Source organism: Equus przewalskii, chromosome 7 (genome assembly GCF_037783145.1).
Source record: "Equus przewalskii isolate Varuska chromosome 7, EquPr2, whole genome shotgun sequence".
NCBI classification, from domain to species: domain Eukaryota; kingdom Metazoa; phylum Chordata; class Mammalia; order Perissodactyla; family Equidae; genus Equus; species Equus przewalskii.
The window spans coordinates 12,117,101-12,178,006 of record NC_091837.1 but is presented as its reverse complement, the minus strand read 5'-3'; the positions used below and the strand labels follow the sequence as shown (position 1 = coordinate 12,178,006).

The window sequence follows — 60,906 nt, the reverse complement described above, 5'->3', positions numbered from 1 at the left end:
TGGCCACCCCCCACCCCCAGCCTGGCCCTGCTCCTTGCTCTCTCCGTTCTGATTTTTATGCTACCCCTGGGAAGACATGGAACATGACCTGTTGCCTTTATTGACAAAGTGTCGCTAACCCTGCCTGGGGCTCCTATACAAAAACAGAGCACAGCCCCAAATGAGGCCTCTTCCAGACCAGAGACTGGGGTGGTGGGGCCTGGGGTTCAGCAAGTGGAATGTGTGTCCAGGGGAGGGTGACCTGGACAGCCCCCCTGCCCCGTGCTCCTCAGGATGGCCTGGGCTGCCCCCTTGCCAGAAGATGAAGGAGAGGCAGACTGACCTGAATGCTCCGTGGGAGCTGAGCACCGATGGGCTGGTTTCCAGGCGGGGGCAGTGTTGGCCAGACGACTCATCCACCTGCAGGAGGGGAAAGGGCAGTGACCCAAGGCCAGTTGCCTGCTCTGGGCAGCTGCCCTCCCCCAGGGATCTCTAGGGCAGCCAGGTGCAGGAGGAGGGACAGAGACAGGTCGTGGGTGGTGGGATCCCCACCCAGCCCCTCCCTAGGCCTGGGCCTGTCTGCTGCTTGGGGCCTGAAGCTGCCTTCTCTCCTGCCTGCTCAGGCCCCGCCCATCTCTCCAGGTCCTGACACAGGGTCTGGGCTGTGGTCAGACGCGACCTGAGGGCTTGCCTTTGTTCTCTGCAGGGAAACGCACCTGGGGGCTGGATGGGGACTCCTCACCCAGGGCCCTGCCTCTGGCAGCACAGGTCCCCGCCCCTGCCTGGGACACAGTGCCTGTGGGCAGAGCCAGCTGCAGGGGGTACCTTGTGTTCCTGCCCTGGTCACGGATCTTCTTTTCCATCTCAGTGTCCGTCAGGGTCTCCAGCAGCGGACATCACTGGTCAGCATCGCCTGCGTTCTGGATGGCGATCTCCACCGTGGGCAGGGGGTTCCCACTGTGGGGCGGAGAGAGGAGGCCCTGCTGGTTCACAGGGCGGCAGCTGGAAAGGCCCTCAGAAACCGCTGTCCGCCCCCACCCCGCCCCCAGCAGATGGAACAGCGGAGCCAGGGCAGGGTGGAAAGGCCCCGACCTTTCCTGCTTCCTCCGCCTCCTCCCCTGGGCCCATTTCTGTGCACAGCTCCTCAGAGGAGCCCTACTGAGAGGGGTGGCTGGGGATGCTCCTGTCACCTGAAGCTCAAGGCAGAGCTGCCAGAGCCGCCAGGACCTCCCCTGGCAACAACAGTGCTGCCCCAGGGCCCCGGGCTTCTCTTCCAAGCAGGCCCTCAATGGGCCCTTTGCTGCCACCTCAGCATCTCTGGGTCTGCGGGACTCATGAGGGGCGTTCCCTGTGGGGGTGTTTCCCTTGAGAGGACGGTGTCACTGGGCCAGCCGTCCCCACTGGACCTGGGGCAGGGGAGGGCTGTCTGCCCCCCTTGGTGTTCAGGGCCAGGACCCACCGATCAGGAAACAGACAGAGGTGAAAGGAGAGCAAGAGGAGGGTCCACCTGAGAGCCCTGGACGTCCCCTCGCTGAGGGCCGCGGGGTGGCTGGCTGCTCCTGAAGGTTCCACACACTTGCCCCTCCGCCCACGTCATGGGGGCCAACCTAAGCCCCAGAGAGGCTGGGCTCTTTGCTTAGGGCACAGAGCTGGGCCCTGGAACTCTCGTCCCCAACCACTCCGCCCTGGAGTCCCTCAGTGACTGCCCCGAGGGCCACCTGCGCATCCTCTTGCCCAGTGGACACAGCGGTGGGGGTGGGGTCAGCCTGGGTGAAGACTGTGAAGCCGGGGGTTGGGGGGAGAGGGGTGGAGGGCTGAGCTGCCTCTTCTCCAGGCCTTGGTTCCAAGTGTGGAGACAGGAGGCCAAAGAGATCTGGAGGCCACAGCCACCAGGAGAGCCCACGCGCCCCTCACCTTCAAGGCTGACCCCCAAACCCCTGGCCTGGCAGGCACCCCTCAGAGTGGGGCCCTAACCGTGATGCTCTCCCACCCCTTCCCCCTGTCCACTCTCTGGCCTCCCCGGGCCCTTTTCTCTCTGCTCCAGCTGGCGGCCTGCTCCTCTCCTGAGGCTCAGCCCCCAGAAGGCCTGCCCTGCTCTCCCGCAGCCCTGTCAGGAGTCTGCTCCCCGCAGCCTGGAGCCCGCCTGGCCCGTGAACTTGGGGGGAGTAAAGGCAGGGAGGGCCAGGGGAGGGCCTGGCAGACGCTGATGGAGAAGACGATAGGCCCCTGGTGGGCGGCCTTGGTTTGGACGCCTCCTCTGGAAGATGGGGACAATATCATTGCTGTGAGGGATTTTCAGAGGATGACTATTATTACAGCAGACAACACACATCCAGTGAGGGAGCTTCCTAGGCGCCAAGTGCCTTGTCACACGGCCACCGTCTAGCTTGGCCCAAGGTTGCGGGAGTGGTCGGCTGGAGATGTGTGTCCACCCAGGCCTTACCACAGAGCTATGGTCCCCTCGCTATCCCAGCCCTGTCAGCAGGAAGGGGACAGCAGCAGAATTCCCAGGCCAGGGACTTTATCTGAAGCAATTGAGGCAGAATTTGCACGTCATAGGCATTTTGGCGATTCTCAGCAAGAAGTCACTCACCTTCTGCCTGTAAGTGCGAGAAGACCTGGGAACGTCACTCCGTAGCTGGGTGGCTCTGTTCTCGCTAAAACCCCCTTGTTCCAAGATAAGGAGAGAACACATTTTGGAAGACAGGTAGCTGTATTCATCACACCTACTTTGGAGGGTCATTGTAAGGGTCAAATGACATTAGGTGACACAGTGCATGTGTGTCCGTCAGTTTTTGCTGTGACAAAACACCCCTGACACATAGTGTCTCGGAACAACACTCAGATCCCAGAACAACAGCAGTTCAGCTCACAGTGGGGCTGGCTCCCTCGAGTGGCTCTAGTCTCAGCTGATCTCAGCTTCCTCATGCTGTTTTGGTCAGCGGCTGGGTTGGTTGGGTTGGCGGGGGCTGGCTGATCTAGGATGGCCCCAGCTGGACCATCTTGTCTCTGCTCTACAGTCACGCACCACGTAATGACGTTTCGGTCAACGATGGACCACATGTACGACGGTGGTCCCGTAAGGTTACTACCATGGAGCCTGGTTATGGAGTAGGCTACACCATGTAGGTCTGTGTAAGTGCACTCTATGACATTCACACGATGACGAATTCGCCTAACGACACATCTCAGAACGTATCCCCATCATTGAGCAGCGCATGTCTGTACTCAAGTTCTCCTCCCCCAGCTGGCTCGTCACAGGGTCCAGGATAGTGAGGGGACATGCGCCAGGCCTTGGGGGGCTTAGGATTGGAGCTGGCATGCTAGCACTTCTGCCACGTCCTCTTGACCAAAACAAGTCACAGACCAATCAAGATTCAGGGGCAGGAAAACAGATTCTACCTCTTGACAGGAGACACAAAGTCACACTGACAAGGGGATGCAGAGAGGGGAACAATTAGAGCCATCTTACTAACAATCTACCGTAATTTGGCACACAATTTACTCAATAAGTCATGTCAAATATTATTAATCCATGAAGGAAAATGTATTTTTCTATATTGTCCACTCATTTATTCATTCAAGAATGTATTGGGTATTAACTACGGGTCAGGCTCTGTGCTAAAGATAGTGGCTGGGTTTGGTGTGTTGGGCATTGAATCACTACCAAGAAGCCGAGTTAATTTTTGTATTGTGAAAAGGGAACAAATAAATTCAGAATAGATGCTGGTTCTCCACCCTTCAGCCCTTGACTGATACCTGGTGTCCTCTTGTCATTTCCTGGGAAACTCCGAATAAAAGGTACTGTGTTAACCGCAACGCCCATGGTTTTGACTATGGGGCAGCCGTCTCTCTGGCCCTGGGTGAATTACCAATGAACCGCTTGTGGCCGCTTGTGGCTTTGTCTGCCAGAGGGAGGCACTTTAGGATGAACCCTGACGGATCCAGGATGACAGAGCCTTTGGAGAGAGAGAATAAACAGCCCCCTAATTCAGAGGGCTATAGAAGGAATCCTGCTTCAGCATAAAACGACTTATCTGGCCTGCAAGATGCATCAGCAGCATAAAGGGTGAGGCCGGCCCAGTAGCATAGTGGTTAAGCTCGCACACTCTGCTTCAGTGCCCAGTGTGACACACTGCTCATCAGCCACACTGTGGCGGCATCCCACATACAAAATAGAGGAAGATTGGCACAGATGTCAGCTCAGGGACAATCTTCCTCACCAAAACAAAATAAAACAAAAAACTGCATAAAGGGTGATGAATGGGGTGATTTCCTAAGCACTGGGAAATAGCGTGGGCCCCGCGGGGAAGTCACATCTAGTGGCTGCGAGATCCATCTTGTTCCTCCCTGGGTGCCTGCAGCCCTGCTCCCACTACCTCACTATCAAAACCAGCATTCCTTTGAACCAGAGGAACTTGGGGACATGCTCTCTGGACCTGACAACTCCCAAAGAAAAGAAAAGGCAAATGGAAGACTGACATGCCCACCTTAGGGGATACTAGAGAGATAAGCCCTCAGGCCCTTGGCTTGTCCTGCCTGCCGGCTCTCCTGCTGGGCATCAGAATGACTCATAAAGAAGAGACAGGACCATTCGCATCAGAAAAGAATCACTTGTTGGGAGGTTTTCTCCCCATCATTTTCTTATGAAAAGTGTCAAACCAAAAGCAAAGTTAAAGAACATTATCCCTCACAAGATTCCACCACTAGCCTTTTATTTTTCCTGCTTCATCAGTTATCTATCCGCCAGCCCACCTTCTTGTTTTTCTGACCCATTTCATAGTGAATGCAGCCATCAGCACGCTCCGGCAGGAGCTCTTCAAGACCACAGCTGTCAGGAACCCACATCCACTTCCCGAATCACCAGCCTGTGGATCTGCATCTTTAGTCATTATCAACCCCACTTTCAAGTGAGAAACTGAAGCTCAGAGGGGCGACAGGACCTGCCCAAGGCCACACAGCAAGCAGGTGCTCACGCTGGGAGTTCACTGCACTCGGGGCCGTTACGCTGTGAGCCTGCGCCCTGCCCTTTCTGCCACAAAGGCCCTGTGAGGTCTGTCCTCTCTCTTCTCAGCCCAGATCCGCCCCTGTGGGAGGAGCCCTGGGCCCCCAGCTCGGGACCAGGTCTCCGCCTTCCCTCAGCGCTTCTGCTCAGAGCCCTGGAATTCAGCCAGACCCAGGCGGAGAGCCACGGTTGGCACAGAGCCCTGACTGCTTGTAGCCCTTGAAGCGAGAGTTACTGAACCTCTTGGGATGTGTAAAATGGGCGTAACAGTGGTTTCTGCCTCATGGGTTTAACGAGATCATTCATGGAAACGTGTGAGTGCTGACAAGAGGTGATGTTATGAAGGTCTTCATTAACGCGTGCAGTCTTACAGAGCTCAGTCTACGAACTCAGCCAGGCATAAAGGGGTACCTAATTTTTTTCCCATAACTAAACTCAGTTTTGTTTAAGTTCCTGTTTTATATCAGATTCCTCAGAAATAGATCCTAAAGTGAGGACGTGAGGAAAAGTGACTTATAAGGAAGTGGTCCAGGGAAAATCTGATCAGGGAGAGGCAAGTGAGACGCCAAGGGAAGGGGTCAAGCCAGGTCCCACAGAGGGCACCCTTGACTCCGTCCTGCAGGGCACTGGGGACAGTGATGGCCACACATCGGAGTTCCGGAATGGGGCCCCGGAAGCTGACAAATTTGCATCTCCCTCTCCCTGCACCCGTCAGGCATCAGTTAAGGGCTGTCCTGGGGGATGTGAATATGCAGGCACCTTGGGTTCTCTGGGTGGGCAGGCCAAGGGGGTTCTGGAAACCTGAGGGCAGCCCTGCCACACGGAGATGCACGTGCTGGCCATAGGGTGCAGAGCACATGGGGAGACTGTGTGCCTGGAAATGACAGAGGGTCTGAGGATGGAGGCGGGGCACCATAGCATTGGCTACAGACCCCATCGTGCCTCAGAGCAGAAACCTAGTCTCGGTCTAACTGGGGTGACCCTGGGGGCATACCTAGTGCCAAAGAAGGGCAGTGAGCTGGGGATCAGATCCTTCCTTTCTAGTCTATTCCATCTGGCAACAGTCGAAACATCCTGACCTGTCTGCTCTTCATGCATCTGCCCATCTAGGTCATTGCTGAATGAGTCTGAATTTCCAAGAGGTCCTTTCGGGTCCCCTGCGTGTGCTGTCGGAGCCCTCTGCTGCTTCCTCAGCACTCTTGGGTTTAGGAAACTCCGTCTCCAGGACTCCCATCAGCCCCTGGACCCCTATTCTGCTCCCGTGCTGTGCTGCGGCCCAGGGCTCTCAGGAAGCAGGTCTCCCGCTAAGGGATCAGACCATCCCACCCTGGGCGCTGAGAACTCCAAGGTCTTCCCGTCTCCCCTCCCGCGGTGACACCAAAGGAGGGGCTGCAGCAGGAGCCTCTGCTCTCAGATGTCCCCACCTACCCGGGGCTGCTTCCCTGCTCTGCAGAACTGGCCTGGGGGTGAGGAGCGGGTTCTTTCTGCTGCTGGCTGAGCACTCTGGTTCTTAGTCTCTGCTTCCTGCATTCCAGGAGGCTTTTCTGAGAATAAGATATCTAGTTCTCACTAAACATTCTTCCCAATACTTCATTGGCAGCGCAAGAGTGCTTCTCAACTTCAGTGACTGTCAGAATCACCCGGGACATTAATCAAACCGCAGCTGTGTGCAGGTCAGGTCCCCAGAGACTCCGATTCAGGAGAGAGACTCCATAACTCACGAGCCAAGGACCTGCCTGCTTTATTCCGTCTCGTCTTCTGTGTCAGCTCTTCCTTAGACAGAGATGCCTGGCCAGCCACCTGCTGCCTGACTGGGGGAAGGGATGAGGCATCAGGAGACACAGTGTGGAAACAACTCCAGGCAGCGTCCAGAACAGAGCGCTCCTGCACAAGGCTTCATCCTGCCTGGGAGCCCTTGTACCAAATGACCATAAATTCTCTGATCGTTTAGTCTCTCAGCGCCTCCTTGCTTCCATTGATGTGTCCTCACTATGCAGACACCCACGGTGGTTTGTGTGATTTGGGGTGGCATTTTCTCCCCTCCTGCTGCCAGCCTGGTGGCACAGTGGTTAAGTTGACGTGCTCTGCTTCAGCAGCCCAGGGCTCGTGCGTTCAGATCCCAGGCATGGACCTATACACCGCTCATCACACCACGCTGTGGCGGCATCCTACATACAAAATAGAGGAAGACCGGCAACAGATGTTAGCTCAGGGCCAGTCTTCCTCAACGACAACAACAACAAAAAATGTATGGGGCAAAAACTGATGAAACTGCAAGGAGAACTAGACAAATCCACTGTGAGGGTGAACAGGCATAGAATTAGACAAATCCACTATTATAGCACCGAAGCCTGCTCTTTCAGGAATTGACAGATGCAGCAGACTGAAAACCAGCAAGGATGAACTGAGCACTATCATCCATCAACTGGATCTAACGCACATTTATAAAATACTGCATGCAACAAAAGCAGAATACGCAGTCTTCTCAGGCTCACATACAACATTCACCAAATAGACCACATTCTGGGTGAAAAAAAAACAAACCCCACACCTCAACAAATTTAAATCAATAGAAATCATACAAAGTATGTTCTCAGAACAAAGAAACACATTAAAGTAGAAAAGAACAGAAACATAGCTGGAAAATCCCAAAATAGCTGCAGTTAAACAACACATGGATCCAAAAAAAAAAAAGTCTCAAGAGGAATTTCAAATATTTTCCACTAAGTTAATATGAATATGCAACTTATCAAAATGTGTGGAATACAGTGGAAGCGGGACCCAGAAGGAAATTCATAGCAGTGAATGCACAGATAGAAAAAAGAAAGATCTGAAATGATAATCTAAGCTAGAGAAAGAACAACGCAAGCTGAAAGCGAACAGAAGAAAGGAAATCATAAAAATTATGGCAGAAATCAATGACACTGAAAATGGGAAATCAATAGAGAAATCAATAAAACCAAAATCAGTTCTTTGAAAAGATCAAAGATATAGATAACCTCTATCCAGGTTTACTAAGAAAAAGAAGAGAGAAACACAAATTACCAATAACAGAAATGAGAAGGGATTATGATTACTGATCCCAAGGACATTAAAAGGACAATAATGAAATACCCGAACAGGGGAATGACGTGTTCCCTGACGAGTTCTTTTGGATCTAGAGCAAACCTTGAAACAAACTCATTCAAATCTTTTCTAATCCTTTCATATTTGGTTTTTAATTCATATAACCAAAATATTGATGAGGATACGATTTAATGTCTAAATAATTTCCAACTAGTAGGATTTCATTAGGAATAAAATGTAAAATTTTTGAGATTCAAAGGACACCATTAAGAAAGTGAAAAGACTCTTCACAACATGGAGAAAAATTTGAAGCTCATATATCTGATCAGAAACATATCTAGAATATATAAAGAGCTATTACAACTCAGTTACAACCCGAATAACCCAATTAGAAAATGGGCCAATGAGCTGAACAGATATTTCTCCAAAGAAGACACACAAATGGTCATTAAGCACCTGAAGAGATGTCCAACATCATTAGCCACCAGAGAAATACCACTCAAAACCACAGTGAGATATCATTTCACACCCATAGCATGGCTAGAATCAGAAAGACGGTAAGTGTTGGTGAGGATCTGGAGAAACTGGAACCCTCACATAACAGCCAAAATTGGAAACATCTAAATGTCCATCAACTGAAAAATGGATAAATAAACTGCTACAGCCACACAGTGGAATATTATTCAGCAATCAAAAGGGAATGAAGTACTGACACACGCCACAACATGGATGGGCCCTGAAACCATTATGCTGCATGAAGGAAACCAGACACAGAAGGTCACACATTGTATGAGTCCATTGACATGGAATGTTCAAAATAGGGCAATCCATCGAAATAGAAAGAGAATCTGTGTTTGCCTAGGACTGAGGGGTTAGGGGAAATGGGACTGTCCCTAATGAGGAAGGTGTTCCCTTTAGAGCGATGAGGGAAAGTTTCCACAATCGATCGTGGTGATGTTGCACAATTCTGTGAGTGTACTAAAAAATCTGAATTGCACACCTTCAAGTGTGACTTGTATTATATGTGAACTGTATCTCAATAAAGCTGTTATGAGCATTAAAACACTATATTACGCACCGTCAACATAGAAAGTAACCCCCGGAAGGGAAGACAGAATCTTGTTCACTCACTTGAAAGGACCTGAACTAGGGCAATGAAAACCCAGAGGAATTCTATTAGTTAATGTTCCAGGTACCAGGACATCCTGAAATATTCATGAGGATTTTCATGTTTGAATTGTTTTAAAAAGGCACCTGAAGTTTAAAAAAACACATTCCCAAGTGTCAGAAGAGAATCATCATCACTCAGGGGCAGGGGAACACAGAGATGTCACTAAATGGAAAGTGTGACAGTTTGGGTCACACGGATCTGCACCCTGAATGTGAAAGTGGACCCACATTTATTACTGCTCCACCCCTAAAGATGGCCTCAAAAGTCAAAGAGCCCAACTAACAACATCTCTTTCAAAAGCATCAGTTTGTGCAAAACCAAAATATTAAGAAATACATATTTTGCAATCATGAGGAACTGAATCTTGCAGATCCCCGGTTTTAAAACTAAAAACTCCTGAAGATTCCATTTCATAGGCGTTGGAGGGACTCTCCTCCTCGTGGTTGGAGTGGATTCCAGAAGTGAGAGACGCCTTCAGGATACAACTGATAAGAATCCAACAATGTTTTTAAAACACTCTTTGTCGACCCTGAGTCTAATCCTAACTCTATATAAGATAACAGACATAAACGTGAGTCAGCACGACCAGCGGGCAGAGTGATGAAGGATCCTGAGAATTCAGTACTTTGCAGTGATGTTGCAGGGCGTGTCTATTAAAATCCATCAGGCTTTAAAGTACCTTCCACGAGTGATCAAACACAAAGACAAAGACATTCCGATTTGTCACAAAGCTGTGCACCTGTTCTTGATGCCAACCTTTGTCCCCCTTCAGTTCACACAACCATCACCGACCACAATACGCTCCCCTGGGCTCACGCCACCCACCAGGGCCAAGGGGCCTGAGGTGTTGGTGCCAAGAAGTCCTGGCTGCTTAGCCAGGAGACACCTCCAACCTCCACCTTCCCCCACTTATGTCCTGGGCAGGTAAGGAGGACCCACCCCCACCCCAGCCTAGGGGCTCTCAGATGGCTGTCCTGACACAGTCAAGGTTCAATGACTTTGGAGGCCTAAGGTCGCTAAGTACAGATGCATAAAGAAGCTGCCTCTACACGAATTATCATCCTATCAAGGAACATTCTTGACCCTAAAAAGGAAGGATGTTGTTCCAGAAGAGAGGACAGACCATCCCACGAAACCACATTTGCCAAGCTTCCCCTGACATGTGTGTGCACATAATATAGAAATCGCACTCACCCCACCTTTCTAAGGGGTTTCCTCCTCTCTAAATGGAGTCGATGGTAAAGCTGCCTCCCGGGGGTGTGGTGAGAAATAAGCACAGGGAGAGTGTGGCCCCAGTCCCAGCACAGAGGCAGAGGGAAGATGTGTCAGCTACTTGATTCTCACACACATGTCTCCTCCTGTCCTTGACCTGCCCCCTGCCCGCCATCAAGGAAAACTGTCAGGGGCCAGCCTGGAGCAGAGCTTGGCTGTGGGAACCAGGCCTTGGAAAGACCCGGGTGGGGACAGCAAGTCACGAGGCAGGGGGCTGGCCCTGAGTCTGCCACCAGAGCCCCATGGCTTCATTTGCACAAAGCAGCTCAGGCCCATTCTGCACACCCACCCAAGCTACTTTATACCAAGCACAGTGCTGGGCAGCCACGGTCGGGGGCACAACAGCTCCTGCCCCCCAGGAACGTCAAACCCAGGGGAAGGAGAATCAGTGACGGCCTCGGATAACTGATGATCAGTGACCCTGAGGTTTCTCACAGATGCTAAAATATTCATATAAAGAAGCATGGCATTCGAAAACTATTAAACAGAAATTAGAAAACATAAAGATGAAATCATCTAGCTAAATGAGTGTGAGGGAATCATTCGCTTGTGGAAATTTTGGCAGGAAGCTGGTGACCTGTGAAGGCTGCTGGCAGAGTGCGCAGAACAGGCAGAGGAATGAACCACTCCGTGAGGGAACCAAGCACACTGGGGTAAACTGCCATTCATGGAGCTGTCATTACTGGTCCCCAATTGACCTGTTGTACAATCTGACCATCACTCAACATCTTCTCTGAGGGGTCATTAATGGGGACCCTGGCAAGCACCTCGAGCTTCAATCTCTGAAACAGCAAGATGTCCAGTAGCCCGCACATATTAGAACCCAGCCTTTGTCCTGCCACCCAGCAGGTGCCCCTGTGCCAACTAGCGAGCCTACCTTGATCTGCCCGAAGCCCATGGTGACAGCAAGGGGTGAAACCTTTAATAACGAGGCAGGAGATGAAGTCCAGCGGGAATCCCAGCTGGCCAGGAAGGAATATCAAGCTGGTCCCAGCTCTGCCCAGTCTCAGAGGACACAGGTGGATGTGGGCTGGGAGATGGGGTGTGGGTGGGATTAGGGCTAAGGATTGGTAGGTGACACACCCTGTTTGGACTAGCCTGGAGAGCAGGAAAGGGAAGCTAGGGTCTGAGGCCTAGGCACTTCTTCAAGTATCCTGGCCTCTAAGCAGAATGGGGGAGGGCTGAGGGCCCCTCCCCCCACATACACACACAGGGACAGCCTTTGGCATGCGAAGAAGGAAATGCTTAGGGCAGGGGCAGCCCCAAGAGGCAGGAGCCTTGAGACCCTGAGAAGAGCAGAACCACGGCCCCCACCTCAGCAGGAAGGCCCTAGAGTCTTGCCCCAGGGCAGGAGCCCCAGGGCTCACTTCATGCAGCCCCACAGGAAGGCCAGCAGCACAGCACAGGCGGGCAATTGCATTTCATGTAACCACTCCCACTCCCAACTCCTTAAAAGTGTGTCCCTGCTTCAGCTCAGGGAGACAGATTTGAGCCCTGCCTCCTGTCTCCTTGCTGGTGGGCCATGCAAGAAAGCTCTTTCTTCTCTCAAAACCTGGTGCTGTAGTGGTCGCTTCTATGCTCATCAGGCAGTGAGCCTTTGCTTGGTAACACTATACAACGTTCTTTTCTAATATCTTGTCCAGCTTTCAGCTCTACTCAGTGGGAGGTTTGATATATACGATTTATTTACTACTGCTAGAGTGAGCAAGTTCACTTTCCTTAAATTATATATTGTATTGCTACTTAGCTCAAATCCATTCCTGGAAGACCTTTAATTAGTTCCCCAAACACCTATTCAGTAAGGTGAAACTTAGGCACTGTGATACATTATAAAAATTTTATCTATAAACCTTTGGGATAGTAAGGCTTTCTCCTAGAAATATTGAATACTCAGCTTCCTTCATCTAACTTATAAAGGACTAGTAGGCTAATAAAATCAGATAGCTCCCTAGTCACAATATTTCCATTTCTTAGAAAAGCAACAATTTTTTCTAATCAGTAGATTAAGAAGCCTAAAACCAGCATGTATTTTTAAAATAATATGACCCAATTCAATGATTTTAACATGAATATCTTTATTGAATCACACCGTTTTAAATTTATAAATCTAGACATTATTGTATAGTGCTATGAATAAATGATATTTGCATTGCATTTATAGGAAACATTCAGAAAGTTTTTAATAACTACTTTGAATCTGTTCCTTCCAAATTATTTTTATAGATTTCTAGAAAGTACTATCATAAATCAAATTCTATTTTTGAAAAGAACATATTGCCTTAACTTTCTTTAATCATGGACCCATCTCTTGTATTATATTTATCATTACTGGCAGTACTGTTGGGTAGAGGTTACTAGATTATGATATATTTTTAAATGACTTGCTTTAATTTTATCTCTTATAAGATGAATTCGATTGCAAACCTAAATTGATGAACTAATAGTCAAAGGAACTATACTGTTTATAAACATACCCTTTCTGGTATATTTCTGAAACTCATTACCCCCTCCCCGGAAATACCACTCTATTTAGGAGTATAAGAAAACCAAGTTTCACGTACTGTTTCCGGATTCTATTTAAAGATAGTTTTAACTGGAGAGAAAATAACGTGTTTACTTTCAGGAGAAACATAATAGCTTCATTTAAACAACTTATTCAGGAGTCTCTTCTGATTATTGTACAGCTAACACGGTAATATCCCACTTGGAACATGCTCCAGAGGATGAATTAAACAGAAATGCTAATAGAGCTCATAATTTCCCTTCTTTGCGGAAAAAGTGACAAAATGTCTCAATGTTCCTAAGCTGCCAACTTTTAAATCACAAGGCTCTCCTTTATTACAGCTTCGCCAAAAATACATTCAAATTCCCACCCCAGTACCAAGAATAAACAATACTTCATATAGGTTCTTTCTTTCATACAAAATATTAAATAACACAAATCCCCATTTAATTTTGCTATTTTTATCAGTTTGCTGTCCTTTAAAAACAAAATGTTTCAAAAATAAAGTATCTATCACTTTCCAAATAGAATGACTAGTTCGTAGATGTACCCTCCAGGTAGCTAATGCCCAACCACTGCAATTAATCGAGCAGCCTTGCTCAGAGTGCAAAACATGCAGGCACCTTTCATCATAAAGTCATTGTAACACATTTGAAAGGTAAATTGCAAGACCTAACCCTCACTGTCAGTTCTCCCTCCTGGAAAACAGAAGTCTCATGTTAAGTCAGTGGTAGGATGGAAAATAGCATCCACCCCCCTGAATCTCCTCCATGTCCAATCAAGGATGATTAGACTCTAAAACTCTGCGTCCAGGAAAATATTTGAGACGTACAGCTTCAAAAGGAAAAAAATCAATCAATTTCCAAATTGTGGTCTTCCACATCCCATCTGGCCTCCTTCTGTAGGTCAAAGGTAAAAGAGACGGTTTGTCAGGGAATGATGTGGCTCTTGGTGAATACTCTGGCCCACGAGGTAAGCCAGTTTGTGGGCGTAGTGGCAAGGAGCCGGAACTCGGATGACACCCTTTAGGAGAAACAAATATTTTAACCTTATATCTACTTTTCCTAAATTTAAATTTTCACCGATATCAATTCTAAGGTTCAAAAAGAACAGATTCGATTTTGAACCATTTTCCAGATTTGAAGGAAAATCAGTATCCAAAAAAATACTCACTGGCAAATTATAATACATGTGGCATAGTCTGTAAGTTAGCCCCTGGACCGTATCTGGGCTCAAGCGAACGGTGTCGTGGATGACGTTGTAATGAGTAGGCGTGACAGTACCATCTTTCACAGACTGACTCACAATAAAAAAATCGTACCTGGAATTACAGAACGTGTGGGTATTTAAGCTTATTTAAGAAAAAGAATGTAGCGAACCTGGTATCTGAAATGACATTCATTTACAGAAATCCATCCTACAGACAGTTTCCTTTACATTTAGAAGCCTAGCTAACCGTTGAGCACTGACTTGATAAGCAAATCCAGCCAGGACGATATTCACACAAGTAATAACTCTCATGGGATTTAGACTTACAAGCGTAAGTAGTGATATCTAGAGGTAAAAACATGAAACTGGCACATTTGATATGGTCATAGGTAACTTGATTCAGAGATCCAGGGTGGACACTTCCCGCCTCTCCCTGAGAATCACGTGAATATATTCAAACTCCCTAAATGATAGGACTTGTAAGGTTAATCCACTTATTGTAAATATTGAATTTATTTTTATGTGTATCGTCTTATGTTATGCTTTGTGTTGATCATACTTTTCATTTACTTTTTTCTTTAATCCTTTCCTGTTTCTACTAGATTGAACAATGTCCTTCTTTAATTTTACTTCCTTTCTCCCTAATTGGTATGAATGTCATGCTTTATTTCCTGCTGTGGTCTGGCATAATTTTCTCACTTGCTAATTGACTTTACAAGTCTAAAGAAGTTCTATCATTCTTCCTTATAACAGCACAATCTTAGAGTGATAAGTCTATTTAGAGTATATTTTTAAAATTCTGTGAGAAGAAAATGGTTGAAGACAGAAAAATCTATAATCCAATGTATCTATTCATACAATTTTTAACCTTCCTTAGGTCAATTCTTCCTTTCTCCTCCAAATCATGCAAACCTCAAAAAATTCTGTTACTATTTGAATAAAAGGGAATATTTAGAATAAATAAAGGTGGCTTACCACTCCTTCCTGGTCAACTCTACATCAACGACTGTTCCTGGACGTGGATTTCGAAGTTTTCCTTCAGACTCAACAAAAAATCGGGTGTTGATTCGTTTCTTCACCACAATGACAGCTAGTTTGACACTTAAAAAAATCATAATCAGGGTCACTATGTTCACTTAGTGTTATCTTAGAAGCATTCAGAGTGTCAAAACACCGCAAACACAGGAGCCATTCAAAAGAATCTGCAGATGGCAGTTCTCCATCACTCCCAACTTTACTGTCTTAGTGCCTGATTCAAGCAGTAGAGAAGGAGGGTTCAACAGCCACCCATCTCCGAGGGGAAGGGTCCATTCCTCACAAGGTCAGGACCACTTCTGCTATCTATGCTGGGCACCAGGCTTCAAGGACTAACAGCTGAGGCCAGAGGGGGCAGCTGGAGGGATCCCCGGCCCTGGGACCCACAAAACTCCAGCATAAAGGAGTTGGATAAGTAGAAACCATTGACAGACTATGTTCATGGATTTTAACGAATATCTGACGTTAGCAAGCCCTCCTGCATCAAAGGCTTGAAGGGACGTTAGAAAAAGAGAAAGATTCCTAGGGGTTCCATGGGGGAAAAATTTTCTACTGCAATGTTCCACTTCTGCTCCGTACTCTGACGTGGGCGTGGAGCACAGAGTCAAAGCGGGAAGGGTTTCTGTTCTCCCCACCCATCCACTGAAGCCTCTGTTCTTCTCTAGCTCTTTCTCTCTCATAATTCACACATCAAACTGTCAGATCTTCGTCCAAGATTAAAATGTAGAGCTTACAAAATCTGCACTTTATAACTGATATACCTACTCGTTCGTTTGTAAAATACTTTCTAAGCAGGATGAAATCTGTGGTATCTCATACTTAATCAATGCTTCAAGCTGACCATCTCCCACGCCATCCCGATACACAATAACAGAACGTGGCATAAATGGATTATGTTCACGCCAGAGCTTCAGAGCAGCTAAAAGGAAGCCAGAAACACAAGTAAATGAGCCATAACTTGGAACAAACTGGCCAATGCTAGTTTGACCCCTTCTAGGTTCATTTTTCAATAGCATAGCTTTCGGGACCGTTGCACTGCTTAAGTCCTCAGTCTAATCAGGGTTTCTCAATGAAAGTATTAAAATTTTGAGCCATATTTCTCTGCGGTGGGGGTGGGGGTGCTGTTGTCCCACGGGTGGTAAAATGTTTTACCCACTAGACTAGATGCCAGTAGCTTCTCCATCCCAGTTGTGACAACCAACAGTGTCTTCAGTCATTGCCAAATGTCCCCGGGGGTCAGTATCCGCACTGGTGGAGAAGTACCGGTATAGACTCAAGTGCTCCAACTTCTCCCGGACACTGACCTTGCAAGCAGTCCCTCAGCCCATTCACAAGCTCCTGCCCCGATTCCTGGAAGATACATTGAGAGAACCACCTGTTTGGAGAAAAAGAAGCCTTCAGAGTTTGGAAAATGAATGTCATCATTTTGATTCTGGATTAATCTATGACCCAGAAAATCATTATTGGCAGCTGAGGATCCAATTGAGGATCCCTTCTTTCATTCCCATGCAGACAGCAAAGCATGGGTCTCTTCTGATCTCTTAGGCATTTAATAAAATTTTAAATGCACACAAATAGTAATATAGACAGGAAAGCATTCATTAACGTTACTAAAAATCATACACGCTTTCAATATGCGAGACTCCGGTCCTTCCACCTACAGAGGGATGCCACAAAATGAACACCCAGTGCTCCTGGAGATTCCTGCTTCTAGGCCATGTCCTAAACGCTGGCTCACCTATAATAATCTGCTTTGAAGGACTAGTTTTCCTTCAACAATAATAGCTATTGTGACCGCTTACCAAGATATCAGTTAAAATTACATATTTGTCTCAATGTTCTATTCACAGATCGGAGCCCTACTGTAGCAGAATTGTCCCTGTCCTAACCCCCCTGGAACCCATGACTATAGTGAGCTGCCCCTTCTGTGATTGTGTTATATGACACAGCCAACTTTAGTTAAGCCTCTTCTAATCTAATGAGGCCCTTTAAAAGCAGGGAATTTTCTAGACTTTGCGTGGTGAACACGATACAGTCTAGACAGAAGTAGTGATGTACACCTGAAATTTACATAATGTTATAAACCAAGGTGACCTCAATAAAATACACTTTTTTAAAAAGAATCTCTCTGCCTAGAACATGGCAGGTTCTATTAGCTAAGGGGTAGTTTAACTTTTAAAATTAAAATTTTAACCAGAAGTTGACTATGTTATAAAAATGTCAACAAACATCAATTAGGTCCACCTCTCCTACTTGGTCTGGAGATAGCTACCAATTAAACAACATCTTCCAAAGTATACTCACTGTGTTAATTCGTCATTGACGCTCGACACAAATCCTGCAATTGACTTCCGTCGATTTACAATATCGTGGAAACAATCGATACCGATGAACATTGTATTCCGCAACTTAAATTTTTAAAAATGTAGTAAATTGAGTTAGGAGAGAATGCAAGCAAAATTTAACAATTACCTTTTAAATCTAGTTAAATAGAATCTTAAATTCCACTAAACACAAATGAAATAAAGAGAAGGCAACGAAATGCAACGTACTCCTGTTTCCACCTTCCAGAGGGCTCCTCCCATCTTGCAATTCATCTGCTGGGCGATCTTTGTAGCAATGGTCATCAGCGTCTGGGGTTTGTCTAAGGTCCGCGCCACCACACACTGGCTTGGAATGGGGTAATTGACGCACAAGAATTTCTTTATGCCGTCATACATTTCTTTCCTGTCACTTGACAGCACGCAAACGACCTCGAAAGCAAGCAAATATGAAATTCCAGGATGCAATAACACAGTGATACGAGAAAGGGACACCACGTTGAGGAAGCTATTGAGGTGGTGCACTGACAGCGAAGAGTCTATGTATTAAAGAAATAGCTGAATCCATGAGGGTAAAGGGTCTAGAATCACATTACATTAAACAATCGTGAGTGAGTGTGGGGAAGAAACTGGCTGTAGGACAGGCATTTGACAATAGGCGTCAATCGCTTAGATTTGCAAAATCCTTTGGTCCTAGCTATTCAATTTCCAGTTTATCAAGAAGTTAACAAGGGTGGGTTACAAACGTAGACTGAAATATAGCATCATCAGGACAGTCACCGTCTACAGGATGATCATTATCTGTAGGGCATTTGCCAGGCATTATACTTGACTCAGTTAATTCTTCCATCAACAACCTACTGGGGACACTATTGTCGCCATTTCAGCCTTGAGCAAATTATGGAAGTTTTGGAAATTGCCTGATTTACAAGCAGCAGAGCAAGGTTTCAGACATCCCCTAGGACCCCCAGCAGGACCTGGGGATTAGCAAGAGAGGTTACTGCTTGGCTCGTTTCTGACCGTAATGGGAAAATCATCAGTATATTATTTTTAACATGATAATGCTTGCAAGAAGTTTTTGGCAGATATCTTTTATCAGATTAGGGAAAGTCTTCTTCTCATTCTAGACGGAGCTTTTCTTTTCACATGAAAGGGTGTGGAATTTTATTAAATGCATTACCTGCAATGATTAAGAGAAACATTTTTCCCTGTAATTCAATACACTAACCAGCTAATTGTTTATATTTTTCTAAAAACTACATTTCAAATGTTCAAATTTACAGGCACACCGTAGCCTATGGCGTTCTCCCAATATTTCTTTAACCTCCAGCGAGTCTGTAATAATGAACTCTATTTATTCCTGATGCTTTGAGCCTCACTTTTTTCTTCACTCTCGACAATATCAAATTTTAATATTTTCAGCTTTAGATTCGTTGGCTGTTCTCTATTTAGTTTCTGCTTCTTATTGTTTATTTCATTCTACTTTATTTTGGTTTACTCTGTTCTTGTGCATTAAAATCCAGACTTCATCCCCAAAGCATTCATTAAGGGCTGTGGGTCCCCTCTTATTACCAGTATGCTGTTTTACACAGATTTTGATGCATAGTACTTACATGGTCTCTCCATTCTAAGAGTTTTTATTTTATTAAATTATTATTATTTATTAAATTTCCACTGAGATTATTCTAATATGGTTGTCACTTAAAAATACCTCTTTGGTCTTTGAGTTTACGTGGTTTAATGATTTCTAATTGTAATGTACTATAGTCACTGCGTGTGGTCGATAGGATACCGATGCTTCATTATTTGCCTAGGATTTCTCCAAGTGCATTGTGATCAGCTAAAGATGAAGACAAAACAAACTTAAAGATATGCTTTTTAAGAGCACCTAATCTTTGGGGTACAGATCACACACACACATGTATATCTCTCTGTATATACATATTAGTAGGTTACTAGGTCAAGCTTTTAAATAGGAGTTTAAAATCTTCTAGATTCTAGTTTTTTTTATCTGCTGATCTCTGAGTTTCCTGAGAGTGGTCAGCTACCATTGTCTCCTAAAATGTCAGCTTCTGGAATAGCATGGACCTGTCCATCGCTGAGAAGAGCTATTCAGGCTGATGAAAATATAGGGGCATGCCTGTTGTAAGGCTCAGCCAGTTTAACAACACAATGAGGAATGATAGGGTTGAGATAAGAGAGAAGTAGGGACCCAGAGAGATGATCCCAGCAACTGAGGCTGCATTCTCTCAAGATATCTGCCCGGCTCAGTAAACACGGCTGAGAGGCTGCAAGGCTATGAAAAGACTGACAGCCTCATAGAGAGAGAAGGACAGAAATTGAAGACAAGGTCCTGCCAAGGAAAGGGTGCTTGAGTTAAATTTTGAGTGTCTACCACTCAAAACTAAACAGATTAGATTTACAACACCTAAGTGTTAAAGAAGACAGGAAGCTATGGGATGCTCAAGCTGATGGTGGATGTGTACACCGGTGCAACTATTTTGGAAAACTTATGAGTAGCATCCCAGGTAAATCCCCAACAGAAATGCATACATATGTGCACAAAAGACACATAAAAAAGTATCCACACAGTACTATAAGTAAGAGCAAAACTAGAAACATTGCAAATGTTCATCAATAGAATGGATTGAGTTAAAAACAATGGGATACTATATAGAGCGAGAGAATAACCTACAGCTACACCCAGCAAAGATGAATCTCAAGGTTGACTAAACTTGAATTCAGTGTGCAGATCAGATAAATGGCTTAGGAAAATACACACATACACTATAACTATTGTGAATAATGGCACACATATATATGTATATATGGACACATAAATAAGGAGAGGGAAAGAAGGATTAAATGCAGATAGATATACATGGATATACAGCTAGATAGATGGAAAGAAGAAGGAGAGAGAATGATTATATGAATGTAGTAAAATTTAATATTAGAAAACCTGGATGATGGTTATAAAGAGATTTATACTATCTTTGCAAATCTTCCTGTAAGTCTGAAATTACATTAAAATATAAAGTTAAAAGAAATAAAAGTTTTAAATATTCAGGAAAACAGAAATTAGAAGTTTTGGACTGAATTGATGTGTAATCATTATTTTTAAAAGACAAACTGTAAGATTCTCTATTTAAAATAATGGGGACCATGTTCTCAGTTGGCATTTTTTAACACAAATATCTGATTTTCAGGAATTATTATTTTTGAGATAACTGTATTTCATTTTTATTCTTGTAGCCTTAAATTATTAGCACAATACTAGATTTGTTTTCCTCTCTGTGAAAAAAAAATCCTATAGCTTGAATATACTTTTATTTCTTCTACTTCTGCCTTACTCCTCCAACTCATACACGTATAGGATTTTAATTCTTTATTATTCAAACACGAGCTTCCTTCCTCATGATGACTTGTTTAAAATAGTAATCTACAAGCTGTTGTCTGCATACACCATAAGGAAAATACATTCCCAGACAGTATGAATACTTAGGAATTACTGGTAGTGTTACCACCAATTCATATTACATATTTGTGAAGTTAACATTTTATTTTATATATAATATAAATATGTGGCTTGATGTCTTATCTGATTCAATGGATTATCTTACACAGCCTGGTTCTGGCCTCTTGCCCAGTGCCACACAGCCTTTGAAATCTGTGAGCTGCATCATTTCACCCCTGCTTACATACATGAATTTCCCTCTACGGAAATCTATGGAGATTTCTGTTTTTACTTAAAGACAATCTCGCACGTTATTTTGAGACCCTATTTTATTGGTCATTCCCAGTTGTCTGGAGTGCATAAGAAGATTGTAGGCATGCTGCCCCCCACCATCTGACAAAATATTTAAGGGGCTGCCTTGAGTAAAAGAAGATATTGTTCAAAAAAGCAAATCCAGGATAAATGAGTAAAAGTGAGACAAGTTCCCATTCAAGAGATGAAGGATTTCTTTTTTTTTTTTTTCCAAGAAATTCCAACCAATTGAAAAGGTGATCTTTAGCTTTTCAGGCAGATGCCAAATGAGCAAAGAAATTCCTGTTACGAGAATGAGTTGGGATTCAGACAACTACAAAGGCTCGATCAACTCTGATGCTAACATACTAAGATGTGACTCTTTGCTGATTCCTAATGGATGCTTCCCTGATCAAGCTGAGCACTTAAGGCCACGACACTGGAGAAGAATGGAACACAGTACTCAATACAGTAAGACTCAAAATGTAAGTACAATATGCTTTCAAAAGTAAGATGTTTCATTTGACACTGAGTATGGCTCATACAAAGTATCCTTCAGGGTAGCCAAAAAGGCTCCTTAGCGGAAACTAAAAGGCGAGAAAATCCTGGCCTTTATGTAAAAGACAATAGGAGAAACATCAGGGTTTCATGATCAAGAAACAAAGATCCCTTTAAAGATCATCCCAGAGGAAGAAGGGAAGAACGCAAGATGAATTAGGAGAAAGAATCCAAAGAAAGAAGAAAAAAGAAGTTGCTTTGGCAATTCAGATACAACATAATGACAATTTGGTCTAAGACACTGGATGGCAGAAATGAAAGGAAAAATCCTAAGTAAAATACTGAGCGAAGGGAAGATGAGGTGCTGCAAGAGAGCAGAGAGTTTGCAGTTACAACTGGAGAGAGAAACGATAAATGTGATGATCTCCACAATCCATATTTCTTTACATTTGTATGGTGTTTTTCAGTTTGAGACTTAAAGAAATAATAATTCCAAGTCCTCAAGCCTGAAAGAATTTGTATAACATGATAATATTAAGTAGTACCTCAAACCCAAAAGTCTGTATTCAGCTCTATTATAGGGGTAAATTTGTATTCATTGGCTAGTTTAGAAAACCAATAGCAACATTCCAAATTCCGTGATACGTACAAACGCCGCTTTAGAACAACCACTAAAGACTGTGCATGTATCAAGTAGACTTACCATCTGTGTCTTTGATGAGGCGTGTTTTTCTAAGACATTTATATAGGATTTGACTGTGTCATTGACTTCAAGCCTGGAAAATGAGTATATTATCTATATTCAAAAGGTCATGAACAGAGAAACACATAATATTTTATGCAACCAATGAAACACTATATAAAATAAGTCAAGAAAAAATGCCAAGATAAGCATTTCAGTTGAAAGCTTGATTTTAAAACCAAGACAAGTTGAACAATTTTTGGAAATACATCTGGGAACTAGTTCTTAATATCCCGCCATCCATTTATACCAAGTTGACAGTTCTCATGTCTTCCTCAACATGGATCCTAATAGCCACAAACCATATATCACAAAAGCCTGTTTTAATATTTGTTGACTGGAGATTAGATGGGTATTTTGTTTACAAACTTTCAGAGTTTTGATAAAGTGACTGATTTCTACAGTTTAACATTTTCAGTTATTCCACTCCCAGATTGCTAACAACCGAGGTTTAAATTGGAAGGAATTTCTGCTCTACTCACATTTTGGCATCTCTCATAGCTATGCCCATGGTGGGTGTGACTTTCCGTAGACACTGCATTAACGAAACGGCTGCCCCGTAATTTCTCTTAGTGTAAAGCATTAGCCAATCATCCAGGGACTTCACCTTAAGTAAGGGGCCCTTTCTTGTTTCTTTTGACCATTCTGCAAACAGTGGATGGGAGTTAAACTGGAAAAGAATTCCAAGACACGGTATAAAACTTCATTTAAAAAAACCACCTAAGATCCTTTCCATTGTAAATCTGTGCTATCTCCCGCTGAAATATTACAATTTTAAACTTTAATCATGACTGAATTAGATATTTTTATGAAGAGACAGGTTAGTAATGCTGGAATTCTATCATGGGTTACTCTGGATTATTTTGATATTAACTATTTGACTCTTAAGGATACATTTAGAAGATCATTTTGCCTTGAGAAAATGTCCACAATACTAATAGGTAAAGATACAGAACTGAGTTTACTGTATTACAAGCACTTTCCATGCATTCCTTTTGAATATTTGCTTGTTCTCTCATATAAAGAATAGGTAGTCTAAGAGAGAGTAGTCATAATTATTGACATGACTAAGTTAGTTCCTGTTTTTGTTATTATTTGACAATGTTATTATTCCTACGATGACCTGTCAACTTTGAAACCGTCTTACCACTCTTCTTCCCTGGCAAATTCTGACTTCTTTCAGCAGTCTTCCTGAGAAGGACAAAAAGTTGGTATCGAATTTCAAATCCCAGAGTCGAAGCTCCTCTTGCGCAGTCTTATCTCTGAAAGTTAAAATATTTCCACATGATCAAACCAAGGAAAATAAGCAAAAACAATTATTCATTTGCAAAACACAGGGCAATTTCCCTCTCACATAAGTTTCCTTCTTGCTTGTCCTTGGTTAAGACGCTACAGATCAACTCCCTCAAACTCTGAATAGTCTTGTCTTGCTCTCACATTTGTGGGGGCACTAGTCTTTCCATTTCATTTCATTCATCTCCCTCTAGATTTCCTCTAACATTGCAATGACAGAAAAAGTAGAATTGGCCCCCCAAATCTCATTTTCTTCCCAATCGTCCTTTTTTAACTGAAGAATCTGAGATGCCAAGGGATCTCTCTGCACGGGTCTCAAATTCGGTTCACACACACAGAGCCAGGAAAGCAGCGCTTACCTTTGTACAGTATTCATGAATTTTTGCAGTTCGTGCTGCCTTTTGTCTGGATCCAACCTCATGTGAAGAGCCAGGTCTCTCATCACTCTGTAGTCTTGACGCATGGCATCTGTTAGACCTTCAACAGAGATCCAAAAGATACAGCCGAGTAAGCAAGAATAGACTTTTTCAGAGGAGACTTAACTGCTGTATCCGGAAGAGGAAGAATGAACAGAGGACACAGCTCCAGGTCAGATGGAGTATCATGAAAAGCCCACACTTCTACACCCGAATATCTATGACTTTAAAGAGGGATTGTCTCCTGGGAAGACCGCATAAATCTGCTATACCTGTCAGGCTGCAGAGCTCAGGGACCAGCAGTACAGGTTCGTTGGGTGTGTCCTGCTGGCTCTTCTTCCATTTTCCCTTGCTGATCAGAAGTGGCTGAGTTAAGTCAGTGACCTGTGTGTCATATTGCTGCTCAACAGAAGCGAGAAAGAACACTGGCATGATTATCAGCAAAACCTTCGTAACACCTCAACAACAGGTACAAATGTGCATTTTTGGGTCACAAATGGATGCCCAGAGGTGTGGTGACATTGCTTCCTCAAGCTTAAAATTACGTTAAAAATACCCTTAATATTCTCTGAATTTAGATGTCTCAGGGACCACGTCTTTTTTCTTATAAACATACACGGCCGAGGAGAAAAAGACTCCCACAAATGTTAAATTGGAGTCACTGAGCTATCCTTCTTTAACTTTGCATATGGAGATGGGTGAGGGACTCCTAGAGTGCCTATTTCTCACCTCAGTCTTGCCTTAAAAATTCCTAAACCATATTGAGAACTTTCAAGAGGATTCCCACACTAATGGGGGACAATCAAACCTGACCACTTTTCAGAGTCACCATTTCAGATCTATTCTCAACCTCCTCCTGCATTATTTCCCCTAAGTTCTTAGTCCCTGCTTCCAGTAGGAAAAGGCATTTTCAAAGACATTACATGCAGAAGTTCCTACCCTAGGCTGTAATGCTTGCACAATGAAGTGCCTTTACCCTCCAACACAAAGTGGTCCCTTCAGAGATCCTCCTGTGTTGCTTATTGGTAAGCAAGGTCCTTGTTAATAATAATTTAGCCACATGAACTCCGGTATCAACTGTCTTTTAGACATCTTGGGAACTTCAAAGGAATTCCCACCTTAGACAAGAAGACTTCAAATCCAGTGTTCATGGCTTTTTTCTTCTTGGGCTGGGCTACTACTTTCAATTCTCATGAAATTCTTGCAGATTACGTAGTTTTTTTTTCCTTAAAGTGGTCTGTAGTTATCTGAAAGGCAGCTGGGACTCACCCCCACTCCCTGATCCTACAGCCTTCTTAAGGTGGGAGCTAGTGCAAGTATACACATGTGTGTAGAATTGTGGCACCATTTTAGACCTCATCAACTGCTCCTACCACCCAGTTTCTCCAAGCCTTTGGAGGTGCTATTCTTCCTGTAGAGAACTTTGGAAATCGCACTTCCTTTGTTACAGCTGTTATGAAATATCCTAGAAGGATCTTTTGCAACATCTAAAAATCAGTTCTGTTGCTCCTATTTGCATTATTATTAAACTTCTTTTGAAAGCCATTGTATTTCCCTTCCAATGACTTATCTATGAATTCATTGACTTTTCCAGATCTCATGACAACACTAAAACTAAATTGTTCTCTCTCTCTAGACTGAGTTCCCACCAGGGCATCCTGAGACTCCCCCAGTCACTTCAAATATTTCTGCCCATCTGTTTTACTCAAGTAAAGCTGCTGAAAACCTTTCCTTATATTTCATTTACATCCAAGACTATCAGCAGATGCCAAAAAGGTAGTTTGCCTTAATGTGTCAAATTCCCCCCTCTCTCAAATTATTCCTAACCCCCCGCCCTGTGATGACATTCATGAACTATTACAATTATATGTGCCAGTCAAGGTATAAGATACAAGAGGTATTACAAAGAGCAAAACCAGCACTGTCCTGCCCCCATGAAACTCAGTCTACTGGGGAGGGGAGAGACTAATGAAATTATCACCCAAACATGTAATTACAAATTGGGATAAACGTCATGAAATACAAATGTGTACAGAATAGGGTGCCCACAGAGGCCTGAGGTTGCAGGTTGGCGTGTGTGTTTGGGGTGGGAGGGGGGTTGTTAGGATATCCAGAATGGCTCTTCTTAATCAATGACCTTTGAGATGAAATTTGTAGAATGAGCAAGCCTAGGTAGAGGAATGAGCACACTTAAATCTAGGAGGAAGGAGGTCCTTATCTCCCTCACATCCTCATCTCCGTCACTTCCCCAACTTGCATTCCCTAGCCTGTCATAATCACTCCCTCATAAACGCCATCAATTCCTTCCCTCCTTTTAGCCTTCATCATACTACGTTGGCAAGCTCTGACCATGCAACAACCCAGCTGTCTGTCCTGTGCGTGTAAGCAGCAACTGACCCTGCTGATTGGTTCTACAGTTAGTCTTGGCCACAATCTGAAAGGGGCGCTCTATTCAAATTCCCTCATTATGCTCCTTACTCATTCAAAAACCAACATCTCATACCTTCTCAAATCTCCTACACACCCCCTTCCCGCCACCCACCAACCGACACAGCCAACGATCTTGCTTCATACTTCACTGAGAAATAGGAGGATTCAGACAGGAATCCACAACATTCTGCCCAGCGTTTACCTTTTCCCCTGTAGGCATGTGCTCTGCCGCTGGGGCCCGATTTCTACAGAGGGTTTGTCCTGCTCAGAGAAAAGTCAGCCCCTCCACTGAGCTCTGGATTCTAACCTCTGCTCAACTTCAGGGATTTTGTTTCTGTTATTATCCCTTATTTCTCTTACAATCGATGTTATCGATTTCTCCCTCTCTGTTGGATGATTTCCACCAAGATGGAAACATACTATTGTCTAATTTTTTAAACTCCTCCATCTCCCATACCCTTTCTCTCCTCTTCTTTTGTAGCAAATATTGCCACGTTTTTTTCTTCAGTACCTTCCACTTGGACTTTGACTCCCACTATTACCAATTTGCTCTTGGTATGAGCTCCATGCTACCAGACCCAATACACACTTGACTGTATGTCTTTTCCCTCCAGCTTCATTGAGGTGTAACTGGTACACCAAAATCTGCACACAACTACGGGATACAATTTGGTGAGTTTGGACGTAGGTATACGGTCTTATTTAACCTCTTAACATTCTACAGAGATGCACTTCCCTCCTCTTTCTTGAAATACTTTATTCTCTTGTTTATCTACATATTCTGCCTAGGTGACTGCAGATCAAAAGCCAAGGATTAGAGAATGGCTAATGACTGCCCAAATCTAAACCTCCAGGCTTTACCTCCCTGTGGAACTCCAGATTCATGGCCATGCCCAAACAGCAGGCTTTATTTACCCCTTTGGGCCGAGAAAATGCTGTGAAATCACATCGCGTCACCTTGCTGTACACGAAAGAGGAGAGGTGCCTCCTCAGCTGTCACTTAGCTAGGATCAGGCTACAGGACTGAAGTTTTGACAAACAGGAAGACGAGTAGAAGTGGTGCATCAGCCTATCACTTCCAGTCCAAGGTCCCTAAGAGCCAGGGTGTTTCTTCTACTTCTTTTCCTCTCACGCAACCACCTCGGAGTCCACTTGGTGAGATGGTCGAGCCACAAAATGGTAACACTGGATCACTGAGTCATCCCATGGAAGACAGCTTCCCTGAGAGCGACTAGACTCTCATTAGACTTTACTCAAGCCAGAAATAAGTCTTTTATTTAGTTACTGACATTTCCGTTTCCAACTCCAACAGAGCCAATCTCATCCCCGAACGATCCCCAAACCTGCTCCTCCCACAGACTCCCCCATGGCAGGAAATGATGCCATTGCTCCCGCACTTCCTCAGATAAAGCCCAAGGGTTGTGTGGCAGGCTCCTCTTTCCATCACTCACTACATCCAAGCCATCAATAAGTCCTGTCCATTTTCAACTATTTCTCCCACTCTAATCCAGGTCACCCTCATCACTTACCTAAACCAATTTAATAACCTCCTCATTGTTCTCCCTGCCTCCATTTTTAACCCCATACAGCCCATTTGCAGTACATCAGATGAAATAATCTTGAAAATGAAAAATTCATCTACATAATACCCTTGGACAATAAAATCCGGTTGACTTTTCTAGAGAACGCACTAGCCTTGGTAGCTAGTGCATGATCTGGATACATCATGGCCATCTTGAAAATGATGTCTTTGCACTATCTCTTCTCTTTTCCCTGATCTGCACACCGCTTGCTCCTTTTTGACGTTCACATTTCGGCTTCTCAGAGAAGCTTTCCTTGACTACCCAGTCTAAGTAGCCACCAGACACTCTCTATAATCCCCTTCAATTTTAATTATCTGCACATCCTTTATAACTATCAGAATAGTTTTCTTCTTGTTTGCCATCTCCCTGCCTGCCGTGAGAATGCAAGTTCCTGTGAGATCAGAGAACTCAATTGTCTTACCGATGTATACCCAAGATATATGATAGGAACTCACTCAACACTTTTTGGATTGAAGGAAAAGCACTAAGTATGAAGCACAAATGAAGATAATGTCAGAATAGAACCATCCCCTTGAAGGGATGTCAGAGGGCTGTGTATCCTCAATGGTTTCAAGTAGCTAGATTTTGGGTTGCAATATAAAAAATACAAGCTTTTTTTAAAAAAATCATCCATTTATAAGTTCTTTCCATTTGCTACAAATATCTGTGATTCCTTTAATTATCTTTCTCTCATCTTCCAAAGCTAGAAAAGCTCCCTCATCAACTGGTATATCTTAGTTTACTAAGGCAAGTCTACGTACGTCCTTGTGAACACTCAAAGATTGAAGAATCCATGAATTACGAGATTTGGCATATAATTGACATCATTTCAGGTAGTAATTGGCCATTTTTTCCTTCCTTTTGAACCAAACTCTATAGGGCTGCAATTTCTACATAAGTAAAGTTTTCATATCTTAAGTCTTACCATATTTTATTTTCTACCTAACAATGCATCTACATGTTTAAAACTCCCATAGCCACTTCTGTGACTGACACGAGGGGCCATATTGGAGCCATTCTAGTTCTGTGACATTACTCTGTACCCAAGCTACTTGAATACACGGATAATAGAAGTCAAGCTATAATATCCCAAAAGGATAATATAAATATATAAATATATATATATGACTTAAAAATATATTTAATCACATAATCTGAAAAGATTTTAATATTTAAATATATTTAAAGAAATAAAATTTCATACCTGCCTGTAGTAGTCCACAAAGGTGATTCTGTTGCCATCTGACTTTTTAAATGTAGCTTTAGGAGTCTCCTCCCAATTAATAGCATCCACCCTGTAGGTTCTGTTGTTGTGCCTGTGGAATAATCACAATATATGGTATTATTCCTGGCTCATTCATTGCGTGGAACCATGCAAGAATCAAGGGGTTTTAAATCCTGTAAGTAATTGCAGGATACATCAGCTTTAGTAAGATTAATTCCCATAACATGCAATTCACCCACTTAAATGTACAATCTAACGATTTTTAGAATAGTCACAGAGTTGCGCAAACATCAACACAGTCAGTTTTAGAATATTTTCGTCACACAAAAAAGAAACACCATAACCATGAGCATCACTCCCCATTTCCACCCAACTCCCCCAGCCCTTGGGCAACCACTAGTTTACTTTCTGTCCCTATACATTGGCCTACCATCACATTTTACATAAATTAACTCACACAATATGTGATCTTTCCTGACTGGCTTCTTTCACTTCGCATAATGTCTTCAAGGTTCATCCACGCTGTAGAACGTATTGGTACTTAATTCCTTTTTATTGCCAAATAATATTCCATTGTATAGATATACTATATTTTTGCTTATCCACTTACCAGTTGATGAACATACGGGTTGTTTACACTTTTGAGCTATTATGAATAACGATGTTATAGACATTCACATACCAATACTGCTGGACATATGTTTTCATTTCTCTTGAGCATATAACTAAGAGTGGAAATGCTGGGTCATACGGTAACTTTATATTTAGCATGTTGAGGAAATGCCAGACTATTTTGCAAAAAGGCCATACAATTTTACACTCACACCAGCCGTCGATGAAGGTTGGTTCCGATTTTTCCACATCCTTACCTATACTGGTTAATATCTGCTCTTTCATTTTAACCATCCTAGTGGGTATAGAGTGATATTTCATGGTGGTTTTAATTTGTATTTTCTTGATGGCTAATGATGTTCAGCATCTTTTCATGTGATTATTGGCCATTGGTATATTCTCTTTGGAGAAATGTCTATTCATATCCTTTGCCTATTTTTAAAAATTGAGTTTCTTTTCATTGAGTCGTACATGTTCTTTATATATATATATAAATACAAGTTACTTACCAGATATGTGATTTGCAAATATTCTCTCCCATGCTGTGAGTTGTCTTTTCACTTTTTTGACATGTACTTAAAGAACAAAAGTTTTAATTTGGTGAAGTCCAATTTATCTACATTTTTTTTTTTTGAAGAACCTTAGCCCTGAGCTAACTACTGCCAGTCCTCCTCTTTTTTGCTGAGGAAGCCTGGCCCTGAGCTAACATCCATGCCCATCTTCCTCTACTTTCTATGTGGGACGCCTACCACAGCATGGCTTTTGCCAAGTGGTGCCATGTCCGCACCCGGGATCCCAACCAGTGAACCCCGGGCCACCAAGAAGCGGACCGTGCATACTTAACCGCTGAGCCACTGGGCTGGCCCATTTACATTTTTCTTTTGTCATCACTTGTGCTTTTGGTGGCTTATATAATAAGCTTTTACCTAACCCAAACTCCTATGTTTTCTTCTAAGAATTTTGGGCTTTTAACTCTTACATTTAGGTCTATTTTGAGTTCCAGTTTAGCTAATTTTGTGTGTTGTGTGAGGAAGGGGCAGCTGGATATCCAGCTGTGCCAGCAAAATTAGTTGAAAAGACTATTCTTCCCCTGATTGAACTGTCTTGACATCATTGTTGAAAGTCAACTGACCATAAATGTGAGGATTAACTTCCGGATCCTCCGTTCTATTTCACCGATCTATATATCCATCCTAATGCCAGCAGTACACTGTCTTCATTACTTCAGCTTTGCAGTAAGTTTTGAAATTGGCAAGTGTGAGTTCTAACTGCTCTTTTCTTCAGATTATTTTGCAAACTGGTACAGCCACTGTGGAAAGCAGTATGGAGATTTCTCAAAAAATTAATAGAAGTACCATATGATCCCACTGCTGAGTATTTATCCAAAGAACATGAAGTGAATAATTCAAAGAGATTTATGCATCCCTATGTTCATCGCAGCATTATTCACGACAGCCAAGACGTGGAAGCAACATACATATGATGGAATACTATTCAGCCATAAAAAATACAAAATTATCCCATTTGCAACAACATGAACGGACCTTGAGGGTATTATGCTGGGCAAAATAACTCAGAGAAAGACAAACACCGTATGATTTCACTCATATGTGGAAGATAAACACATGAATAAGGAGAAGAGATTAGTGGTTACTAGAGGGGAAGGAGGTAGGGGGAGAGTGAGAGGTGTACAGGGGCACATGTGTAAGGTGACAGACAAAAATTAGACTATCGGTGGGGGGCACGATGCAATCCATACAGAAACTGAAATATAATAATGTACATCTAAAATTTACACAATGTCATAAGCCAATATGACCTCAAAAAATTTTCAAAAACATTGTTTTGGCTGAGTAACTTTAAATCCATTCTCTTATCAACTTAAGATTTCTGGTGTAGAGGGAGACTCGAAATAAAAAGTTCCTTCAAAGGAAATTTGCTAATGTGTTCTAATTAAGCACTGATTTTTAAAATCCCTAGACACAGAGGGAGAGAAAAGCAAGAAGACATTTGGAATGAGCATACCCAGCTACACGCAAGTGAGGTTTCAAATGAATGCATTAACATTAGGAATTGCAAAAACGGCAAAGCTGACAATTGACATAGTCCTCTCCCATACTGTATAAGCAGATGAGAAAAGTATACAGTGATTCTTGCCATTTTCATGCTATTTCTACTTCTGAACTTCAATATTTAGTAATTTGAAAATAATAGGAACATCTCTTATGGAAAAATAAGGTTTTCAAAGGGATTAGATGGGTTTTAGGGTTGGTCCAGTGTTGTAGTGGTTAGGTTTGTGTGTCTGCTTTGGCAGCCCAGGTAGCAGACCTACACACCACTCAGCAACATCAAGCCAGGCTGTGGCGGCGTCCCACATGCAAGACAGAAGATTGGCACAGATGTTAGCTCAGTGACAATCTTCCTCACCTCAAAAAAAAAAAAGTGATTGGATGGGCTTTTAAAATGCAGACTTACTTGGTGAGAACGATTAAGCCAACTAATGCTTTAGAAACTCGCTGTTTGACATCTCCCTCTCTGGGAGTGTCAACAATCCTCATTATTACATCATAAGCAGTTTCCATTCGGAGCAGTTTGTGGCTCACGTCGGCACAGAGGGTAATACTGTTTTCATATTCAAGAATAGATGTGAAGTAACCAGGCCAGACTTCCAGACTGCAAACAGAACACAGTAGACGTGAGTGTCAAGGCCAAGCTCTGACCATGGAGCCAAGTGTTATGGGCCCAAACTCAGGGTCTGAAATGGATGCTTAGGAGTCGGTTCCAATTTCTCAGTTTTAGTAATAACTGGTGTTTCTAAGGAACTTCCAATAGAGATTTACCAGATGTGCTGGTTATAAGCAAAACATCATCTTTGTTAAACCATTTTTATTACTGCTCATAGGCTTAAAGTGTCATGTATACTCATGTACGTGAGAATATTATATATATATATATATATATATATATACACACACACCCATATATACACATATATACATATAGATACAATTGCTATGATTGAAAATATTTTCAGAGAGAAATTACCCAAATTTGGGATGAATATTTAGGTTTCTTAGATGGTTTACACAACAACTGAATATCTTAAGGGTTGTGCTTAAGATGCTAGGAGTTTTAGAGCGAATCTTTTCACTTCCTTTGAAGTTTACATTAAACTTAATTGTTCATAGCCAGAGGGTACAATTTAAAAGACCATCACTTGTAAACCATGTGACTTCAAATGAGAGTAACTTTCTCAAAAGCTTCTGTTTCTGTGCACAGAATGTGGAACTTTCCACTTTATACAAACCTATGATCCAAGAACTGAGTGGCTCCACATTTATTGTAATAGTTGCGACCAATCTGTTTCAATTCCATCGACTTCAAAATTCTAGAAATGGAAAGAATAGGTTGCGTTGAACGCACAGTGAATACCAAGCATTTGGTAACAGACCTCAAGATACATGAGGGAAAGATATCTGTCACTGGCTTTGTTTACACTAATGATTAACATGAAGTGCCTGATATAACAGGTAAGTTACACTATGAGGTGGATATTAAAGTGCATTTAACCTCAGTTTTTCATAAAACAAAATATCACGGAAAGGCCATCAGAATGACCTTCATTCCCAGAAATGAACCAAAACATCTTTTCCAGACTGTGTCTCGAATTTTAATTTTGAATATTTGTTCATCACAGTGAGTGCAGAATAGAAAATGAGTGTATTTGCTCCAGAGGGAAATACGCATGGATGTGCATAGCTGATGGCTGTTACTCCTTCTAGATAGGACCCAGACGTGGGGGCGGGCAGGAGGAATAATATTGAGGAAGGCCACCGAATTCTCCCAGGTCCAAGTGAGGCTCAAGTGTCCTTTCATCTCAAGAACATAAGATGCTAGAAGCAAATGGCCATGTTCAACACCACTGAAACTCAGTAAAACCAACCAAATTGCGAGGAAACGCAATCTAACACACTTTCTAAAGAGAATGTTGTAATAGCGCAGGCAATCTGGCGAGGTGGGCATGAGCTCTCTGGAGAACTCGATGGTAATCTTCACAGGCTGTTCTTTGTACTTGCTGACCACTTCCGTTTTCTGAGATAAAGAAGAACAGAAAAGCCTTAGAGGTGCTTCCAAGGACACTAAGTTCCATCGCATCGCAAGTCAATGTCACTTGGCCATCCAACCCACCGCCGTGGCAAGCCATCTTTCCCACCAAGACACGTGCAGGTAGAAAATGTGATTTACACGACAAAAGTGAGGAGTCAGAATTAAATATTTAAATCAAAACTATTTTTTACTTAAGCTCCTCTAAATGATTTGGTTAATGAATACAGAAATTTATAGAAGAAAATTAAATCCTTCTCCCAATGTTTTTCTTTTTTTGATGACGTTTTGGAGGGAATAAGAAATAAAATAAAAAACTATTCAAAACTTCAAGATCAGCATTTTCGAGACATACTGTGCCATTAAAAAGGTAAAAATATATATATTTCACCCTTATATTAAATTCTGTTTAAACACTGAAATAAAAATCATTAAAGAATACCAATGATAATCAAACATGAACATGGGTTTTGTTACAAGTCCAATGGGCAAGAGATCTCCATGATATCTCTACAAACAGCTGTACAGAAACAACAGGAGTTCTCCTAGAATAAAGTCAAAAGGCAAGAGAAAGAGAACAATGTTAGGAAAATGTCAGTAACACTACTTAACTCGTTTACGTAGCACACGTGGTAATAATAAAGAGTTTCCATCAAATATACGACACTTTCCAAGTAACGATTCATGTTGTTTCAGTAAGTCCGCACGGAGACTTCCATCCTCTATGTCTGGCTTGTAGTCAACGTTGTACTGATACGTGACCCATTGGGGACGAGATGTCACTCGGAAATGGTTCGCAAATAGCCTTACAGCTGTACCTTTCGAGCCTGAAAAATTGAGCCACATGTCAATATTGAGACAACAAAGTGGTCAATTGCACCAAAGACAATTTGGACAGCAAAACATTGAGAGCCAAAGCGAGGTCGAACAAGCAGGCTAACAACATGACATAAACATTTATCTACACCTGTTGTCCAGAACACCTAACATCGTCATTTAGGTGAATTGTTATACAAGTATGCATTTAGAAAGTTAAAATATATGATTAATATAGTTATAAATATATTAATATAGGAATAAAAAGATCAAAATAAGACAAACCTTTTGCAGCACAAGCCTTCCAAAAGGAGGAAAAAGCCACTGTACGTAATAGTGTTTAAAAAAAAAATCTCAGTACGACAAAGAACTGGGTGATTCTATCTTAATGTGTATAAGAAGAAAAAGAAAAACAAAGAACGTATGTCTAAAATGTCTTCTAAATATGTAAATAAGTTCTAAATAAATAATAAGGACTCTAAAATGTCTTCATTTCTGTAAAAGTGAATGTTACTACAAAAACGTGAGAGAGGACCTCCGCTTACATGATGGCACGAAGCTTTACAGAACTCTAAGCACCAACACACATCTCATCAAAAGTTTAAAATGAAAAACTCCATCCAATGGGCTTAATGGCCGGCGTACCTGTTTTCGACTTTCTGACATGTTCCAGGTTCTGCCGGGTGTTCACCACCAGGTCTCGAAAAACCCCGCTGAAACCCCTGTTCCCCCTCAGCGAGGCCGCCTGCAAGCCAGCCGAGAGCTGGAGTTCCGCTACGGATAAACATAAAAGCAATGAGTTTATACAAGAAAAGGGGAAATGTAAATACGAAGGACAGTAGGAAACCCCAGCTATTAAGCAAAACCGTCAAGGTGGTTTGAGGTAGATAGGATGATGTCAACGGATCCAAACAACATTATTTCAGTAATGCGTCACCAGCAAGGGGGGACTAGAGGCCTTTCCCAACAAGTCTGCAGTCCACAGCAGTGGTTGCCCCAGCCCTTCAGTCATCGCTGCTGTTTCATCAGGCGCTTGCTCAGAGTACAAGATCCTTCGAAGCAGAAACCTTGCTCTCTCTCTCCATCTTTACGGGTTTATCAGCTGGCACCACACTGCCCTCTAGTGGGCATCAGAAAGTACCGGCTGAATGAACAATCCATCAAAAATCCATGAAACTGGCTTTTGATACAGAACGACTGATCTATTTTATTAATAGCAACTGGGAAAGTGTCTCATGCTATTTTTGCTAAATCCCGAGATTCATACGGATTTAAATATATATTTTACAAGGTCAGTATTTGAATGACAATGCCAAGCTGTCGTTCAGCGGAGAGGTGGTGCATTGTGAAAGAAATATGCGCACATTATCCATAAATCTTGTGCCCCTGAAGGGCCAATGCCTTGGGTTATAAAAAATGGCTTTCTTCAACATGCTACTTCTGAAAGCTATTATTCCTAGTTTATGATGATCTTACAAAATATTTAGAGGATGAATTTCTATAATAGAAAAACTATTTCATTGACTCATAAAATTTTTAAACAACTTTATCAAACTCAACTAATTCTGACACACCCAGGAATCAAAATCAAATTCAAATTTCAGTGAAAGAAAACAGCAGCCATCATTCATTAGCACTTGCTACATACAATGTATTTCACATATAATATTTAATCACAGCTCCTCAGAGATGCAATACAGATAATAAAAATGGGTATTTTAATTTTCCATATTCAAATTTATAACTTCATTTTATGGAGCCTGGATTTTATATCTGTTTGTTATAAAAATATTTATTTACCTTTTAAATTTTTTTGGTGTTTCAAGCTCTGACCCATCACAATTTATCTCGCTGTAAGAATCAAGCTAGAGGAGAGTGACATCAGCAAGATGGCGGGACAGGAAGCCCTGGGCACCCCTCCTCCCAGTGAGCACATGGATCCAATAGCAATACACGGATCACTCCCTTTGTGTGAAATCCAGAATTTAGTTGAGATGCTCCTGCACCCCCAGCAAGTGTGAAACCACCCACGCGGACACCAGTAGGAAAACTGGAGACATCTTCTCACTCTAATCCCCAAGCCCAGCACAGCAGCAGATGAACAGGAGGAAACCCCCAGCAAACAGCTCTTCCACGCTGAGGGAAAGAGTGGGACCACACATCCAATGTCCCATCTCTTCTGGGTGCTGCCTGAAGGACTGGCTTCTATCTTGCCTGCCTCAGAGTGACAGTGGACCAGCATATGCTGGACCCCTGAGGGCTACAGAAAACAAAGGCAGTGTTTTGAACTAGCAGGCAGGTACTCACCACAGCTCCTCTCTGGCTCAGTACAGAGAGAATGGGATCATAAGAAGACTATGGACAATGAAATGTTAACAGACCAGAGAATCTAGAAGAAATGGAGAGATCCTTAGAAACATACAGCCTACCAAGAATGAATTATGAAGAAACAGAAAATCTGAATAGAACTATAACTAGTAAGAATATTGAGTCAGCCATCAAAACCTCCTAACAAAGAAAAATCCAGGACCAGATGGCTTCGCTGGTGAATTCTACTAAACATTTAAAGAATGAAGGCCAGTCCTTGAAGTCCCAGGAACTGAAGAAGACGGAACACTTCCAAACTCATTTTATGAGACCAGTATTATCCCGATTCCAAAGCCAGACAAAGACACTACAAGAAAAGAAAACTACGGACTGATGTCCCTGATGAATACGGATGCAAGAATCCTCAACAGAATCCTAGCAAACCGAATTCAGCAGCACATGAAAAGGATCATAGACCACCACCAAGTAGGATTTGCCCTTGGGGTGCAAGGATGTTCAAAATATGAAAACCAATTAACATGATACACCCACATTAACAGAATGAAAGGTAAAAATCACAACCATCTCAACAGAGGCAGAAAAAGCACTTTATAAAATTCAACACCCTTTCATGATAAAAACTCTTAATAAAGGAAAATTACCTAAATGTAATAAAGACCATATAGGAGAAGCCCACAGCTAAATTCATACTCAAGAGTGAAAAATTGAACACTTTTCCTCTAAGGTCAGGAACAACGCAAGGATGCCCATTCTCACAATTTCTATTCATCATAGAAGTAGAAGTTCTAGCCAGAGGAATTAGGCAAGAAAAAGAAATAAAAGGCATCCAAACTGGAAAGGGAGAACTGAAATTGTCCCTGTTTGCAAACAAGATCATCTTATAAATAGAAAACCCTAAAGACTCCACAAAACACTGTTAAAAGTGATAAATGAATTCAGTAAAGCAGAAGAATATAAAAATCAATTACATTTCTATATACTAACAATGAACTATCTGAAATTAAGAAAACAATGCCATTTACCACAGCATCGAAAAGTATAAAATACCTAGGAATAAACTTCACTAAAGAAGTGAACGACTTGGGGCTGGCCCCGTGGCATAGTGGTTAAGTTCAGTGCACTTCGCTTAGGCAGCCCGGGTTCGCAGGTTCAGATCCTGGGCGTGGACCTCGTCCACTCATCAGCCCTGCTGTAACGGTGACCCACATACAAAATAGAGCAAGATTGGCGCAAATGTTAGCTCAGGGCTAATCTTCCTCAAGCAAAAAAAGAGGAAGATTGGCAAGAGATGTTAGTTCAGGGCGATTCTTCCTCAGCAAAAAAAAAAAAAAAGAAAAAGAAAGAAAAAAGGGAGTGAATAACTTGTACACTGAAAACTATAAAACACTGATGAAAGAAATTAAAAGAAGACACAAATGAAAAGACACCCTGTGGTCGTGGATTGGAAGAATTAACATTGTTAAAATGTTCATACTACCCAAAGCCATCTACAGATTCAACACAATCCTATCAAAATCCCAGTGGCTTTTTTTTTTTTTTTTTTTTTTTTACAGAAACATAAAAAAACAGCTCTAAAATTTGTATGGAACCACAAAGGATCCAGAATAGCCAAAACAATTACAAGAAAGAATAAAGCTAGAAGCCTCATATTTCTGATTTCAAAATATATTACAAAGCTATAGTAATTAAAACAGTATGCTACTGGCCTAAAGACACACCAATGGCACAGAATAGAGAGGCCAGAAATAAATGCATATAGTCAACCGATCTTCAACAAGGTGCCAAGAATACACAATGGAGTAAGGGTGTCTCTTCAACAAAAGGTGATGGGAAAATTGAATATCAACGTGCAAAAGATGAAATTGGATTCTTATCTTACACCACACACAAAAATAAGTTCAAAATGGATTAAACACTTAAATGTAAGACCCCAAGTTATAAAACTCCTAGAAGTAAACATTGAGAAAAAGCTTCATGACAGTGGTCTTGGCCATCACTTCATGGATATGATACTGAAACCACAGGAAACAAAACAAATGAGATTATATCAAACTAAAAAGCTTCTGCACAGCAGGGAAAACAATCAACAGGGTGAAAAGGCAACCTATGGAACAGGAGAAAACGTTTGCAAACCATGTATCTGATAAGGAGTTAATTTCCAAAATATATAAGGAACTCCTACAACTCAATAGCAAAAAGACTAATAACCCAATTTTAATAAATGATGAAAGGACCTGAACAGACATTTCTCCAAACACATACAAATGGCCAACAGGTATATGAGAAGATGCTCAAGGTCACTAATCCTCAGAAAAATGCAAATCAAAAGCACAATGAGATATCTCTTCCCATCTATAGGGATGGCTATTATCAAAAAACATGCCATCAAACAAAAAAAAAGACAACTAGTGTTGGTCAAGATGTGAAGAAGTTTGAACCCTGGTTTACTCTGATGGGAATGCAAAATGGTGCAGGTGCTATGGAAAACAGTAAGGAGATTCCTCAAAAAATTAAAAATAGAACTACCATATGATCTACGCCATCCCACTCCGGGTATTTATCCAAAAGACTTGAAATCATGATCTTGAATAGACATTAGCACTCCCATGTTCATTGTAGCACTGGTCAAAAACAGCCAAGCCATGGAAACAACCTAAATGTCCATCAACAGATGAACAGATAAAATTAACATGGTCTATACATACAATGGAATATTATTCAGCCCTAAAAAAGAAAGAAATCCCACAATACACAACAATAGGGATGAGCCTTGAGCACATTATGCTAAGTGAAATAAGCCAGTCACAGAAGGACAAACACTGCATCATTCCACTTCTATGAGAGATGGAAAATAGCCAAACCCATAGAGGCAGAGACTAGAGTAGTGGTTTGCAGGGAGTGGGGGAGTGGTTGCTAATCAACAGGTCTAAAATTTCAGTTATGCAAGGTAAGTTCTAGAAAGCTGCTATACAACACTGTGCCCATAGTTAACAAGACTGTAGTGTACACTTAAAAATATGTTGAGAGGGTAAATCTTATGTTAACTGTTCTTACCACAATAAATACAATTTTAAAAATTAAAAAAAAGAAGTTGGTTGGAGAATCAGACCTAAGGTTTGACTGCATTGGCTGACTCCTTGGCAAACGACAACACCTGAGCCTGTGTGCTCACCTGTATCAAGATAACCTTTCACCTGTGAGGATAACGCAACATAGGCGAGCGCTGAGATGTTCGAGAGCTGCTCGACCTTTCAGTGCAGAGATTTACAAACCCAAGAAAATAATGTTCCTGGCATTCCTAGCTAACTTAGACTCCCCACATACAAATGCATGGTCTAAATTTGAAAAGCAATTACATTGAATTGGCTAGTGAATAATAATCACCATTTCTTTTCCATAAGCCTTAACATATAGGGGGAATAAAACACTGATGGTCAGATAATTTATTGCAGGAAAGGAAATAGCAGCAAGCTGTACATTCTTTCCATCCTGCCAAACCTCGGGGGAATACGAGGCTATCTGTCTAGAATTTTATCACTGTGGTGCACCCTCCTGTGTGAAGCATCCTGCCTCTTCCACCACATCCTTCTTCCCTCTTTTTACCTGAAGGCTGAGACGTTCCTTCCGCTCCTCTTGGTTGCCTAGGCTCAACCACTTGGCTTTCTGCTGGCAGTGGCTGGGGTCTAGGCAGAATTTGCCCAGGTTGCCGGGTCTGCATGGTTTTGGAGATAGAAATAATAAATAGTGTTATCTACTCTTTAGAAATAAGAGTCGTTCGTTCATCATCCAAACATTATTGTCTGCCTGCCAGGTGCCAGGACATAAAGCAAAGGACTCTCTTTTGAAAAGCTCACATTCCAGTGACACAAAATAAAAATGTCTATAGCGTAAGTATAGGCATGGCTAGAGAAATGAAGAAAAAAGAGCAATGCCAAGTAAAATTGGGAGTTGCTGGGAAGATGGGCTGTGAAGGGGGCTAGTTGTATTAGCGGCGACAAAGCAGGACCTCGGGGTGAAGCTGACACTGAATCAAAGACTTGAAGGAGGTGAGTGTGTTAACAAGGTTACACAAGCCACAGGTGGAGGAAAGAGAGAGCAAAGTTCCTAAGGGAGAAATGGCCAAGGAAGAACTAGGTGGCCAGTGTGGCTGGAGCAAAGCTAGCAGGAGGGAGAAGTCAGAGAGGCAGCAGGAGAGAGGCCATCTTAAGGCATTGGTCTCTGACTCTGGGAAAATGGGAGCCCTATCAGCGTGTTGGGCAGAGAGCTACAAGGACTGACTTATCTGTTCTGTGATGGAAACAGACTGAGGAAGAGACCAGGGCAAAAGCAAGAAGGCCAGTTAGAGGCCACCTGCAGTGTCCAGCAAGTGATGCTGGTGGGTTGGACCAGAGGGTAGTAACAGGGGTGAGAAATTCTCAGATACTGGATACTTTTTTGAAAAGCAGAGACAACAGTATTTCCTGCTTGTTCCAGTGAAGGGTTTGAGCTCAAAAGAGGAGTCTAGGATGGAGCCAGAGTTTGGCCTCAGCAACTGGAAGAATGAACCTTCTTCAGAGGAAATGAACAGGGCAGATCAGGAGCATGACGTGTGGACATCTGCGGGGTGTGGACATCTGCGGGGTGTGAGGTATTGCAGGAGAGGGCACTGGCCGGAGATATAAGTAGGAGGCCCTGTCCTCACAGCAGATAACACTGAAAGCCATGACAATGATAAGATGACAAGGGAGAGAATCCATGTAGCAAGGAAAAGAGGCCCAAGGACTAGGTTCCGGGCATGTGAACAGGGCAGGACGAGAACCCAGCAAAGGAATGCTAACAGCAGCAGCCAGGGAGGTAGGAGGGAAACCAGGGGTGTGTGGTGACCTGAACCCACATGGAGGGAGTTGATCAAGCAGAAAAGAGGGCTTAACTATTCCACCAACAAGTGATAGAGCAAATACACAGAGGACTGAGAACTGACCTGTGGGTCTGACAAAGTGGAGGATCCTGGGGAAACCCGACAAGAGCTGTTTCAGTGGAGCGACCGGGAGAGAGGAGTGGCGAGAGAAGAAGGAAGAAGTGGAGTTCAGAGTAGAGAGATTTCTGCCGTGGGAAGCAAAGACCAAGCAAGGAGCTGTGAGGGCAATGGGATCCAGCGAGGTTTCTTGCTGGATGGGAGGAAACGCAGCCGGTTGGTTGTATGCAGACAGGGACAATCTAGGAGAATAAAGCTTGATGACTCAGGAGATAGAGGGGAGGGTTACAGGAGAGGCGCCCCAGAACCGGCTAAGGGGCACAGGGTGTAAGTGGAGATGGTTTCTTTAGGTGGGAGCGGAGCTAGAACCCTGGGGTCTCAGGTGAGGGGGAGGCCCGGGTGCAGAGATGCTGTGGGGAAGACATTGAACTTCTGCTCTGATGTTCTATGTCTCAGGGACACAGGAGTTGCTGCGAAAGGCTAAGAATTAGGATGGAGGAGGAGCAGTTGAGGCTTGAGGGAAGAAAAGAAGACAGAAGCAACAACCGCAGAGGAGAAGAAATGGACCCAGATGGTGTCGAGTGACCGCCAGGCCAGCACCGCGACCCACCGGAGGGCGTCAAAGCAAGACCCTCAGCACGGCTGTGGGTTCCAGCGCACGACCGCGCCATGGACACGGGATAAGAGAAGACAGAAATGCAGACAGACAGCAGGGATAACAAGTTTTAAACAAGATTGAAAACTCTATCCAACTCAGGCTGTTCAAGTCCTTTAATTTTTGAAGTCTCTCCCAAGAAATTGAGAGGCCAGGGAATGTGGAAGCCTTTCCATCCACCCAGGGTTCAAAGGGAGTCTGCGCTAAGGTGACAACAACGCGAGAGGGAGGCAGAGAGGGGCTCTCCGGGTAGGTGGAGCCAGCCACACCATCCCGAAAATCTGACTTTGCTTATGAAATGTACTAGTTCCCTCTCAGCAGGAGAGAACTCTCTCCCTGAGCCACACTGGCTCCACGAACAGCGTCTCTGGTCAGCAGAGGCAGCGTGTTCTGCATAAAGGGGACAACGTACGTCACAGCGCGGCGCTCACCGTCGTAGCGCCTCCAGGCGCCGCTGAAGCTCCAGGTGCCGCCGCTCCAGGTGCCGCGGACGCTCCGGGGGCCGCAGGTTGCGGGGACGCCCGACCGCGCGCTCTGCCGCGGGCTCGAGTCCTGGCCCTGCCGGACATCGCTGTCCTGAAAACGATGACCCGGAAGGCGAGAGGCCGTTAAAGAACACGGTGATATTAGACATCTCTGTGTCGTTGCCTCGTCACTTTTGTTAAACTATGACTTCAAAGAAAGCATCAGGTTATTAACGACGCGCATTTTCCATTCACACCAAAGACTGCTTCCAAGTGGTCAGTGTCCCGCAGTAAAAGACGGGACCTGGCAAAATAGTCATAGAAATTTAAAAAAAATTGTTGATTATGGTTCTTTTGCCCCCGCAGACTCACAAGACACTATGGGTTACAGGGTTGGCTTGTATGAGTCAGGTGTGTTCTGGGTTCTTCTCATCTACCAGGCATCCCTATAGCACAGTGAGGGGCCCAAGTGTCCCCTGGGTTCCCCCGCACACATCTGAGCTACTGCAACCTGAACCGCCCCTCTGCCCACCTCTCCGGTCTCGGTCCCCCGGACTCCGCTCGCGCAGCTCGCCTACCTTCCTTCCTCCGCGGGAATCAGGCCGATCTGAGCGCGCTGCACCCGTGGCCTCGGGTCCCTCTCCTCCCAGCCCCGGAGCGTGTGAGCGCCGACCTCTGCGGGTCAGAGGCGCAAAGCTCCTCTCCCGGACGGTTAGCCTTTCCCGGGATACAGTCCTGTGCCCTGCAGCGGTCACTAAGTAGGGTTTGGGGCGGAGGTCGGACCAGCCTGGCCGCCTGGCGGAACGCGTCCTGAGCTCAGCGGGGCAGGGGCCGGGCCGCGCCCACCTCAATTTCAATTTCAATTCCGCCAGCCCGGCCTCTTCCGGCGCCGCCTCCATCCTGGCCTAAGTGAGGCGGACCTTGAGTGGCACCTGGTGGATTCGGAGATGCTCCAGAGTCTTAATGGGATGCGAGTGGGGGCGGCTCTGCCTCCTCCCCAGCCCCACCTTATCTCGTCCATCAACCATCCCCGGATCAACCTGCCAGGTGACCTTACAAAACGACGTGCACTTGAGACTTCAGAAACTTACGGCCTCACCCCTTAATACTTTAACCAAGTCCCTGCTGTTGCCTAGATAAGGAAATTGCAGCTGCCGTGACTGCCCTTGGATTCAAACCCAGGCTTATTGTAATATATTGTAATCGTCTCCTTGGCACAGATCCCTACGAGTGGATTCGCAGTAATTGGTAAGCTTTTAAGTATTCGGGTCATTTCTTAGAAGTGATATTTGTCGTATCCGTCTTCTTGTTAATTGCTTCCAGGTTTCTGTCATTCTTCCTTGCCACCTAAAAACGATTTTTTAAATCACCAATTCTTTCTTTTAATATTTTTATAGTTGCATTGTTTTGCATTTAAATCCTTGATACACACAGAATACCTATTTTAATTAAGAGAAAGATGGTTATCTGACGCTTTTGCTTGAACAATCCTAACCTAACCCAGTGCTTTGAAATTCCACCATGATCCTGTAGAAATCTGTGTGCACCCTCAGCTCTAATTCTAAACTCAACTCGGCACTGTCCGTGGTGCACCAGTAACACAAAGTTTTGGTGGCTGTAACTTGAAAATATCCCCAAAGACTAGAAAAGCCTAAATCTGCTGTTAACGCACATAACCTATAACTAACCTATAAATGAAAATTCGGATAAGTTTATTCTGAGCCAAATGTGAGGACCATATAGCCCGGGGCCTCCCTTCCCCAAGGAAGGAGGGGCACCGAAGAGGTGGGGAGTACAGAGTGGTTAGATACCCTCAAAGAGGATGTTTCACGTATGATTGACATGTCCCTTTTAAGATAGTCACTACAATAGTCACGAGACTGCTCTGTCAGCACAGTGATTGATGGACACAGCAGGTAGCAGGTCTGCTGTCTCAGTGGACACAGCAGGGTGGCAGGTCTGTTGTCTTGACCCGGCTGGTCACAGGTGAGCACAGCAATCAACCCCTGGCCTAGGGAGAGATGCTGATTCTTAAGGAAGTACCAAGGTGGGGGAAGGTGCCCCTTTGTCTTAAGGGCATTTGTTCTTGTCTTTGGGACATAGCAAATGCTTAGAGCAGATATACAGTGTATGCTCAATGACCATGTCAGGCCCTTTTGGAAAAACAAAATCAGGCCGAATGAGGTTTACATCAAGTGGCTTCCTCATATACTCCATTATGTCCTATTTCTTGCCAATTCTATTTGTCACTGCTAAGCACTCAAACATTGCTGGTTATTCTCTTAAATGAGCTTTAGAATCATTGCACTGAGTTCCAGAGTATAACCATTTCTATTGTCCTGTTAATTTGGGGTGTATCGAATCCAGACATTGATTTAGTCCTTCCCAGTTGCAGAGTCCTCGCTGAGATTTTCCTGGAAAATCTTTGTGCTCATAAGTGCTTCCCGGGAAGATGCCTGTGGGTGTCCAGGTTTCTGCTTAGATTTTACCATAGAAGTGGGCCCTGGGTGCATTCTGGGTAGTGGCCGTGCCTATTGTGTGTGATTTGTTTAAGATTCTTACATGCTACAACTAGAAGGACCTGCGACTAAGATACACAACTATGTACCAGGGGGGATTTGGGGAGATAAAGCAGGAAAAAAAAAAAGATTCTGGTTTGTCTGGTGGAGGGTAACCCAGGAGAGAGAGTGTGGGAGAACAGAGGATCAGAGGAGAAAACTCTGGAGCACTGGATTGAAGAGACTGTCCCGGACGTCACTTATGGACTCAGTGTCCTGTCCCAGGTCCAGCCCAGTCCTCGGGTGTCACAGGTTCTAAGTAAATATTTCCTGGACCTACATTTGTCACACCGGGACTGCATCTTTTAGTGGGTACCCACCTCTTCATGGTCCTTGGGACTCTTTCCAGTAGGTCTTCTTTAATGCCTTTCGGAAAAGTCACACAGTTTTTCTGCCTCCTGGTGTTACAGGTCATGTGATGGGTTTATTCTTGGTCGCCATATGGTTTACGTGTCTGTTTATCGTTAGTCCTTCACCAGTAGACTGGAAGGGCCATGAGGGAAGGGACCTGGTCTGATCTTTCCCTGCTCTTTCTCCACTAGATATAATAGTACCTGGCAAAGAAGAGGTGCTCAATTAACGCATCAAGAGAAGCTAAGTTGATGGAGGAATGATTAAATTTAAATATGAACCCAATGGGAAAGCTGACTACCTTATAACTCTTATAAACAGCCCCAAATGTCGCAGAGTTCTGATTATCATTAGTTCTGAAGGGATAACATGCAGAGAACTGCCAGCGTTCTTTCCAGTCAAAAAAAAAAAAAAAAAAAAAGGAGGGGAGGGCAGTAGGAGAGAAAGCAGCATTTAAGCTGGAAAAATGAGGATATGCAGGCAAAAAATAAAAAACTCGGTTGGTAACTAAATACAATTTGGATATGTATATCATAAATATATCGGATATATACACACATACCCACACATTTATTTGTGTATTTATTTATACCTACAATGAGAAAACACAGTCATACACCAAAATAAGCCAAATAAAAGCCAAACAATGGAAAAGGATGATGAAATTAAAGGTGAAAAAATACACATAACTAGTAAGAAAATGAAGAGGTGGTTCTTTAAGCAATCAATATAATAGGTAAACTGCCATGAAGCCGAATTAAGACAAAAAGGAGAAATCACAGAGAATCTTTAAAAGGATCGAAGAGAGGGGAGATGGCAAGAATTATAAGAGAATAATTAGCACACCCCTGCAAATTAATGGAGAGACCTGGGAGAAATTAATGGTATTCTATGAAAATAGGCTACAAAGGGGCGTGCCCTGACCACCCTACATAAAAGCACATTGACCACTCTCTCCCTGCTCCATGTTCCCCCTCCCTTCTCCTGCCCCCACCTCTCTGCTTCCATGAGTTTAAGGATAAATCTCATGTTAAATGTTCTTACCAAAAAAAAAAAAAAAACCACAGAAAACAAAAAAAACTGACAAAAGAACACAAGGACATTGTTGGAGGTGATGGATATGTTCAGTACCTTGGTTGAAATGATGGTACCACAGGTATGTGTGTTGAGAGGGGGGGAGGAATAATCTCCTTTCTACCCTTCTTGTGTTGTTATGACTGGACTAATAATAAAGTTGACACAAGACCAGATTAACAAGAGAAAAACCCAGTTTAATATGTCTGTACTGGAAATCATAGAGAAATGATGCTCAGAGAGTGAATAAAGCGGGCAGTATATATATGTTTTACATTTACACAAAGAAACAACAATTTGTGAGGAATGACAAGACAAAGAAACTTAGCTGTGAGGTATGGAATTAGTGAGGAATTTCAACAGAGTTTAGGTGTGAGGTAGTAAATTAACAAGGTTTGTTTATGTGAGCTTCTCGGCCCTGAGTTCCCTAGCTTTGGTCATAAGGATGAAGGGAGAACACCTTTCACGTGGGAGATTTATTTCCCACTTTCAGGGGAAACAGAGACCAGAGGGTTGGAATGCCCTTTTTCCTTCTCAAGTCCCTTTAATTCAAAATAATTGGTATGCTATTGTGGGGCAATTTGGAGTGACCTGCCCTGAGCACCAATATATGCTTATGTCCAGACTCATCAAGATGCATACATTAAGCATGTGCAACTTTCTGTAAAGAGAAAAGAGAGAGAATAAAGTTCATGCAGCAATGTTAACAGTTGATGAATCTCAGTGAAGGATCTACTGGGATACTTGTACGATGCTTGAAACTTTTCTGCAAGCTTGAAATTGTATCAAGATTAAGTTAGGTAAAATGTTAAAATGGCCTGGGAATGGTGAGTGAGCTTTTGTGCATTCCTGGATGACAATGCACAATATATGATAACATATTGAAGAAGATAATATTAAGAGGCCAAAAGGGAGGCTTGGGCTTATGTCAATGTTGTGTTCAAAAGCACCAAAGTCACAGTAGAACTCCAAGGAGGAACATGAGACGAGGTATATTCACCACTGTCATCACTTGGACCTCAATGTGTAAATGAAGTGTGCAGGATTCATAAATGGAGAACGTGATATCAGTAGCTTACAGCTGAACGCTGGGCAAGCCCATCCTTTGCCCCATCTAATCACCCATACTAAATGGGAGCTCTTTGAATTGCCGGAACCCACCTTTGCAGTAAATATTAATTAATTCTGAGAAGACAATGGAAAACCCCAGCCCTGAGTCAAATGCCATGTATGGATGTGTCTGCAACTAAAACACGCACAGGCTGGAGTTTCTGAGAGAACTCTATGCAGATACCTAGGGGTGACCACTGGGATTTTTGGACTAGAACACTCCCTGATTCCAGGGCTAGATTCAACCTCTTAGACATGCGTGCTGTTGGGATGAAGGATCTCAGACTATATGAAGACCTAAAGAACCCATTATGTCTTGGGTGATATCAAGGTCATTCTAATAAAGAAGGACTTATGCAACAAAATTACTCTCTAAAATGACATATGCTAAGAGTCGGGGGACTTCTGGGGGAGTGCAAGCAGCTGAAGTCTCTGCCTCTAGGGCTGGTGGTAGGACAACTTGAGGAGCCCATTTTAGAGCTGGATGTTCTGAGGCTTGTCTCTCTCTCCACTGAATTGAAGCAAGCTGCTTTGTCCTCTCTGGGGAGTTCTCGTATCAAATGGCAGGACCCCATATCAAAGCTCACTGCTGTTTGCCCTGTGGATGGTAAAACTAGTTGGTGAACATAAAGATGAGTCCTCACAATGGGCTGAATGAAGAGCAGTATAGATGGAAGTACAGGAAGGGCTCGGTTCTTTCCCAATTGGTAGCATCTGGGTTGTTAGTTGTTGTGAGAAATTCAGATTCCTCAGCCGTAATTAATGGCCAAACCATATAGTCACACAGGCTCTTGATAAATGCCGTGTTTAGAATACCCTGGGGTGTGTGGTGTTGAGAATTCAATTATGACAGGCCCCATGAGATTTCTGAAGGACAGTGAACGTGGGCTGTGTAACTGCCCGCCACAATAATCCAACTGCTGCAGACTAGGACGCCAAGGTGGATACATTTGCTCAGCCCCTCGAGGTGGCCACTTGGGTACTTGAGATGAGTGGGCAGAATGGGGTCCAAGTCATGATGGGATCTTTAAGATGCAGGGGGTCTACCCTGAGAACGAGAAAATAAGTATCGGCAAGGACGAGGAGAAATTCACACCCTTATGTGCTGTTGGTGGGGATGTGGAGTGGTGCAGCCACTGTGGAAAACAGTATGGAGGGTCCTCAAGAAATTAAAAATAGAACTACCATATGATCTAGCAATCTCACTTATGGATGTATATCCAAAAGAATTGAAACAAGGGTCCAGGAGAGACATTTGCACAACCGTGTTCAATGCAACGTTATTCACAATCGCCAAGAGGTGGAGGGAAACTGAATGTCCATCGGCAGACGAATGAATGGATAAAAAACGTGGTATATACATGCAATGTGGCCTTCCTGATGGGAATGAGGTGTGGTTTTGATTTTCATTTCCCCTGATTATTCGAGATGTTAGCCATCTTTTCATATGCTTATTGGTCAAGTGTACATCTTCTCTGGCTCTCCAAGCAGGGAGGGGGCTGGGTCAGAGGTTTTGACAAAGAGTGAATCAACCAAAAAGCATGTGATGGTGATTCTCACAACTGAGGGCCCATGACCTCTGGACTTTTGCTCTCTCAAGTAGAAGCCTCAAAATAGGAGTACTTACCCCAAAGGGAGGGACCCAGGCTCTTGCCTCAGGCCAGTGGGGAATTAGATAATTTTGATCCCAGAAGATTCATGACATTCTTCAAAAACTACATTATGAGTTTCCTGTGTTTGGAATTTGCCCATTTTGCCATTCCCAGTACTAGCAATGTTTTAGGCACTCAGTAACGTCAGTTGATTGAATGAAAAACAGGATTATAGTTCATAATTACCTTCTCTCCCTCTACTTGTGTGGCCTTTTCTTAGCATTTTATTCCTCCCACTTGAATTCTGCCTCTCATGGTGTGGCTACAGAAGCTACACTGTGGCTAGTGGAAAAGAACTAAATTGGAATGTATTTGTCTAGGCCACCCTTCCTCACAGTGTGTATGTCCACCCCCAGCCTCAGTTTTGATTCTGTCTCGTGGTGGGAGAAAATGTGTCTCCTGGGGTATGTCCTTCATCTCAAGTCAGCAGCACTCTACATAAACATTGTAAGAATTAGCCTGAGATCCACCTCCCATGAGGTCATGTGACCACACACCTTAAATTTTTAGGCATCTTGATTGGTGATCATTAATTCATAAAGATAAAGGTAGACTGGGTTGTCACCATCTGGGAGTACATTGCTATCTCCACTGACAGATGAAAAACGTAAGATTCAGGGGGTGGTAACAGTCTTGCTTTAGCTGAGCTCTACACTAGAATGTACTCCTTACTTGGGGTCCAAGTGGTTCTTTCTTCATGATGAAATGGATGACAAGACTCTGTCTTGCTTGCCACAGATGTTTCTTCTTTTCCAAGTGGGCCATCTGAGGACTCCTATCACTTAGTTAATGACGTATCTTGGCTCTGGTGTGCCTTCGGGAGGAGTAAGGAGCCTCTAGAATGACCCTGGACCACTGGGCATTCTCCAAGACCAAATGGTTAACATAAACACTAGACAATTCAGATCGGCCACAAGCGCAAACCAAGAGTGTCTGGGGTTTACTTCTAACTTCTTGCAGGCTGTGGTTCATGGGCCCTGAGTCATGAGAATCACCATCTCACACTTTTAGGTTATGTCACTTGTCAAAACCTCTGACCCAGCCCCCTCCCCAGCCCTGCTTGAAGAGCCACTTCCCTTTCCTACATGAGCCACCATGGTCCTGATGTGTCATATGAAGCCCACCTCAGATTGCCTGTTCCAGAGAAATATGGAGCTTTGGGATCTATGAAAGGCATAATTAACTTCACTTTCAATGGATACAGTCCTTGATCAGGAGTCTTAACTGCTCCATGAGGGACCCTCACCCTTGTCCCTCCTGACTCTTTTCTGGCCCCTTCGCCTCTGACCTTCTCCCTTCTTTGTCCCCTCCATCTCTCCCTCATCCTCATTTGACCTGGGTAAATCTTAAAGACCTTGTCTTTTCACTTAGAGAGCGTTCCACTCTCCACCTCCAATTCTCATCCCATTTCTGGCCTCTCACCCCTCAGTTTTGCACTCTACCTAGGCCAATGCTGACTGCTGGAGGACCAGGGTCTCCAAGCTTGTGTTCAGAGGAGAGATTTAAAGATCCTCACACTCAGGAGCTGTCTCTCATATCGTGGCCCACCTACCTGAGGCTGATCATTAACCAGAGCTTATATAAGGTCAGAGCCATCCTGGGATGGGGCAGGCACTGCCTGCAGCCATAGCCGGCATGTTAAGCCTCAGCACCATGACTGGGAACCCAGAGCCCCCTGCGATGTCAGAGCGCATCTGAAAGGCTGCTGACATCTCTGTGACTGTCATCTATTTTGTGATGGTGATGGCTGTTGGGCTGTGGGTATGTGGAAGGCCAATAAGGCTTTCAGAGTGGGCACAAGTCTTGAGGGAGTAAGTATCTTAGGGAGGGAGAAGTGTGGCATAACAAGGCTGAGAAAACATTACAACTTTCATAAAATTCATTAGCTTTTCATCAGAATCATTTTCTGGTGTGTGACATAACTAACGCTCATTCTGATTTAACTCATTCTTCTAATAACCCCATCGTATGCACAGAGCCAGCAGTGGGAGCTTCACTTACTCTGCTTGGCCTCTCCAGCACCTGCATGAAGGAATAAAGATTTTGGTTCCATTATCTCTTTTCTTTTACAGTCCTTTGTTGTTCACTCGCTTTCTGACTCAGTGAGTTGGATGCTTCATCTATTAACTTTCATTCTTTCTTTCAGTAATGAATTTGAGGCTGCAAATTCTCTTTTAAGCACAGCTTTACCCAAACCTCATATTGTTTGAGTCAATTAAAACGGAGCAGTTAGGACAGAAGTTGAGGAATATGATTTCTCGAGTTCCTTCTACCTCCTGTTTTTATGAAACTATGCTATTTGAAGTCCTTTTTAAAAGAATTCTATGTGACAGTTTCTAGGAAAATGTTCCTCTCTGCAGGAGTGATGAAAACATCCCCAGTGTCAGCACCTTGGCCAGAGCATCTGGGGTGTCTTGGGTGCCTCTGCTGTGGCTTGATCTTCACTTCTTCCCTTCTGCTCAGCGATGCTGAGGACCAGCCACAGCACTCTTGGAGGCATCTTCCCGGCTGGTGGAGATGTGGCCTGGTGGCCAGTGAGTGGGTCAGAGTTTCCGGGAAATATATTTCCTCTATGGGTATAAGAGTGAATAAAGGAAATTGAGAATGATGACAATTTCTGAAGTACATTGGGACTTGATGTTTGGCTTCCTCCTGACCCCACATTGCATCAGAGGAACCCACACACGGGCAGCACTGGGTGGGGTACGCAGTGGGACTTCATAAGTGCTTTAACAGATGTCCTGACTCATGGACGTCAACTTAAAAAGCAAATTCACCTGTTATTTTTTTCTCAAAGTGAGTTTACTCAGGGATAACCAAAAGAATTGCAATTCAGGATGTTCATGCTGTGGAGGAGGGGGGCTGCCTTTGTAGAGGAAAAGGGGGAGTGGGCTGTTCTAAATGGAAGTTCATTGGGGGAAAGTAGCTGTTCAGGGCAGCAACAGCTTCTCATTGGCTAAGGCAGGCATCCCACATATAAAGTAGAGGAAGATGGGCACAAATGTTAGCTCAGGGCCAGTCTTCCTCAGCACAAAGAGGAGGATTGGCAGCATATGTTATCTCAGGTCTAATCTTCCTCAAAAAAAAAAAAAAAGGAGGAATTGATTTTTTGAAGCACTCTACTGCTTCATTTTCCGTGGAAGTTGTTGGCCAAGGACAGGCTCAACTCAGAGAATGGAGATAGATAGGTCAATGTTTCCCTAGGCCAGGGGTCAGCAAGCTTTGTCTATAACAGACCAGATTTTAAATATTTAAGGCTTTGTGGGCCATACAGTGTCACAACCTCAGAACTCTGTCATTGTTGCACAAAAGCAGTCATAGTCAATACCTTAAACAATGGACATGGCTGTGACCCAAGAACACTTTATTTACGGAAACTGAATTTAAAGTTCATCTAGTTTTCATATTCCACAAAATGTTATTCTTTAGATTTAACCATTCAAAACTGTAAAAACCATTCTGAGCTTATAGGCTTTATGAAAATAGGTGAAGGATTAAATTTAGCCCAAAGGCCGTAATTTGCCAAACCCTGCCCTAAGGAGTAGGGATCGAAACATCATCACTTTCCTGTTTTCAAGAAGTCTCGTTGGGCTCTTTCAAACTCTGATCCCAGTCTGTTGTCTTGGATTCCAGACGGGAATCTCTCTCTTTGCCAGTGACATGGGCAGTGGCCACTTTGTGGGGCTGGCTGGGATGGGAGTGGCTTCAGCCATCGCCAATGCCAAATTGACTGGAATGGAAGTGACATCACAGGCTTTTTTCTTTGAATCAAGACCATCTCCTGGTATATTTTTCTGTGAGTCCATATAAGGTAAATTTCTCTTTGGTTTGCTTTCTGTATTATCTTCTCCTAAGGCACTCCTTGTTGGACATCAGGGTCTCCTTCCTGTGGGCCCATTCTGCCTGGGTCATTCCAGTCACATTATTCCATTCTGTTAAGGTTTTGCTTCAGCAGATATTCCCGCCAGGAAGTCCTTTCCATATGATTCAGTCTCCACTTTCACTTGACTTTCTTGATCATTTTAGCTCTCACTTCCCTCTGTCCTCCCTGACCTATCCCACTACATGTCTAGCTCTGAACTAGATGCAGGAAATTTTTTTAGATGTAAAAGTCACAGTCCCTTGCAAGGAGCTTTCAATCCAGTGAGAAAGGCAGACACGCGTTCAGTACAGTGTAGAAAGCACAAGGAGAGAAGCATGCAGAGTATGGAGGGAGCTCACAGGAGAGGCACCACTGAAGAGTGTGAGGGGGATTGAGTACATGTCAAGAGAACTGCCTGATGCTGACACTCAGAAGGGTGGGTAGAAGTTATCCAAGTGGGGCCTGACCAAGGCAGTGGCAGCAGAGCGAGGGGTGAATGATTTCGGACATGGTGGGTAGAATCTACAAGACTTTGTGAATGAGTTCCCAACTGTTCATTATTATTTCACTAAGAAGGTGTATCTCCTTAATTAGTCCCTAAGTTCAAGGACAGGGGCCGTGCCTCTTTTCCACTCACACCTTCCCATCGTCTGGCACATGGCTGGGCATGTGGTAAATGTGCCATGAACATTTCTTGAGTTGCCTGGGTTCCTTTCTGTTCTTTTTTCTTTTCTAGTGTTTCCACGTACAGATGTGTACATATCGGTCAGAGGGAGACTCTTGTGTGGAAGAAAGCTGGCTCACAGTTAAAGTGTAAACAGACCATCTCCTGACGGACTCAGGAAGTGACCTCGAGTCATCAGAAATGCCCGTGGCCTCCCCTTATTGAAGATGTACCTAGTTTTGCTTTGATAGTGTCAGGGACAAAAGAAGGGACTCAGACTCCAGACACACCCAATGGCCCAAGTGGGTGCAACTGTCAGACTCCAGAGAGCCAGGCTGCTCCTCATATAGCCTGTGAACTTGTGCTTTCTTGATCTCTGCATGCCTCAGGTCCCCCTCCATGGGACAGGAATAAGTACGCTGATCTTATCTGTCTCATCTTGTGACAGCAGCAAGAGTGACACATGTGAAGGATTTTTGTAAACATTACACACTCATGCCAGATTATACAATCAGCACTAGTATCATACGGCAAGAATTGGTGGGCACCGGGAATATTCTTCTACCTCCAACTTTTTTTCCATTGCTTTGTCACTCTGTCTATAATTCCTGCAATTCAACGTTAATTCCTTTTGGCAAAGAATGTGTGATCTTCCAGTGGTTCAGCTGCACTCAGAGGACATCTTTTATCACATCCCAAGCCCCCAGACATGGTGGCCTCTCAATCAGGAAAACAACGCAAAGGAACCCACACCTGTCTGGGGGGAATAATTGGTTGAGTGGTACAGGATCTTAGCAAATTTTTTTTCCAGAATCAGAGGTCATGAAGTCATAAGATCCACAAGCCAAATTTCTTTAACTTTACACTCTTTTCTTGGTTTCTTGTAGGCCATGCTGCCATTATTGGTTTTAACATAGTTCTTTGTTCCCATATACTTTGTGGCAGAGATGAGTAGCCACAGGTGTTCTATGCTCATCATGGAACAGTCAGGCATACTTCATCCTTTCATTTATTAATTCATTCTTTCTGTTCAATCGTGAAACCTGAGTACTGGGCACTCACCCAAAGTGTTGCTAGAAATATACAAGTGGCAAAACCCCAGTGCCTTCGCTTGAGGGGATCCCAGTGTAGAATGTGGCTGCATCCAGGTGACAAGTCCGTGGTGGCCCTGCAAGATGACCCCTGTGATCCAGATGACCCAGCCTGGTGCAGGAACACTGAATCCAGGGCTGCTTGTGTGCTTTACGAGTGACCTGAGTTGAATCTTGTGTGATAAGGGACAGCTCTGTAGTTAGAAAAGTGAGATCATGGAGGGTCAGAGGAAGCAATCTGCAGACTCTGAAAACAATGAAAGCACTTGAAGCGTTTGGAGGTTATTATAGATTTGTGACACTCCCCCCCCCCCAAAAAAAAGCTATGTTGAAGTTCTAAATCCCAGTACCCCAGAATGTGACCTTACTGGGAAATAGGGTGATTGCAGATGTAATTAGTTAAGATGAGGGTGTCAAGTTAAAAAGCAAATTCACCTGTTATTTTACCCTCCAAATGAGTTTATTTTGGAATAGCCGAAAGAATTGCAATTCCGGGTGTGCCTGTTTAAAGCAAATCATTGGCCAATCCAGCAAACAAAGAAGGGTAGCTGCTTTTACGAGAAAAAGGAAGGGGCTGTTCTAAATGAAAATCTATTGGAGGAAAGTAATAGTTCAGGGTGGCAATGGCTTCTCATTGGCTGAGCTGTTGCTGGGTGGGGAGAAAAATCTTCAGTAGTAAAGTAGTTTTACTTCCTGTCAAAGATACAAGCAGTACATCTCTTCCTGTTTGGTGTAATTGATGATGAATGATAGGGTGTGAGAGCGCCCCCTACAGGCCTTCCCAACTCCAATTTAGTTAAGGTTTCTATTATTTTCCACATGGAGTATGGTGGGGGCCCTAAGCTGATATGCCTGGTGTCCTTATAGGAAGAGGGAAATCCGGACACAGAAGCACGGGGAGAATCTCACATGACAATGGCAGCAGAGACTGAGGTGCTGCGCCTGTGGGCCGAGGAACGCCAAGGATCACCAACAAAACTCCAGAAGCTAGAAAGAGGCAAGGAAGGATTTCAGATTTTTAGAGATTTCAGAGGAGCCTGGCCCTGTTGACACCTTGATTGCAGACTTCTCGTTTCCAGAATGTGAGAGAATAAGTTTCTGTTGTCTCGAGCCACTCAACTTGTGGTACTTTGTCAGGGCAGCCCTAGCAGCTAATACATATTTTGTTGTTGCAAAGTGGGGTGTATCTGTAACAAATACCTAAAAATGCGGAAGTGGCTTTGGGCTAGGGTAATAGCTAGAGGCTGGGAGAGATTCGCAGCACTTGATAAAAGGCTGGATTTCCTTGAAGAGACTGTTAGTAGAAAAATGGACATTAAAGGAGGTTCTGGCGAGGGCTCAGAAAGGAGAAAGAGAGCTACACAAAAAGATTCTATCACCGTAGAGAATACATCCATTGTCATGAACAGAATGTTGCTAGAAATATGAATGTTAAAGGTGCTTCTGGCAAAGTCTCCGACAGGAATGAGGAACATGTTATTGGGCCCTGGAGGAAAGGTGATCCTTATCATAAAACGGCAGAGAACTTGGATGAATTGTGCTCTGTTGGGTGGAAAATGGAACTTGAAAGCAGTGAACTTGGCTCTTTTGCTGAGGTGATTTCCAAGGGTTGAAGACATGGTCAGTTTCTTGTTGCTGCTCATGGCAAAATATGAGAGTAAGGAGCCAAATTGAAGGAGGAATTGCTAGGCAACCAGAAACCAGCACTTGTTGATTTGGAAAATTCTCCTGCTACCGAGATAGCATCCTCTGAAAACAAGGCCAAGGATGTGGCTGGATGCCCATTTCCTAAAGAGATTAGGCATGTGATTCATAGATCTAATCAATCATGTCTGCAGGAATAGAGATGTGGTTATCCAGGAAGAATCCTGGGCAATCTGTAGAGAATCCTTGAACCTAATGGATGGATCTGCTTGACAATTACATGGAAGACTGACAAAGTTTTTGAGAATGTTATACCAGCAAAACCACTAACAGCCTGTACTGAAGGGCACAGAAATGGGACAAAATGAAGGAAGAGCCACAGATGCAGAGGTCTGACCTCCTCAGTTCCAGAGGGCAGGACCACCACCCAAGGGAGTGAGGCCACCCTAGAGAGTCCTGAGGACAGAGCACTGAGCCACAGATAATTATTATTGAGCCTTAAAACCTAATGGAGAGTGACATCAGGGAAAATAGTGGAGTAGGGAGCCCTTCAGCACACCCAGCAGTGCTCCCAGAAGATGCGCTTGCCCCAGCCTGGGGCTACCACACACCTCTCCCTGGAGTCTCCCAGATGTCCCAAGGAGGAGGCAGTGGCCATGCCACTCTGGAGTGGAGCCCGAGGACTGTGCCTCCAGGGTCTGGCCCCCAGAGGTTTTAGCTGTTATAGATAAGATTTCAGTGCATTTCTTCTAAAGCTCCCATCATGCACCATGGTGGCACCAATGCTCCTGCAGGAGGTAAGAGCAGTGTCTGGGCGTGACAGCAGAGTGTCATGACTGCATGAGATGTTCCTCCTTTTTATCCCCTTTTTGAACAATGGATTAGACATCCATCCGTGAGCAGAAGTGCCTTTGTGGGTGTGGTGGGATATGGCACCATATGCTAAGGGGCCCGGGAGCATCTCACCCACCTGTATCCAGTAATAGACAGACAGACCTTGGTCCTGGCTTCAGAACCGGTAGAGACGGCAAACCTCTCCAGACCCCCCTCGCCGTGGTCAAGAAAAAACCTGGAGAATGCTGACCTGAGCAGATTTCCACACAAGAGACAGAATTTGCAAAAGTCCAGCCTTCCCCAGGGGAGATTCCAGCATGCCACTGGAGTGAAAGAAAAAAGAAAAGAAAGATGAGATTGGTCAAGTGGAGGAGGCAGTAAGAGAAACTTTCCCAGCATGCCCCACCCCCAAAGAAAACTGCAAGCAGCTGATCCATGAAGCGACCAACTCTCCTTGAAAAAAAGGAGAGTGGCGAGTACCTGACTCCCCCAGTTGTGTGGGATGAGGCTGGAGAAACCCGTTTCTCTCTACTTTCATCTCAATTTTGCCTAAAATGGCTGAAAAAAATAGTGTTTAAAAAAAGACTACAAATAGCCTCTAAATTGGTTACAAATAGCCAATAAGCACGTGAAAAGATGCTCGACATCACTAATCATTAAGGAAATGTATATCAAAACCATAATGAGATACGACCTCATACCCGTTAGGATGGCTGCTATCAAAAAACAACAGAAAATAACAAGTGTTGGTGAGAACGTGGAGAAAGTGAACCCTCGTGCACTGTTGGTGGGATCGTGAAATGGCGCAGCCACTGTGGAAAACAGTATGGCATTTCCTCAAAAAATTAAAGTTAGAATTACCAAATAATCTAGCAATTCCACTTCTGGAAAAGAAGAGGTGTCTCCAAGAGATGTTTGCACACCCATGTTCATAGCAACATTACTCACGATAGCCAAAAGGTGGAAGCAACCCAAGTGTCCATCGATGGATGGATGGATAAACAAAATGTTGTATATATGTACAATGGAATATTATTCAGCCTTAAAAAGGAAGAAAATTCTGACAAATGCTACAACATGAATGAAGCTTAAGGACGTTATGTTAAGTGATATGTCAGTCACAAAAAGACAAATACTGTATAATTCCACTTATGTGAGGTTCCTAGAGTAGTCAAAACTATAGAGACAGAAAGTAGAATGGTGGTTGCCATAGGCAATTATGATCATTTAAATTTATACCTGGATGTATAATTGCTTTTGTTTGATTATTTATTTATCATATTACCATAATTGTGATTCATATATACAAGTATTATTAGACTTCAAATTTATTGGTAAAAATAATAAAACTTATTTGTTGAGTACCTATCATGCATTAAGTGTTGTTCTAAGTACTCAAATCCATTTGCACGTTAACTCCCCATTTTACAGACAAGAACGTGAAGATTGAGAGAGATTGTCATTTACCAAAATTCACACTTCTAGTAAATGTCGGAGCTGGGAACAGATCCCCAGATTGTCTGATGCAACACCTGTGGTCCGAGCAGCCTCGCTGCCCTTCCCAGGGACTGTGTCTTTCTCACCTCTGTATTCCCAAGGTGCCATGCGCAGTGCTTAATTCACGTAAGTGCTTCGTAGATGCTGAGTGACCTGGCTGTGCTGGGTCTGCAGGGGAATCCCTGGTGACATCGTCCCTGCAGGCGATGGCCGTGCCGGAGGATCTGGGGAAGCGGTTAGGTGGGAAGTGACTCCAGATCTACCTGTCTGTCCTCCCCCTCTTCGTCTGTGTGGCTGGGAGAGTCTCAGTGAGATTGGGTCTGTCCTATGCATCTCTGTAGCCTCCAAGCCCCGCAGGGCCCAGCACACAGTAGGAGCTCAATAATTAGCACCTGCCTTGGGCAGCGGGACAGTGTGGTGGTCGTGTCTCTGGCATTTGGAATCTGGGAACCGGAGTTCGAATCATGGCTCGTCCACTTCTGTGCTGTGTGACTCTGGGCAGGTCACATCCTCTCTCTGAGACTCAGTTTCCTCATTTGTAGGATGAGAACTGACATCACAGGGGCCTGTGGGGTTTCAGGAGCTAATCCATGAAAAGAGTGTGGCACACGCAGAGCGCTGGACAAGCTACAGGTATTGGAGTTAATATCGTCACCGTGATGTCAACGAGTCTAGTAAACACTCCGGTCTCCACTCGCCTTCTGGAAAGTGAGAAGGGCTGACCAGATGGCCTCTCTGTCTCGTCCACACCAGGACTCTCAGAATCAGAGATGGGGGCTGTGTTGGTGGGTGCAGAGCAGCCCCCAGCAGAGGAGAAGGAAACTGACAAAGTGTCACAATGACACTTGGAAGAGAGAGTTTTAAAGGTGGGACAAAGGTTGACAGAGAAGCCAGGAAGGTGAGCTGCACGTGTGGTGTCCCCAGCAGGGGAGGTCAGTGAGGTCGCCTCACCAGCACCCCGGATCCCTGAGTGCCCGAGCCCTGGGTGCTCATGGTAGAGGAGGCCCCTCCGTCCCCCTAGGCCTCCTGGGTGCCTAGGACCCTGGGTGCCCTCTGTGCCCCTAGGCCTAGGACCCTGGGTCCTGGGTCTCCGGGTCCTGTGGGCTCAGAGGCACATCTCCTGTATTCTGCCCCATCTCC

General features: G+C 43.8%; 1 protein-coding gene across 1 annotated transcript; it reads right to left on the bottom strand.

The window, feature by feature from the left end:
• Window positions 1-12,548: 12,548 nt before the first annotated feature.
• PIWIL3 (piwi like RNA-mediated gene silencing 3) lies at window positions 12,549-43,534 on the bottom strand. The gene is made up of 20 exons (XM_070626983.1): window positions 43,397-43,534; window positions 40,960-41,068; window positions 35,674-35,802; window positions 34,825-35,039; window positions 34,082-34,200; window positions 33,416-33,496; window positions 32,584-32,781; window positions 29,476-29,587; window positions 24,531-24,657; window positions 24,202-24,319; window positions 23,697-23,811; window positions 23,032-23,219; window positions 22,511-22,583; window positions 17,793-17,993; window positions 17,545-17,648; window positions 16,545-16,615; window positions 16,006-16,159; window positions 15,181-15,306; window positions 14,170-14,317; window positions 12,549-14,019 (listed from the first exon to the last, which is right to left on the bottom strand). The coding sequence occupies exons 1-20, from the start codon at window positions 43,532-43,534 to the stop codon at window positions 13,903-13,905; spliced, it is 2,643 nt and encodes an 880-aa protein (XP_070483084.1). The 3' UTR covers window positions 12,549-13,902.
• Window positions 43,535-60,906: the final 17,372 nt, after the last annotated feature.

Bases quoted from the DNA above. Each gene is read 5' to 3' on its own strand.
- PIWIL3 (XM_070626983.1), bottom strand. From the start codon at position 43,534: ATGTCCGGCAGGGCCAGGACTCGAGCCCGCGGCAGAGCGCGCGGTCGG. The intron at 24,320-24,530 runs GTATAGCAGATT...TCTCTGTTGAAG, and splicing joins TGAGCTCTGCAGCCTGACAG to GTCTAACAGATGCCATGCGT. The intron at 23,220-23,696 runs GTAAGACGGTTT...ATTCTTTTCCAG, and splicing joins TTTGCCAGGGAAGAAGAGTG to TTTAACTCCCATCCACTGTT.